The sequence below is a fragment of the Squalius cephalus genome, assembly GCF_949319135.1.
Source record: "Squalius cephalus genome assembly, chromosome: 18".
Lineage (NCBI taxonomy): Eukaryota > Metazoa > Chordata > Actinopteri > Cypriniformes > Leuciscidae > Squalius > Squalius cephalus.
The window spans coordinates 33,809,969-33,882,057 of record NC_137139.1 but is presented as its reverse complement, the minus strand read 5'-3'; the positions used below and the strand labels follow the sequence as shown (position 1 = coordinate 33,882,057).

At 38.4% G+C, this 72,089-nt stretch overlaps 2 protein-coding genes across 2 annotated transcripts in view; both read left to right on the top strand.

Annotated features, from left to right (window-relative positions):
* Positions 1-3,290, top strand: part of LOC307146003 (E3 ubiquitin-protein ligase TRIM39-like) — a gene marked incomplete at its 5' end in the record, with an annotated part of 9,208 nt that extends 5,918 nt beyond the window's left edge. The window contains 2 exons of the mRNA XM_079849725.1: positions 2,555-2,581; positions 2,701-3,290. Of these exons, the coding sequence (XP_079705851.1) occupies positions 2,555-2,581; positions 2,701-3,254 (581 nt within the window). The 3' untranslated portion in view covers positions 3,255-3,290. The remainder of the gene's footprint in view (positions 1-2,554; positions 2,582-2,700) is intronic.
* A 33,994-nt stretch (positions 3,291-37,284) lies between these two features.
* LOC307146307 (E3 ubiquitin-protein ligase TRIM39-like) lies at positions 37,285-65,800 on the top strand (the record flags this gene model as incomplete). Its single annotated transcript, XM_079850205.1, has 8 exons — positions 37,285-37,358; positions 37,829-38,379; positions 38,637-38,693; positions 38,805-38,915; positions 40,250-40,396; positions 40,473-40,599; positions 65,135-65,161; positions 65,265-65,800. The coding sequence occupies exons 2-8, from the start codon at positions 37,831-37,833 to the stop codon at positions 65,798-65,800; spliced, it is 1,554 nt and encodes a 517-aa protein (XP_079706331.1). The 5' UTR covers positions 37,285-37,358; positions 37,829-37,830.
* Positions 65,801-72,089: the final 6,289 nt, after the last annotated feature.

Genomic DNA, 72,089 nt, shown 5'->3' with positions numbered 1-72,089 from the left:
TGGGAGCTTTAGCCACCGTTTCCTGCTCCATGGGGTCCAGAATGTGGTCATGAAGCTGCTCTCTTGGTCCAGCTTGCACTGTAAGAATGCATCTTTGGTATCAACCAAGGTGAAGATCCTTGCTTTAGGCAGTTTGTATAGCACATCCTCCAGAGTTGGCATTATATAATGAGAGCGTTTCAGAGCTTTTTTCAGGAACTTTGGGTCCAAGCAAATCCTCAGCTTGTCTGTTTTTTTTTACGATCACCATGTTGCTGATCCAATTTGTTGGCTCTGTAACATCTGCAATATGACCTTCTGCCTGATACGCATCCAGTTGGGCTTTGATGGCTGCTTTCATAGCGGTTGGAACATTCCGGGGGGCACACTGTACCGGTGTAACACTGGTATCCAGCTCAAAGTGGACCTCACCAGGCAGAGATTCCACAGGCAAGTTGAACACATCACTGTATGTGTCAATTAACTGTTCCTTAGTCAGAGGCTTACACCATTCATGTTCCATTTTGAGCACGTCATCTGGGATTGTAAACTGCATCAGACCTAGCTGTTCACAAGTAGATCCTGAGAGAAGTGGACTTTGATTTGTCTCTACTATCTCAAATGACAGTTGATATCTCTCTCCTTTGCCCAAACATTCTGTTTCAAAAACACCCATGGAGTCCAGCGACTCACCTGAGTACAGCCGTAATTTGACGTTACTGGGGCGGAGTGGTGTGTGCGGTGCCACCTTTACTTTATCCTTGTATCCTTATTGCATGTTGCCCCTGAATCTAACTGACAACGCAGTGACTTGCCATGTAATTGCAGGAAACAAACCATTTCTTCCCTTTCATGTGCACCGTGCTAATGGACTCAACTGTGTAAATATCCTCATTACTGTCCCCACCCGGCACTTCCGTGGAATATTCCATGCAGTGAAGCTTTCCCTCTGTAGATCTGCTTTTGCTTTTAAGGCACACTTTAGCAAAGTGATTGTCAGTTCCACAGAGTCTGCATGTTTTGCCGTATGCTGGACAATGATCCCTGCCTCTTGAATGCACATTACCACAATATCGGCATGTCTTGCTTGTGTCTAAGAGTCTTGGTGATTTACTCTGCTTCCACTGGTTAGGCTTGAATGGTTTCCTAGCAACAGCGTGAACCGTTTCGGCTGGGGGCATGCACTTCATTTGTAATGCCCAGTACGATTTTGTCACGAATCATTTCATCCTTCAATCCACCATAATCACAAGTTGCAGCTTTTTCTCTCAATCTGGTCACAAAATTATCTATGGATTCCCCTTCGTCCTGTCTACTACAGCCGAACACATACCTCTCATAAATTACATTCCTGGCAGGCTTGAAGTATGCGTCCAATGCATCTAGGATGGTTTTAATGTCTATTTGTTGTGCGTCTGTGAGATTCAAATTGTGCCGGTGAACATGTCTGCATTCAGATCCCATCATAGGCCTACTTCTCAACGTGGCAGCTTGGACCTCCCTGTTCTTTTCAGCCATATTACACATGATATTTTTTGAGTAGTTTTTAAGGCTTGATTTCTTTAATGAAATCTACCTGAATAAATAATGTAAAATCTCCTAAATTATTTAATATATATGACACAATGAATTTAATATAATTTAATAATTTAATTTTTTCGTTGTGAAATGTGTTTTTTTTTTTTTTTAAGTTGACTCTCAAAAGTGTGTGATTTTTAGTGAACGGAAATGACCTGTTTGAAATGGACTTGTATTGTATTTGACAGTGATCCTGGTTTCTCCAAAGGTTTTTTTTCTTCTTCTTCTTTTTTTCTCCATTCTGTCACTGACGGAGTTTTGGTTCATTGCCACTGTCTCCTTTGGCTTATGGTTTGCTTAGTTGGGGACATTTAATATTCAACAATATTATTGATCTCCTGCATTGACACCATTATATGAGAACTGAACTGAGCTGAACATCACTGTTTTCTCCAGAGCGGCTTTATATATAAATCAACTAAATTAATAACTTTTTACAACAAAAAATAACTTCAATGAACTTAGTTAAGCTGGACTGTAACGCTATTTTCTTCAAGACATTTGGTTTTGTTGCATTATTTTCCTGTTATCTCTGTAAAGCTGCTTTGAAACAATCTGTTTTGTAAAAAGCACTGTATAAATAAAGGTGACTTGACTTTAAGTTATGTTGTACAAGTAAAAGACTGTATCTGCTCAGCACAGCACAATACACACACTTGTTACTGCACTGGCATTAGGAAAGCTATTGCTTATTGAACAAAGCAACATATTATTAGTACATGCAGTTATCCACAACCTATCCATAAGCTCTACTCTTCAATGGAAACGATCAAAACATCAACATAACAGAAACTCTTTCACATGTCAAACATGACTGATGTTTCCCTTCACTCAAAAACACATAAAATAACACTTAACTTCAATATTTACTCTCCATTTCCAGCCATGTGCAAAGCATGCTGGGAACTAACAACAGTGTCTCTAAATAAAACTCATCTGTTAAACTCAAACTATTGCTATAAATAATTCATCATTATATTGTCATCTGTGTCCACAGGGTTGAAGTTTGTGCAGAAGTTTGCAGGTACAGTGTGACTGACACCATTTCCTTCAATACACTACATTGTTTATAATCTGTATTATATACTGTACACATGAAAATGTTTGTTCTGAAGTTGATTTATAATGTCTGATCTCTCTCAGTGGATGTGACTCTGGATCCTGAAACAGCAGATCCATATCTCATCCTGTCTGATGATGGAAAACAAGTCAGTGAAGGAGACATTGAGCAGGACGTCCCAAAAAACCCAAAGAGATTTGATGAGTTTTTGTGTGTTCTGGCAAAGCAGGGATTCAGTTCAGGGAGATTTTACTATGAGGTGCAGGTGAAGGGAAAGACTGAGTGGGATTTAGGAGTGGCCAGAGAATCCATTAACAGGAAGAAGAAGATGTTCACACTGACTCCTGAGGATGGATTCTGGACTGTGGCTCTGAGGAACGAGAATCAATATAAAGCTTGTGAACGTCCACCTGTCTCTTTATCTCTGAGAGTGAAACCTGAGAAGGTTGGTGTGTTTGTGGATTATGAGGAGGGTCTGGTCTCTTTTTATGACGTGGAGTCCAGATCTCATATCTACTCTTTCACTGGTCAGACTTTCACTGACAAACTCTATCCATATTTCAGCCCAGGGTTTAATGATGAAGGTAAAAACTCAAACCCACTGATCATCACTCCTGTCTCACCTTTAATGGATTAGAATATGTAAATGAAAACCAAAAAAGAATTTGCACTAAACCACAATTAAGTAGATTTTACCAGAACACTTAATAATAATACAGTAATAAAGCACTTAAGTCATTTACAAACTATTAGTTTATAATTAATTAATAGTTTATAAACTGTAGTAAATACATTAATAAACTATATAAAAATAGTGAGTTCTTCATACATTGTCAATGTAATTAACAAAGTGTTATTGTTTAATTCACTCATATTTAAAGAGTTAGATAATGAAAAATGGAAATCTCTGAAGCCATTTTCTCTCTCTCCTCTCCAGCTGTAAACATTGAATTACTTGTGAAATATTGAGGTTCTTGTTTTATATTGTAATAACTGCATCATCTGAATAAAGACAAGCGTTCAGTTCTATAACTGATATTGAGTATAATCTAAACCGCTTGCTAATATCTGCTCACAACGGCATTTGCATTTGACATTGCATTTGTAGGGGAAAGCAACCGTTCCGGGAGAGCTGTAGTTTTAGGTTTGACATTCGCTACATATTCGCCTAGGCTGCTAAAGGGACCGTCTGCAAATTCCTCACACAGTCCAAAAATATAAACGTATAATCATTTATTCCAAAGAACGATATTTACAAGGTTATAGTAAATGCCTACAGACTGACTTACTGCATCAGCTTCTGCCAATATATCACTTGTAAATTAAAATAATAATAATAATAATGAATTACCGTAACTCATCAAAAGTGTTTTCCCCCATGTTCCAAAGTTGTAGTCAGGGCTGTAGACATGGTTTAATAATCACAGAGGTCCAAAATGTGAGCTAGTTATGGGGGTTCGGGGGCATGGTCCCACGAGAAAAGTTTGATTTCTCGGACCTATACAGTATGTGCAATTTTAGACTTTTGAAGGCCAAAAAAAAAAAATGCATACAAAATAGCTTTAAAACCATCTCCATTACTCTTTCTTTTTCTCTCTGTCTCCTTATCTTGCCCCGTCGTCTCTTCCCCTCCTAAAGCTGAGCTTTGACTGATAGTATTTTCATTTTCGTCTATGTCAGTTTAGCAAGTAAACATAGGGTCAACTGATACTTATATGTTTTGTGAATCATTTTCTTTGACAAGTTAATTTACTGAAGGCTACCAGGAAAGCTAACAAAGTTTATTAAACTCATTCACAATGGGGCGGTTTCCCGGACAGCATGTAAATTGCTCTTAATCTAGATTACTTAATCATGGGTTTAAAAAATGGCTTTCTGAAACATTAAGTACAGATTACTAACACCTGGAGTCCTAAACTAAAATAAGATTTATTTAAGACACAACTGTCAGCACAACTGAGGTTGCCTATAAAACATGAAATGAACCACGCAATCTTAAAATTAAGTCCTGGGCTGAACCCGAAATCGTCACCTATACCCTCAAATAGGGTGTTATTTGAGGGGACACCCTTGTGAAAAAGAAGTGTGCTTAATTGTATTGAAAGTGTACTTTTTGTGTGCTTAAAATAATCAAAGTATACTTTTTGAAAAGTGCACTTGCAGATAATATAATAAAATTAAAATTAAAGACCACTTAAGTGTACTTAAAGGGAATACACTTTAATGACAATATTTATTAACACACTTAAGTGCACTTTTTACAAATGCACTTTGTAATAATATCTAATTAAGTTTAACTTAAAGTAAGTACACTTTCATCACAATATTTAAAAACACACTTAAGTGCATTTAAAAAAATGCACTTTGTAATAATGTCTAATTAAGCTTAACTTAAAGAAAGTACACTTTCATCACAATATTTATAAACACACTTAAGTACAATTTTTACAAATGCACTTTGTAATAATATCTAATTAAGTCTAATTTAAAGTAAGTACACTTTCATCACAATATTTCTTAACACACTTAAATACACTTTTTAAAAATGCACTTTGTAATAATGTCTAATTAAGTTTTACTTAAAGAAAGTACACTTTTATCATAATATTTATAAACACACTTAAGTGCACTTTTTACGAATGCACTTTGTAATAATATCTAATTAAGTTTAACTTAAAGTAAGTACTCTTTCATCACAATATTTATAAACACACTTAAGTGCATTTTTAAAAATGCACTTTGTAATAATGTCTAATTAAGCTTAACTTAAAGAAAGTACACTTTCATCACAATATTTATAAACACACTTAAGTGCACTTTTTACAAATGCACTTTGTAATAATATCTAATTAAGTTTAATTTAAAGTAAGTACACTTTCATCACAATATTTATTAACACACTTAAGTACACTTTTTAAAAATGCACTTGGTAATAATGTCTAATTAAGCTTAACTTAAAGAAAGAACACTTTCATGACAATATTTATAAACACACTTAAGTGCATGTTTTAAAAAATGCACTTTGCAATGTCTACTAAGTTTTACTTAAACATACATTTTAAATAATTATGATTTATAGTGTTTTAAATTTATTAAAGTTAAAGTTATAAGTTATTAAAGGGAATTTATTTTGATGTATTGACTAATATATAAAATAACAGTTTTAATGGAAAACATGGAAAATAATTGATTTTAATTCCAACTCAAGTGTGTTGTCCAAAATTAATTTGTTAATGTATTTTAAATGTGTTTTGTCTATAATATATACTGTGTGCATTATGCAGTTGAAATGTATTTTTCCAATACATCTGCTTATACAGTATAATCCAGTATAACTTATTGTTGACATTTTTATCACCAGCCCTTGCTCTATGAACTCAACTAGTGTCAGCTTTCTACATAATATTTGAAAATAAAAATGTAATATATGAGAGGAGTCTAATAGTAATGTGTTGTAGCTACTTTACATCTGTGAACATAATACTTTCAATATCATTATGTTGTTCTAAGTCAATTAAACACACATTTAAAATTGTATTAATTGCGAGCAAAAGTTAAACAAATGTAAACAAAATGAATTTGCATTTAAATTCAGTTAAAATACATTTAATTTTAATCACACTAGACTACATTGAAAAAAAAGATTGACTTTTAGTTAGGTTAATGAGTAAAGTTTTGTAAACTTACAGAGTTTAACAACACAATGAGTTAGAACAACTTCAACTTAAACAGAAAAGCTGAAATAACATTTAACCATGCATGATATATGAATATTTTGTTTAATGCGCATGCGCGAGAAATACTACGTCATTATGATGCTCTACTTCACTAGAGTTTGAAAAATGCGCTATGTTTTGTGATCCGTTTGCGATGCGTGATGATACTGAAGCTAGCCAAACAAGAGAACAAAAGGAGCACCACGTTTGGATGTTTGTTTGCAGATGAGACGTTATGCTGCAAATAATCAGTCAAGTAAGTATATATTTATGCTTTCTTTAGTTAATTATTTTTTCACCGTAACATGTCAGTTGCTGAGTGCATTTTAATCGCATATATTATAAACTCAATAGACTCGGGAGGTGAATTAATCATGTTTTCAATAATTTATATATGATTGCATTCTAATAATGTCTTACATTGTAATGTGAGGAAGGCGTGTGTGGTCGTGTTCGAGGAATTTGGTTGCTAAACCGACTTTTTAAATTATTTTAAACAAGCTACTAAACATTTGCTGAATGCTGATCCAATATTGTAACACTCGAAGACGTTTATATACATTTAATACAAATAATCAATCTTATAACCACCATAAATATTTAATATATTACCCACCTCTATAAAAAATGCTTGTAATGTGTTCAATTTCATTTTGTATTTAAAGAGTTGTTCAATTACTATTTGTTTTTGAATATGTAATATTTTTGTGTTTATCTGGATTTAAACATTCATTTTGCAGGATCAGTTCATATTTGTTATTGGAGATACAGTGCAAGCGGTGTGGAATCACAGACCTGTATTGATGAGGTGATGTTACAAGATTTATCATGACAGCACATCCTGATCAAGCTAAAACACTACTTTCAAGTCTCTAACTATCCCTATAGCTTTTAAATGCTTTGAATCTTTTGCATGTGCAAGTAATAAATTCCCACCTGTGCATTTACACCTGCCCTATAATCATCATATATTTTATAGGTAACAAACCAAAGGAAGAAGGCTTGCAGCATTGCTGTGTCAACCGTGGTAAATACAGCAACAGGAACATCCTTCATGAAGATAGCTATGTGGGGCAAGCTTAAAATGTAAGAATACCTTTCTTAATTTGCATTGGTCTTGGGTTTGCATGGGTCATATATCTATATTTGTGTAATTGATAAAGTTATGCTTAATTCCCTGTAAAGTAGCAATAAAAAGGTTCTCTATTTTTAATCACTTTAAGCCCAGTGTCAGTAAAGATGGCGTAGTCAGTGGAATCCTGCTGTTTGTGGGAAATAGAAGGAACCTTGCCCAGCTTTCTACTACGATGTGGCCCTGGTGACTGAGGTAATCAATCACATCACACATTCATCAACAGTTAACAGTCAAAAGTTTACATACACCTTGCAGAATAAACTGCTTCATCAGGGTAGTACTAAATAAAGATAAAACGCACATTTTTGTGATCCCTATTATTGATAAAATTGTTAACATTTTGCAGATACTGCAAGGTGTATATCAACTTTGAAGCGCAACTGTATATCTATCTCTTTCATTCAATTGAGCCAAATATAATAATGGACTGGATCTGTATTATAAACAAATTTTCTGTTTTTTTTTTTTCCTCAAGGCATTTTTTCTAACTTTCCTGCATCTTTGAAACATTTCCATTCACATATACTCTGGAGAGCATCTGGGACATTGACATAAACAGCACTTTCCAACAACTTAAAAAATTGGGTGACAAATCATTTTGGTTTTTGTGCTTTTGGAGTTCTTCAATGTTTTTTTTTTTTTTTTAGTGTTTTTTTTTTTTTAGACAAACTTAGATTCACTGTAATGCTGGAGTAAGCATTTGGTCCTGTTTAATGTTGGTGCTGGTAAAGGTTTAAAGGGATACTCCACTTTAAAATGAAAATTCTGTCATCATATACTCACCCTCATGTTGTTTCAAACCTGTATGAATTTCTTTCTTCTGCTGAACATCCCTTTAAGAGCTAAATAACAAGGTTCGGTAACTTTTAATTAGGTCTCATTTGTTAATATTAGTTTATTTTTTAGCCAACATGATCTAACCAAGACTAATATTATCTTACTTAGACTAATAAATGCTTAAAGTATTATTCATTCTTAGTTCATGTTAACTGAAGTAGGTAACTAATATATTTTTGTAAAGCATTACCCAAAGGTCTCTTTCCAAAACTGTTTGTGTTTATGCATAGTGTTTCTTGGGGTTTTATTGTGCATCAACAGAAAGGTTTTTATGTACTTCTTTTAGAGATTATTTTGTCAGTAAATTTAGAGGGTTTTACATTTAGTTTTGTTGATTGTAACATTGCATTTAATTCACACTTAAGTGTATTGTTAACTGACATTAAAGTATATTTTAAATCACATTAATTGCGTGTCATTATATTGTGTAGTGCACTTTAACTATATTTTGAAGATATTAGAAGCAATTATGAAAGTAGATATAAAGTTGTATTAAAGTACCAATTAAGTTGTTCCAAAAAATCACTCTTAATGGCAACTTATTGCATTTTATTTCAACTTAATATGTGATATATTTGAAATTAATTGCACTTAATGTCCATTCAGTGTGTTGAAAACATTGCATTTAATTCACACTTAAGTGTATTGTTAACTGACATTAAAGTATATTTTAAATCACATTAATTGCGTGTCATTATATTGTGTAGTGCACTTTAAGTATATTTTAAAAACACTAGAAGCAATTATGAAAGTAGATATAAAGTTGTAATAAAGTACAAATTAAGTTGTTCCAAAAAATCACTCTTAATGGCAACTTATTACATTTTATTTCAACTTAATATGTGATATATTTGAAATTAATTGCACTTAATGTGCATTCAGTGTGTCGAAAACATTGCATTTAATTCACACTTAAGTGTATTGTTAACTGACATTAAAGTATATTTTAAATCACATTAATTGCGTGTCATTACATTTTGTAGTGCACTTTAAGTATATTTTAAATACACTAGAAGCAATTATGAAAGTATATATAAAGTTGTAATAAAGTACCAATTAAGTTGTTCCAAAAAATCACTCTTAATGGCAACTTATTACATTTTATTTCAACTTAATATATGATATATTTGAAATTAATTACACTTAATGTGCATTAAGTGCGCCGAAAAGATGGCATTTAATTCACACTTAAGTGTATATATTTAAAGTATATTATTTATGTAATAAGTACACTTTATAAAAGTACACTTAAGTGCACTTTTTTTTCACAAGGGCAGCCATTTGTAGTGGTGTCTGAAACCATAGTGGATGTTATTGAGTGCACTTATTCAATCCTACATTGCACCACAATAACGAGTGTACAGCCAGTGTACGCTCAACGGCTGTCCAAATTCGCTCACTCCTTTTCATTCACTCCTTCAAGTGAAAAGTATTAGTGGACTAACTTAGGGAATAGTGAATGAGGGTTTAGGGGGTGATTTCAGATTCAGCCCGAGTCTTATTCCAGGAAATCATCTTATTAAACTCTGGGCTAGACTAAGTCTAGGACTATTTAAAACCATGACATGTTTAATAATCGGATTTACAAGGCCGTTTTAGTCTAGGACTAGGCTTAAGCTCTCTCCGGGAAACCGCCCCAATATGTATACATTCATTATTAATCTCATGCCCAATATGATTAAAAAGAAGGCTTCATTAAGGTTTCTTGTTCTCTCACATTGACAGTTTCTAAAATTATAACATACATGGATGTTACGTAAATTATATAGGCCTATTTTTAATCCAAAATGATGAAATTAGTCAAAAGTTTCTTAGTTTGCCCGATTATTTTTGTTGGTCTTTTAACATTTCTATCTTAAAAAAGCTGTCAATTATGAAATCTTTACTTTAGCTACTTTATCTTACCTCACACTTTATGACCATTAACAAATTATCTTGATGTTTGCAATATCCTTGCAGCACTAAAGTCAAGTTAATACTATATGAGGCAATTATTTTACAACCTTTATTATATACACCATTATTATTCAGACCTCTGTGAGCTCATACATGGCTCCAGCCATGGTTGTAGTACGTTCCCAGTGACCAGAATGACTTACTACTTGTAAATCATGCAAAATCTCACCTGTAGTAAATCAACAAAAACCCTTGTGGTGAATTACAGTATTTTTTATAAAAAATAATTGTTTACTGTAAATACATGAAAGGAGGTATTAGGGACAATTTCACCTGTATCAAGTCAGTCTGGTCAAAAGGAACCTTCTACAAGCTTTGGAATTTGAAAATGTCTGTTTTTAAATGTTAAAAGTAATTTTAAATAATACAAACTATAGGCTCTGTTTAACGCAGTTGGTGGATTTGGCAGACGTTCCTAGCCTGGCAAGCTAGACCCACATCAAGATGTTGGGTCTGGGAACACAGCATTGGCAGGGCTCAATCTGAGGGGCGGGATAAACGGTTGTCTTTCAAATTCCCTCTGCACGCAATAGGATAGCGCTACAACCAACCAGAGCAACGAAGAAGGTTGCAACGGTGGCAAGGGAAAACAAATGACCGGCGAATATCGAACCTACAACTAACTTTACTGTGCTCAACCATTTCACGCATTTGTATTTTGAAAATCGCTCCCGTTCGGTGGGGGGGGCACAGTAACTCGTTAGGGTGGGCATGGCCCTCGAATGCAGATGATCCTTAAATCTAGTACATATTCTTCAAGAGAAGCGAGAGCATTAGAAAGCTTCACAATGACAGTGTTTTTGACTTTGGTTTGAGCACAATATCAGTGAATCCGTGCACCTGAGTGAGCAGACGGCAGTCCATCGATGCCAGGAGCTTCTGAGAGCCGGAGACGGTGGGAACAAACTTCTCCATCAGTGTAACTGTCGCAAGCTTCTCCACATCACTGACAGACACACAGACAATATCAACTCTCTGGAAGCTTCACTCTTTAAATATCAAATTTAATGCAGTACAATTTATGTTTTGAAGCAAATCTTATGGAGCTTAAAATATGACAATATGATCTGAATTTGAATTGTGTAAATTTGAATTATTTACAAGTGAAATCTAACAAAATTGAATTGTAGGTGGTAGTTTAAATAGTTCTGAATTTTATTTTTTTAAACGAATATTGAACATTTTAAATTTAACAAACTGAAATGTTTTTATGGCAGAATTTTATAGACATGTATTTTCAAAGAGCTAGTTTTTTTGTTCTGAATTCTTATTTTGCAAATATTCAGTTTAAAAAAATACAGATTAAAGTTTTCAAGATAAAGAAAAGATGAAGAAATTCGGAACTTCAAATTCTTGTTTTCTAAAATTCAATCTCAAAAATTCAAACTCTTACAGAAAGTAGGTCACAGGTCATCCACAGGGAAGAGTAACTCGATCTGGATTTTATTTTTTATGATGGACAAATGTTTCGGAGGCAGTGTGTAAACGTGATTTGACACAAGGTGGTTGCATTTCATTTTTAAAGTACACGCGGTTACAAAATCCTCGCGTCCGCATAAAAGAGAAGAATATTTTGGCCTTTAGCTCAATTCTCCTCAGACGGACCGTAATTTTTAAATTGTAGAGATTCGCACTTCAGGATAGTGACGTGTGCACTCGTACAGTGACAACAGTTTTATTAAAGCTCACAGATTATTATTATTATTATTATTATATGAAGGTCTTAGAAACTTTTTTAGTATGCTTTCATCGTTTATTTTTTACTTTTAAATGCCATATTGGTTTACCCTTGTACAATATGCAGGAAATCAATGAAGATTAATGACACTATTAACACACTGCTCAATATTCATGAAATATGAGCTTTATGACATCACTGCAGGCGAGTGAAAGACTTTCGTGAAGGTGAAACTTCAGGTAAACTGAAAGCTTCTTCAGACAACAACCTTTTTATTCTGAAACTAGTGATTTACATCTGATATTCACTCACAGGTAAGTGACAGAAATGTAAGAGTTTAGTAGAGTTTACCAGAAAGCAGTATTATCAAAAGCAGTATGCTATTAAAAGTGCATTTGATTTGTGTATTTTCATGTCAGACTTCAGAAACAGGAAGAACTTGAATAGATAGACAGAATGAACAAAGTCCAATGAAAACTAGACTACTCCATAAAATGAGAATTGCATAATGTTTAGAAGATTTTTTATTTATTGGGTTATTTATCTGTAAAATAAATACTTTGCTGTGTTGTCTGTCATATATAGAAAGATCCTTTCTTGATGGTATTAAATGCTGTTGGCTAGTACCCGTGCATCACCGTGGCTAGTAGAGACATAACTAGTTTCTTTTACGATGCAGAGAGAGATGATAATCAAATACTTTGACATAAACAGCTGTTCATATTTACATTGGTATAACAGATTTTATGAATACACTGGAATATGTCACTATAATGATGCACTTTGTCCCCACTATCGGTGTTTGTGTGACAATTCCTTAACAACAATTCCTTATAATCAATTTCATGTATTTCTCTGTGATATTGTCACGGGTGGTTGAAGCAGATGAGGAAGTAGGATCCATTTGCAGTATTCCTTTATTACACAAACTCAGACTCAGGAAACAAGGCGCGGGAACAGAACAACCAGCAAACAAACATTAAGGATTGACAAAGACTGACCAAGACACACAGGCTTAAATACAAGGGCAAACAAGCTAAACAAGATAACAAGGGGGTGTGGCTAATAGGAAGCACCTGGGAAGACTAATAAATATAACTGGGAGCTGCTAAACATGAAACAAGACAGAAACACAGACTAGACTTATGACAGATATAGCAAAGGCATTTTTTAAATGAAAATACACAAATTACCCAGAACTAGAAAAAATGATATGAGTTGACCTTCTGAGGTGCTGCCCTGCCTGTGGTGGTGTGGCCTAGCAGTTTAAGGCCTGGAATAACTGACGGAATAATACTAGTTTCTATACCTAAGTATAGTTTTGAAGAATTTTTACCTGCTCATGTAGCCTAAACTTTAGAGTAAAACTAGGGAAAAACCTTGTCTTCCTTGCAGTCTCTTTTAGACTTAGGCCTGTTCACACCGGGACGAATTTCGCGCGATATTCGCCGACGTTTAACGCCTCGTGACTAAACAAAGGGCGCCAATGTGAGTGTGCACACCGGCGCGAAAAACGCCACGCGTAAAAGCGTCCTTTTTTAAGAGCTGCGCGCGCCCTGTTGAACTGTCGTCGGCAGTCTGTATTGTATGTGCACCTCGAACACCCGTATGCGGGTTATTTCAGTTTGATGCTCATTCTTATCCTACTTTTGTTTATCAAGTAAAGCTGTGGACGGTAGAACGGGTGACAGACAGTTACACGAGTTCGACTGGGGAATAAAGTGCAAGTTGTGAGATGCCAATCGCCTCCGTGAGTCTGTCTGGCCTCGGTAATAACTTCATCTGTGAGCTATCTCTATTTCTCCTCCTGACAACGCGTTACAAAGCGTCGGACATCGAACAGGCACAGATAACCTCTGAAGATGTCTACTAGTCCATCAACAAGAATGATATTTACTTGAGTCTGACTCCTTGCTCGGTCAGTCTGCCGTTTCCTCTTTCATTCGTCCTCCGACAAAGCTTTCCTAGCTTTGTGTGCAGTGCCGTAAAGCAATTCGTTACATCGCGAGACCTGATATCACGCGATACTTCCTGACGCTGAGCCCAAAGTTGCAAGGGTGGTTTTTCTGCTCACAGGCGCTTGGGGGCTGCGCAACGACCACCATTTAGTTTAGTTTATTAGTTTATTTGAGCAGTAAACATTCTGCTCAAAAGGAGTGGGCCGAAGCAAAAGAGCTTATAAGCGCCCACACCCCAAATTAATACAATAAAAAACTCATTTCACAATAGTACAAAGAATCATAGTGTAAAAGCAACAAAACAACAACAAGGAAACCACAACAAAAAAGAGAGAGAAACAAACAAAAACAACAACAACAACAACAACAACAACAAAAAAAACGGATTATACACACTTTCAGTATCTGATAATGCTAGAAATACCCCTAATGGCAACTCATTTCTTCTTCTCTGTACTTTTCAAAAATCTTTTGTTTGTATTTATATTTGAAAAGATTGATGTTTGGACATCTTTTCATCTCCATCTCTAAATTATTCCACAATTGAACCCCATTAACTGTTGGGCTAAAACTTTTCAAAGTTGTACTATGTTTCTGAATCCTAAAGTTTAATTCTTCACGTAATTCATAATAACCAGTACGTTCCTGGAACCTTCTTTGTATTTGGCTTGGTAACAATTTGTGCCTTACTTTGTATAGCATCTGTACTATTTGAAACTCAACAATGTCACAAAACTTCATGATTTTAGATTTTAAAAATAATGAGTTTGTGTTGTCCAAAAACCCAACCTTATGAATTAATCGAATAGCTCTTTTTTGCAGCATTACTATTGGTTTTAATGTGCTTTTATAAGTACTACCCCATACCACTGAACAATAATGTAAATAGGGCAAGATCAGAGAACAATATAACGTATGCAGAGCTTTGATATTTAAAATGTGCTTTACTTTTGAAATTACTGAAATGCTTCTTGATATTTTAGTGATTACATATTTAATATGAGAGTTCCAAGTAATTCTATCATCAATAATAACTCCAAGGAATTTGATTTCATGCACCCGCTCCATAACCACACCCTCTATCTGAATGGCTTCCTGAGCATTAGAATTACAGTTGCCAAATATCATCATTTTACTTTTACTCAAATTTAGTGATAATTTGTTTTGTTTGAACCACATATTAACACGTTTAAGTTCCAAAGTAACAATTTGACACAGTTGATGTAAATCGTCTCCTGATGCAAAGATATTTGTATCATCTGCAAACAAGATGAATCTAAGTATTTGAGATGTTTTACAAATGTCGTTTATGTACATGTTAAACAACTTTGGGCCCAAAATGGACCCTTGAGGTAAGCCACACACAATTTCTTGACAACTTGACTGATAATCACCTATTATCACACATTGTTTTCTATTTTTTAAATAACTGGTAACCCACTGTAGTGCTACCCCTCTAATTCCATACTGTTTAAGCTTATTAATTAATATGTCATAATTTATTGTATCAAATGCTTTACTTAGGTCAATAAATAACCCTATTGCATATTTCTTATTGTCTACAGCATTAGTTATTTCCTCAATTATATCAAAGAGTGCATGCGAAGTTGAACAATTTTTCCTAAAACCAAACTGATTATCTGAGAGTAATTTATTTCTTTCAATAAAGCTGTCAAGTCTAGAATTGAAAACCTTCTCTAAGATTTTTGAAAATTGCGGTAAAAGGGAAACAGGCCTGTAGTTAGTAAAGAAATGCTTATCTCCTGCCTTAAACAGAGGAATCACTTTTGCTACTTTCATACTTTCAGGAAATTGGCCAGTATGCAACGATAAGTTACAAATGTATGTTAACGGCTTACAGATACTTTCAATAACACTTTTTAAGGTCTTCATATCCATATCATAATAATCTGTCGAGGTTTTATTTTTACACTCTCTAACAATATCCAGTATCTCTTTTTCGTCAACAGGATTGAGAAACAATGTCTTAGGATTTGTGACTATTAGCTCACAGTTATAGCTATCAACATTTGCAATTTTTGCCGCGAGGTTCGGGCCAACATCTATAAAGAATTTATTAAATGTTTCTACTACCTCATTCATATTATTTATAGTTTTATCCTCATCTTTGAAGTATTGTGGATAACTGATCATTCTAGGTTTGTTTCTAATTAAACTATTTAAAATATTCCACAAGCCTTTGATATTATTCTTATTATTATCTAACAATTTATTATAATACTCCTTTTTATATTTTCTAATAATACCTGTCAATTTATTTTTATATGTCTTATACTTATCCTCCGCTTCTTTTGTTCTATCCTTTATAAATTTTTTGTAAAGTAAATTTTTTTTCTTGCATGCATTCAGCAGCCCCTTAGACATCCATGGATTTTCATTGCACTTTCTTTTTTTACAGTATTTTCTTATTGGGCAATTTTTATCATATACTTTTTGAAATACTCGCACAAACTCATCATATGACTTGTTAATATCATTCTCTCTGTATATAATACTCCAATCTTGAATTAATAGTTCCTTTTTAAATGCTTCAATAGTTTTCTCTGTTTTTACCCTTCTAAACCAATACTTGTCTTCCTCTTTATTTTTATTATGTTCATTTTTATGTAATGCAAAAACTGGAAGATGATCACTGATGTCATTTATCATTAGTCCGCTGACTGTATTACTTTCTATTTCATTGGAAAAAATATTATCAATTAAAGTAGCATTATAATTTGTAATGGTCCTCTGTGTAATATTGACAGTCTTTAAACCCGAAAAAAGTCATATAACTATTCCAATGACTCCGAAGCTGTTCGGTTAAGGTAAAAAAGTTACTTAGTGCACCTTTAGGGGACTGAGAACTTTTTAAGCTACAAAAAAAAAAATCACACTTTTTAGCCTTTTTTAAATTGTTGTCTTTGACTCACGTGAAAAATTGTTTCTTGTTACAGGTTCTGAAATTACAAATGTAAAATATTATGAAAAAGTAATACAATGAAGAAACATACCTGATGGAATATAATCATCCTCATCGCTCTGTTCTTCCTCAGCTGTGGTTTCTCCTCATCTTCATCATCTTCAGTGGCGTCTGCAGCATCTGCTGTTCTCCAGCGTTACAGTCTGAACCCAGAGACTCAATGCAGGTTTGATCGGTGGATCCATGACTGTCACACACACACACACACACACACACACTCTTCCTGAGCATCAGTGAAACAGAGTAAAGTGAGTCCTGTGTGTCTCTGGATCTCTGTGTGTTCAGAGAGTTGATCTCTGACGCTCCACTGAATCCTGTCCATCAGTCACACACACTCAAACCTCTTTCAGCTCCTGAGGAACACAGAATCACAGCGACTTTCAATTTATATAACAACTGAAAAAGTGAAAGTGAAAGTGAAAGTGACACGTGACGGCCAAGTATGGTAACCCATACTTGGAATTTGACCTCTGCATTTAACCCATCCAAGTTAATGCACACACATTAGGAGCAGAGTAGTGAGTAGTTAACACACACACACTGCAAACGTGGATACACACCCAGAGCAGCGGGCAGCCTTTGTGGGCGCCCGGGGAGCGATTAGGGGTTAGGTGCCTTGCTCAAGGGCACCTCAGTCATTTCCCACCAGTTCTGGAATCGAACCAGCAACCTTTGGGTTACCAGTCCAACTCCCTAACCACTAGGCCATGACTGCCCCAACTGTTCAGGCCATTGCACACTGAGTCCGAAATTTTCGTATGCGTTTTTTCGTGTTCGTCAGCCTTAAAATTCGTCACGCACAGAAACCTTGCACACTGAGTCCGATGCGTATTTATTAAACCTTTGCGGAAAAAAACGCAAAAAATACAAAATGGATTCGTCAAGCAGTGAGGATGATTTTGTTTTTGTTGCCCTCTTTCTTCTTAAAAAGAGAAAAAGAAAGAGGAAATATTAGGTCCATCCAATCCTGAGATTGCGCCGAGAGGAAGGAGAGGTTCACCTCCTTATCAAAGAGGTGCGAAATTATCCCAAACGATTCAAAATTTACCTCAGAATGTCAGTGGAACAGTTTGATGCTTTGCTAGCGATACTGGAGCCACATATTAAAAAGAAGACCACCAATTTCCGTGAACCAATCGATCCTGAACAGAGACTGGCAGTATATGTCTCTAAGGTATGGGCACACACACACACACACACACGCATACACATACACATAGCCTACACACGCACGCACGCACGCGCGCGCACACACACACACACACACGACCGGCGGAAGCGCTGGGCAGACAGAACAGCTGTATACAGGTTATATTTTATACCCAAATAATACATGATTAGTAATCGAATTGGCTGCTCGATTTTGTCGTTCGCTTGTACGGTGGCTCTGAATTATCAAAAAACCTCTCAAAATACTGGCTGTGGATGCGAAAAACGCAGAAAATCTAACCTGATCCGAATTTTTTTATTACGGACGAAAGTTTCGTAGACAGTGTGCAAGCGTGATTGACATAACGTGAGGTCGATTTTTTTTTTTTAACGTGCGAAAATTTCGGATGCGAATTTCGGACTCACGCCGCCTTCACACTGGCAGTTGAAATCAGCTCCGATACGGCAGCGAAACGACCGGAAGTCATTCATTTCCTATGGAAATTCGCAGACCGCATGCGAATGGGTCCGAACCAGGTGCGAACGAGTGCGGTGCGAAAAAAATCGTGTCCGTTGGCCATCCGGATGCGTTCAAAAAATTGAACTCTTGCGAAAGGCTACGGACGGTTTCTATCCGAAAATCCCAACGGAAGTTAGCGTTGCTATGGTACTGATAAACAAACCTGGATTCTTAACTTTTAATAAAATAAATAATGATTTTATAACGAGTTGTCATGTCATTTTTTTATTTTCATGATGTTTTAACGTTATTAGGGCAGTTAATACAATTAAATAATTCAATATTTAAATATACTCGCTTCCGACCACTGATCTATATAATGACATATATATATATATATATATATATATATATATATATATATATATATATATATATAATGTCATTCTATATAGATCAGTGCTTCCGACGCTTTTCACCGTTGTGTACGACGTCCGCTGGGGGCGTATTCCGTATTACGGAGCTGATTTCAACTGCCAGTGTGAAGGCGGCGTCAGTGTGCAATGGCCTTGAGTCCGAAATTCGTATCCGGAATTTTCGCACGTTAAAAAAAAAATTCGAACTCACGTTATGTCAATCACGCTTGCACACTGTCTACGAAACTTTCGTCCGTAATAAAAAAATTCGGATCGGGTTCGATTTTCTGCGTTTTTCGCATCCACAGCCAGTATTTTGAGAGTTTTTTTGACAATTCAGAGCCACCGTACAAGCGAACGACAAAATCCAGAATGGATAAAATATAACCTGTATACAGCTGTTCTGTCTGCCTAGCGCTTCCGCTGGCCGTGTGGGTAACACTTTACGGTAAGGGTACATGAATTATCATGAATTCATGTATAAATTCATGCATGAATTATGCATTCATTCATGCATTAATATCTCATGAATCATCAGAAACTAACACGAGTTCAACGTTTTTCATTCATGACTTCATGGATGAACAACACCTTAATTAAAACATTAACTAAGAGGAGTACATCATCATGAATTATGATTGATTACGCATGATCATGATGTTTTCTTTGTTCACAGTTATGCCACCATTAATGGGTCATTCTACAGAAACGTCCACTTTTGGTATGGCAAGATGTCTTAAAATTGATTTCTTTTTCTAACATTTAAACTTACACCACATTATTAGACTACCCTTTGACTTTATGAATACGCATAAATGACAGCTTAATTATTTTTTATATTTTTTGTACATTTATTTAAAGACCGCATGTACCATTTTTTTGTCACTGGTGTTACCTTACTTCTTTGGCAATATTAAAAAAATATTTTTTGTGAAATATTATTTCTAATTTTTTTCAGCACATGTAGACAGAGTTACCGAAAAATAATAATAATGCAACAAATAAGGAGATTATGTTTTATTTATTTTAATCAGGTTTGTTAAAAGTGTGCTTGAATGAGGTTAGTTCATCTGCGCTACCATCTATTTGCTATAACAATGAAAATATTTGAAAACCAGTTAAAATCAAGTAATGATGCAATCCTTTACATCTTAACTTTTGAGTGTAGCAGAATTAAATGGATGTAAAATTATTGTTATGTCACATGTGACATTGTATTTAATGTGACAGAAAAAAAAGACAGTAACACCAGTGACACAATGAATCACCAATGGCATGCATAAGACCAAAGATCATTATTCTTCAACTATAATTAAGTAGATGAGACTAAATTGTTACATTTGGCATATAATCTAAATGAATAGCTCTGAATAAAGTTTATCTATAAATGGGAGTCACTGGTGTTACCCATAAGAAAGGTGACACCAGTGACAGTGACACCAGTGACAATTTTCATGAAAAATTCATTTTACAAAATGGCTGCTGCAAGGTAACAAACCACATGTTGTCAATCATGGTATACTAACTCATACCAGTGACTTCAACTAAAAGCTTCATATGAAATCATGAGATAAATGAGAAGATTTTTGATAACTGAAAAGAGGCCATGGTCATAGATATTCAGGAAATTGGAAGAAGGAAGTCAAGTGACGTCAGTGTGATTTTTATTTCAAAATAAGAGATTTTTGTTTAACAGTAACACCAGTGACAACTCCAGGGGACCACTACTTTCATTATAAATTTTATAATATTTATTCTGAATTTTTTTTTATATATCATTTACATAATATATTTGATAGTTATGTATACATTATTGTATTTTAAATGGTGTAAAAATCTGTTATTGACCTCAAAATAAAGCATTTTCCCTCTGTACATGACTGTGGGGACGAGCACTTCTGTGGTGCTTGGAATTCTATATAATAATAAAAATCAAATATTGCCACATTGATGGCTCAAGAAGGTGTAATTGTTCAAATAACATATTGTTTTATTTTAAAATGTAAAGAAATTGTAACCCTAAATTGTTTAAGTGTAATATTTCTGTAAAGGCTAGGGACAGAAAAATGGACATTTTCATAGAATGACCCTAATATCACATTGTTCATCAGTGTTTCAAAGGACCTAGTCAACACTTTAGTTGAGGGGCCACACACATGATGAAGTCATTGATAGATAATGCTTAGTTAATGATGACTACTGTATTTGAATGTCAACAGAATTTGTGTGCTATGAGCTGTGATTGGTCTATTTTGGGGTCTGTCTTAGTCATCATTAACTAAGCATTATCTATCAATGACTTCATCATGTATGTGGCCCCTCAACTAAAGTGTTGACTAGGTCCTTTGAAACACTGATGAACGATGTGATATTAATGGTGGCATAACTGTGAACAAAGAAAACATCATGATCATGCGTAATCAATCATAATTCATGATGATGTACTCCTCTTAGTTAATGTTTTAATTAAGATGTTGTTCATCCATGAAGTCATGAATGAAAAACGTTGAACTCGTGTTAGTTCCTGATGATTCATGAGATATTAATGCATGAATGAATGCATAATTCATGCATGAATTTATACATTAATTCATGGTAATTCATGTACCCTTACCGTAAAGTGTTACCGCCGTGTGTGTGTGTGTGTGTGTGTGTGTGTGTTTGTGTCCATAGTCTCTGTTCAGGATCGATTGGTTCACGGAAATTGGTGGTCTTCTTTTTAATACGTGGCTCCAGTATCGCTAGCAAAGCATCAAACTGTTCCACTGACATTCTGAGGTAAATTTTGAATCGCTCAGGATAGTTTCGTAACTCCTTGATAAGGAGGTGAAACTCTCCTTCCTCTCGGCGCAATCTCAGGATTGGATGGACCCAATATTTCCAAAATATATCTTTTTAAGAAGAAAGAGGGCAACAAAATCATCCTCACTGCTTGACGAATCCATTTTGTATTTTTTGCGTTTTTTTCCGCAAAGGTTTAATAACGCATCGGACTCAGTGTGCAAGGTTTCTGTGCGTGACAAATTTTAAGGCTGACGAACACGAAAAAACGCATACGAAAATTTCGGACTCAGTGTGCAATGGCCTTTCCTCTGAAGTAGACTATTTTAAAGAATAATAAACTGTAAGCAGACTGGATGTAACATTAACATTTTTAGATATGTCAAAATTGCAGTATCTATAATGGAGCTCGTCACACTAATGCTGGAAGCTTCTCGTTGTTCTGGTAATACACTAATACACTTATATTGTACATATAAACATTTCAGTCAGAATCTGCAGTCATATCAAGATATTTGAATTGTGAGAATCAAATCAATGAATCAATTTGATTACTTCATTACTCAGCAGAAAGAAAGAAAGAAAAAAACGAGGAAAAGATATAGGCTAACAAACAAACAGAGTTTCAGGTAATTCGGGTATGTAAGGATGAAGTGAATCTTTATCATGTACAAACTTCTCGATCCCTTTATTTTCTGGTTTCTCTCCATCATCTTTACCTCCAGTGACGCCTTCTCTTTCTTCAGCTGACAGATTTCTGTGATGAAACTATCAATATCCAGCCTGGACAGACATACAGTATATTATCTCCATTTAACAGATTTACATTTTAAACATGCTATTGTAAGAGTTAAAAGTCTAGCACATTATATTAAAAGATTAATGCTGCTGTTATATTTGATTATTTCAATGTTAATTCAGCAGTATATATATTTCTGTTAAAGTCAATGTTGTTGTGAGGACTTTTATTATGATGCGGAAATACTGAGAGGGGAGTGGAGGAGGAGAGAGAAGAAAAAAAAGTGGAAAGTAAAGAAAAAGAAAGAGCTCGTCCGTGTCCGAGGGTTTTATTTATATTTACATAAAGTTTATATTTAGATTTAAGCCCCGAGAACACCCACAACAAATGTTACACTGGTGGCAGCGGTGTTTTTCGTCGGATATTCGAGTTTCTTTTTGTTATTACTTCTCTTTCCGCCTAACGGTACATTCCGGCCGAACGCAGTCTGTAAGTTACATTACTAACGTTACTGTGATTTCAGCGAGACGCTGTGAACGTTAATGTGCCGCGAATAAACTTCAGTGATGTCAGACGAGGAAGCACAAGCAGCGCGGGAGCCCAATGCGCGGCCGCGCCGTGCACAAACACCAAAGGACATTCCTCTACCGCCGCCATTTCGCAACGATGGCTCTGAGTCTTTTCAGCTGTGGGCCCGTCGTTATGAGGTAATTCAAGAGGCTCGCTATAAAGATACTGGTGTTGATTTGGATGCAGTGTTAGCAGCAGAGTTGCCTACTAGATTGCCACCTGAACTGTTCATTGTTTGGGACAATTTTCCATCTGAAACTCAGCACTCTTTTGCTGCAGCGAAAAAACAATTGCAAGATGCTTTTGGTCAGAAGGATGTAATTGCATCTTTTCAAACATTTCCAAATTCACGTCACAAATTACCTAATGAACCAATGGAAGTGTATGCAGCAGACATATGTAGACTGGTCAAAGAAGCTTTTCCAGATTTTGAGCAGAATGCTTCTGAATACATGAAACTGTCACGATTTCTGGCTGGTTTAGATCAAGAACTCCAGATTAAATGTCATGAAAGGGGCGTGAAAACGTTCAAAGAGGCCTTCCAAGTCGCTACTCAAGCTGAGCGGGCACGCCAGGCCGCCAGATTGGTGCAGCCGTTTCCAACTGCAGTGAGAGGCGATTCGGCAGCACAGACAGTGAATGTTATTTCTGACACTGACACTTTTCTGAAGCAAGCGGTTATTGATCTAACTAACACAGTTAAAGACTTAAGTAAGGATGTTTCAGCACTGAAACTGCAGTTGCATGATGAACGCAGCCGATCACGCCAAACCCCATCACCACATCGGCACAGTCCAACAAGGTATTCTATGGCATGGAATGCGCCGTATGGACATTCACCAACCAGACGTTCAGATGCTCGTTCTCCTTCACCTGACAGCTACAGAAGATCTCCCAGCCGTCGCAGAGACTTTGGAAGACGACGTGACGACACATACCAGCATAATGTCAGAGTGGATTTTTCGCCTCACCGTAGGGAGAGGTTCAAGGATGGCTATTCTCCAAAATACTCCACTACAGCCTGCCCCGACTACTACGAGGACGACAGACGGGGACAACGGAGTGACACCATGTCTTACAACCACTCTTCATTTCAACGACGCAGTCCAAGCCCTCAGCACAAACGTGTCACCTTTGAGGACTACAAAGGCCATCATTACAGACCTCAGCATCCAAGCCTGGATCTTCAGAGTGGTCCACATGATGTCTACCCAGATCATCACAGCCATCATCAGGGAAACTTCCACTAGCTGATGCGACGGGGCACACATCAGCTGTTTCATTACCAGCCCCACACGACACCGTACAGATGATGACTACAGACACCAGCCATCCAGAGACTGAACACTGCCCTGCTACAAAGGTGAAGGACATTTGTACAGCACACATCAATGGCATTGTTGAAGGTACTGACATGCACATCATGATAGACACTGGTTCTAGTATTTCATTTATTAATGAAACTACCCGTATGGCACTTCCTTCATTGTGCAAAAGACCACTAAAGGGTAATTTTATCCTGTCAAAGTCTGTAACGGGTCAGAATCTAGATACTCTGGGAACTGTGACTGTTAACCTGAAATTAGGTGCACTGACGTTACAGCATGACATGCAGGTAATCAGAAATGTGAATCAGGGTATCATACTTGGTTGGGATTTTCTCCAGAAGCACGAGGTAATCTTGCATGTTGGTAAGGGGTTATGTTGTCTTTATGATCAGACTTTACAATTGTTAAGCACATCTCAGCTTGCCCCTGCACATTGCACAGCTCAAATTACTGTAACTACTACCGTTCCCCCCCAGTGTGAGATGCATTGTACAGCTCAGCTTATACCGTTTGCTGTTAATGCAGGTTTAGCAGATGGTTACAGTGGGTTGCTTGAGCCATATCTATCTAAGTTGGATGGTATTGCAGTTGCACGCACCCTTACAGTAGCTAAAAATGGTCAAACTGTAGTGCGAGTCCTGAATCCAACAAATAGCCCTTTTGTACTGCAATCAGGTATGCAGCTGGGGGAATTCACTCCAATTAACCAAGATGACATCGTTCAACACTCTGTATGCACTCAAGATTCTGTATGTAATGTGTCCACCCCTTCTACGCAGGCACCTCCTCCATTTGAGATTCAGAGTGGGAATCTTTCTGACCCTCAGGTGAACGAACTGCACTCACTTTTGCATGAGTATTGTGATTTGTTTAGTAAGAACCCTACAGATTTTGGTAGTACAAATATTGTCAAACACAAAATCAATACCGACAATGCAGTTCCCATTAAAAAACGTGCCTATCGTACTTCTCCTCCGATGCAAGAGTTGATTCAGTCACAGGTGGATGACATGTTGGCAAAGGGTATTGTGGAAGTCAGTCATAGCCCTTGGGCTGCACCCGTCGTCATGGTACGGAAAAAAGATGGCACCTGGCGTTTTTGTGTCGATTATAGAGGCCTTAATTCTGTCACCATTAAAGACGCCCATCCTTTACCCAGAACAGATGACACCTTGGATGCGCTTAAAGGTTCCTCTATATTCAGTACCATGGATCTTTCATCCGGATATTGGCAAGTGCAGCTTGAGGAGACAGACAAACCAAAAACAGCCTTCACTACTGGTCGTTCTTTATATCAGTTTACAGTAATGCCAATGGGTCTTGTCAATGCTCCGCCCACTTTTCAACATTTGATGCAGCTAGTGTTGCAGGGTCTGTCCTGGAAAACATGTCTTGTGTATTTAGACGATATCATCGTCTACAGCAAGAATTTTGCAGAGCATATGCAACATTTGAGAGAGGTTTTTGAGCGTTTGAAAGCAGCAAACTTGAAGCTGAAACCATCTAAATGTTCTTTTGCTCAACAGCAAGTGACATTTCTGGGCCATATTGTGTCTTCTGCCGGTCTTCAGCCTGATGTTAAAAACATTCAGAAGGTTAAGGAATGGCCTACTCCCGGAAATCCTACAGAAGTTCGAGCCTTCTTAGGCCTGTGCTCATATTACAGGCGTTTCATTCGCTGTTTTGCTCAAATGTCACAGCCACTGCATGCTCTAACTCAGAAAGCAAAGTTGTTTGTTTGGACTGAGTTAGAACAAGAAGCTTTCAATTCGTTGCGACATGCACTTACCAATGCTCCAATTCTTTCCTACCCAGACTTTTCAAAGGAGTTTTTGCTCTTCACAGACGCTTCAAACACAGCTATCGGAAGTGTTCTGTCCCAGATGAACGCTGACGACAAAGAAAGTGTCATTGCTTATGGCAGTCACATCTTGACACCTACTGAGAAGCGATGGTCTACATATGATAGGGAGTTGTGGGCTATTGTTTGGTCCATTCGTCACTTCCGTCAGTATCTCATGGGTCATTCTTTTCGAATCATTACTGACCATAAGCCCTTGCTTAGTCTGAGGAGAATGGTTTTGGATGGGGATCCAACGGGGCGCAGAGCAAGGTGGGCTCTGGAGATCGACCTCTATGACTGGACCATTGAGCACAGACATGGTCACAAACACGCCAATGCTGATGCCATGTCTCGTCGACCTGAAAGGGAGAACAACATTTCCAATGACTTGGAGATCAAGCCTGTCCATTTTGTTTCTTCGTCGACGCAGACTGAGGTAACCGAATCACATCCTACTTCTGCACAACCTGTTTCTTCTTGTGCGAGTTCTGAGTTTGAGTCTTCAAATTCTACGGTTTCTGCCTTTTCCAGCGTTACATGCCTGGGTATGCATAATGGCGATATGCTACAGGCTCAGAAGGCTGACCCTGTTTTAAGCATTGTCGGCGAATGGGTGTTAACGCAGAAAAGACCCCCATACACAACGCTCAAAGGTGCTGCTAATGGACTGAGACATTTCTGGAAAGACTTTGCAAGACTTACCTTTGTAGATCATGTCCTTTGTCGAAGAGTCAGACCTCCGCCAGGTGAACAGATTCTGCAGGTTGTAGTTCCAACAGCATTGCAACGTAACGTGTTTGAGACTTTGCATGGTCATTCACTCACCGGACATTTCAGTGCACAAAAGACATTGCAACGTGCTCTAGTGAGATGCTACTGGCCCCATATGTCTAGGGACATTACTCTATGGTGCGCCCAATGTCAAGCTTGTGAATCAAGGAGACCACAAACACCTCATCAGCAGGCCCCAATGCAAAACATGGTCACAAGCATGCCTTTTGAAAAAGTTGCTGCTGATCTAACGGAGTTGCCCCTTACACAGAAAGGGAATCGGTATGTTCTGGTTGTAATGGATTACTTCACCAAATACCTCAATCTCTATGCAGTTACTGATCAACGTGCAACGACTGTCGCCAGGTGCTTGTTTGAAGACTATGTGAGCCAACATGGTGTGCCCCAGAGTTTGCACACTGATCAAGGCCGACAGTTTGATTCTGATTTGGTGAAAGAACTGTGTTCCCTGCTTGGGATTCATAAAACACGGACATCTCCATATCACGCCATGTCAGACGGTATGGTAGAACGTGCCAATAGGTCCATAAAAGATCAGCTTGCAAAATATCTGTATACCAAAGGTGGGGAATGGGATGACCACTTAAAACAGGTTGAATTTGCCTACAATACTAGTGTTCATTCCTCAACTAAACATACACCTTTCTTCTTAGCACATGGGAGAGAAGCTCGCCTACCTGCTGACTTTCTTCTTGGTGTACCCTCAGCATCTTCCAGGGCTACACCCGGAGCCCCGGCTGAATATGTACACTCTTTGCTGGGACGGCTACGCTCTGCTTTTACTACCGTGGCAGATAATATCCAGACAGCGGGAGCACAGCAAAAGCATTACTACGATCGCCATCTCCGACATGTGGCTTATCAACCTCAGGATCTTGTATGGGTTGATCTTCCAGCTATGTCAAGACACAAACTCTCTCCGAAATGGACTGGTCCATACCAAGTTTTGAGCAGGTTGGACTCACCGACCGGTGACATTGGAGTGACATATAAAGTGAAAGATCTGCTTGATTCTAGGTCAAAGCCTAAAGTTATTCACTATAATCGGCTTAAACCTTATCGCTCTGTGTGGTCACCTGATCCATGTCCAGTTATGCCATCCCCTCATATGGGACGCCCTCCACTTACAGCACTCTCAGGCTCCAGACCTTATGTTTTTCATGACTCTGTCAGGCCAACTCCACAGATTCAAAGGCAGGATGGTACATTGCCTCCTGTTCAGGCTCAGGTTGAAATTTCGGAGGGTTCTAGGGCTGACTCCCGTATAGAACTCCCTACAGAACAGCCAAATGTCATTAGAACAAGGTCAGGACGTTCGGTGCGCCCTCCATTACGGTATAGGGATGTATAATGTCTTTAATATCCATCTCCACATATTCTTGTTCATATACAACAAAATTCTTGAGTATGGGATTGTTTAATGTATAGTTGAAAGATTGGAGTAATGGCAACTAAGTTCAGAAAACCTGACACATTCAAAAAGTGTTATTTGTATTATGTTTGATTTATTCCTGTTTTCTGAAAATCTTCTACCCCCAAAGTGTTTTGTTTTGAAGTACCAATGTAAGGAAAGCATATTTTGTTACAGATGTATTATTTTTTTTTGGTATCAGGAAACGAGGACGTTTCTTTTCATAAGGGGGAAGTAGTGTAAGAGTTAAAAGTCTAGCACATTATATTAAAAGATTAATGCTGCTGTTATATTTGATTATTTCAATGTTAATTCAGCAGTATATATATTTCTGTTAAAGTCAATGTTGTTGTGAGGACTTTTATTATGATGCGGAAATACTGAGAGGGGAGTGGAGGAGGAGAGAGAAGAAAAAAAAGTGGAAAGTAAAGAAAAAGAAAGAGCTCGTCCGTGTCCGAGGGTTTTATTTATATTTACATAAAGTTTATATTTAGATTTAAGCCCCGAGAACACCCACAACAAATGTTACACTATTCTCAAACTTCTACTGGTTTCTTCTGAATCTGTGAGCACTGTGTGAACTCCTTTCAAAAGTGAGCTGCTGCTGCTTCGTTTCGTTTACAGTGGATCTTAAACTACTAAACAGTGCATTAGCGCCACCTATTGGCAGTATGGACCAGAAAACACCCTTCATCTTGTAACGGTGGTATCGCCCAATAAAGAAAAAAAAAACTGAACAAAAAAACAAAACAATTTAAGGCAAGAATCGAACCCGGATCTCCTGCATGGTAACACAGAGTCCTAACCGCTAGACCACAGTGCCATTCTTTCTTTCAGTGGTCAGCAACAGTCCTACATTGACTCTCAGTCCCAAAACCTCGAGAAAAAAAAAATGTTCGGGCGCCAGACAAGTATACACTTGCCACAAAGATTATCGTCCCGGATATCTATACCAACCACCCGTTACATACAAAAAGAGAAAAAACAAAATACATAAGAAATTATATACAACTGTGTTTAATAAGAATTAACAAGTTTTCTTTTCTTTTTATCAACACAGTGTACTTCAAAAATAATACAAAAATAAACAAGAGGAAAAAAAAAATTCAACACTCTTTAAATCACGGTAGCAATGTATATTCAAATTCAAAAAATAGAGAGAGAGAGAAAAAGAAGAGGAAAAAAAACAAAACGAGAAAACTAGCACTCGTTAAATCTGCGGCACTGAGTGCTGTGTGTGTGTGTGTGTGTGTGCGTGTGAACTCATTTCGTGTTTGGGAATATAGCAACACTGACCAAGTTGGCAGCACGGGTGGTCAAGAGTGACTCGGGAACATCGGCAGCGTCAGTCCGTCTTGCTCCTATCTTTGTCACTGCTCCACCAAGCCACCGATTTTGGAGTACGATGCAAAACTCCAATCCGATTCAAAACTTGAGAAAGCCCAAAGGACACATCCGCTAGCGAGAGGCTAACCAAACAGCACTACCTCCTCTCCACAATGCCCGAAAAACACACACTTTTCTCACGAAATCCACCTGCAAAGACTGCCTCCAACGGGAAAGTAGCGCACACTCTTCAGTTGAACATGACCGCGACTATACTCTTTAAAACCATGCCCCTATACTCATTTCCGTTGTTAATTTCTTCTCCTCCAATCCTGCCAGAGTATAGTTTTTTGGGAGGACGTGACAGAAAATGAAAGTACTTAAAGGGGCAGTACAGAAAAATATCTGTATTGCTACACTCTCCCCCCCCTGGCTAAAACAACCCATGGTTGTTAAGAGAAAAGAATCAAAAACCAAAGAACTCCTCCTCATCTGAGGTTTCTTGAAAGAGGTTTTGAAGTTTCCTCTTCGCCTGGTCCTCAAACTCCTCAGCTGTTGGAAAACACATTTTAAGATTGCACACATGTGCAGTGCGCACATCTTCTCCAGTGGCCTCCAACGCTATGCGGTAATTCAAAGGTCCCAGTTTTCTCAGAATCCGGTAAGGCCCTTTCCATTTAGGTGCCAATTTTGCACTAAACTTGTGTTGTGCACTGGACTGAGGAAAGTTTCGAAGCCATACCCGGTCTTTGATTTTGAAAGTGATGTCTTGTCTTTTTTTGTTATAGTTCCGGAGTTGTCGCTGTTGGGCTTTTCTGCTGCTCTCTCTAGCTTGAGATTGCAGTTGTTGAATGTGACAAACCACATCATAAGAGGAAGTTTCTGGAGTGAGATTTGGACCGTGAAGTATTTTATCCATTGCCCCGTGCAGTTTCCTTCCGAGCTGTAATTCTGCAGGGGTTACTCCAATGGTCTCCTGGATGGCAGAATTCATGGCAAATCGCAACTCCGATAAGAACTGATCCCATTTCGTGTGGTTGTCATCCACATATGCCGCAATCACGTTTTTAAGAGTTCTGTTCACACGTTCAGTCATGTTAGTCTGAGGATGATATGCGGTGGTTAACTTGTGGGTAACTCTCCATTTTTCACATACTTCTCTGAACACAGATGAGATGAATTAGCTGCCCCTATCAGAAAGAATGAAGTCTGGAACTCCCCACCGGGTTAAGATTTATTTTCTTAGAATTGTTGCAACACTCTGAGCAGTGGCATGACGCATGGGGAAAAACTCAACCCATCGGGTGTAATAATCAACGAAAACCAGCAAGTACTCATTTTGCTGTGTACTCCGAGGTAGTGGGCCCATAATATCAACTCCCAGCATTTCATTTGGACGAGTGGTGGTAATTGATTGGAGTTTTCCTGCAGGTTTCTGGTTATAATGCCTGAGGGTTTGGCATGTCACACAACTCCTGACATGATGTTTCACATTAGTCCACATTCCTGGCCAAAACGCTACTTCCTGGAGCCGTTTATAGGTTTTATAGATTCCTCGATGGCCACTTAGGGGATGAGAATGATAATGCTGTAGGAGTGTCGGCCTGAGACTGCTGGGAACATACACTCTATAGTGTATTTGCTCATTCGCTAGGTAAGTTTTGTGATACAACTTATCCTCTACCACTTCATATTGGGCCATTTGTGGACTTTGTTTTTCTGCTACTGCCTGTAATAGCTTTGTTATTTCACAGTCTTTATGCTGTTCCTCCCACAGGACAACATCTGACACTGGAAGCTCTGGGTGTTGGTCCGTCTTTTGCTGGTTGTAAAGGGTGCAACATGCTGTGATGGGAGGACTTGCTGTGGTAGAAGACTGGGACAAAGCATCAGGGGCTACGTTTAATTTCCCTTTACGGTATTCAATGACGAAATTGAATTTTTGCAGTCTCAGGACCCATCGGATGAGGCGGCTGTTGGTTTTGGTGGATCCCATGACCCATTGCAGAGCGGAATGGTCTGTGACAACAGTGAAGAGTTTATGTTCAAGGTAATGTTGCCACTTTTCCAAGGCCCACACAACTGCCAGACACTCTTTTTCTGTTGCCGTGTAGTTGATTTCTGCCGCAGTTAAGGCTCGGCTGGCGTAAGCAATAACCTCCTCTCTGCCTAGATCTTTCCGCTGTGTGAGAATAGCACCCAGTCCTGTGTCGCTGGCATCTGTATATACGATGAATGGGACTCGAAGATCAGGGTGGCCGAGAATGGGGGGCGACGAGAGGCATGCTTTTAACTGGTCAAACGCTTGTTGACACAGCATCGTCCATTTAAACCCTTGTCCTTTTTTTTTTCATTGAATTTAGGGGCTCAGCAATTTTAGAAAAATTGGGCACAAACCGGTGGTACCATCCAGATAAGCCCAAGAACCTCTGAACTTCCTTCAAGTTGCAAGGGACAGGAAAGGTGCGAATGGCCTCAACTTTACTTGGATCAGCCGTGATACCTTTTGTGCTTACCACATGACCCAGAAAAGTGATTTCTGAGAGACAAAACTTGCACTTTTTCAAGTTAATAGTCAAACCAGCCGTTTCCAGCCTGTGGAGGACAGTCTGAAGGTCACAGAAATGCTGGTTCACGGAGGGAGAATAAATGATGATGTCATCAATGTAAACAAAACATATTTGACTTCTTAGCTCCCCCAGGACTGTCTCCATCAGCCTCTGGAAGGTTGCAGATGCATTTTTTAAACCAAAAGGCATAACGTTGAAGTGATATAGACCTGCAGGTACGATAAAAGCAGTCTTGGCTTTACTATCAGGATCCATTGACACTTGCCAATACCCGCTGTTGAGGTCTATGGTAGAGAAAATGGATGCCCCAGAGAGTGATTCTAGGATCTCTGTGATATTTGGAAGGGGGTAAGCGTCATTTTCTGCAGTTGCATTGACTTTACGGTAGTCTACACAGAACCTTAGTTTTCCATTTTTCTTTGGAACAAGGACTACTGGTGAGGCCCAACCAGAATGTGATGGCTCCACAATTCCTTCTTTCAACATCACCTCCAATTGTTCCTCCATTGCCTGCTGTTTTACAACAGACAACCGATAGGGCCGTTGCTTAATAGGTACCTGACAGGTGGTGTAAATGCGATGTTTCAAAACATCTGTTCGTCCAGTTTGGTGAGTACATACTCGTGGGTTACTTTCTAGGATCTGAAGTAGCTGCTGCTTTTCATCCAGGAGTAGATGTGCTTTACTTACAGCATCCATAATTAGTGTTGCATCATCCACACTGTCAGTTTGTAGTATGGTCAAAAAAGGTTGGGGAGGAGGAACAGCACTTAACAGAGACAAGTTTAGTTTGCTTTTGCTGGTTCTTTTCTCCTCCTTCATGGGTGGTGAGTTAACAAGGGGTTCACTGGCATTTCCAGGTTGAAATGGATATTCTTCAGCAAGGTCAGACTTGAAGGAATATTTGTGTTCACTGACATTAATCTGCAGGCCACTGAAAAAGATAAAGTCCAACCCCAGGACGATGGCATAAGCAAGGGCTTGAGAAGGGAGGACAACAGCAGGTAATGTAATGGCTTTACCATGTAGATGAATAGTGGTGTTTATCCATCCTAGAGGACTCTCACCTTTGCCATTTGCCAAATAGAGAGGACCACAAGACCATGGTTGGAGCTGGTCCTGGATGGCAAGCTGCTTCATGAGATTTTCGTGAATTAGCGTGTAACTTGCTCCAGTATCCATGATAGCTTTCCCCATCCAAAATCCAATGCGAATTGGGACTACTAATTGCTGTGGTATGGTCATAAATGCGCTTGATCTTGAAGTGTTTGAGATACTCTGGGTTTCTGCTTGTGACTGAGATGTTTCAGAGGCTGCTACAGTGTTATTTGAAGGCCGTCCCCCTGATTTTGCAGAGTGGTGAGAATACTTTCCCTGGGGAAACTGTTGTTGACCAGAAGACTGATGAGATGGATGTACATACAGTGGGCAATTTCCTGGAGGATGTGGTCCATTACATCTCCAACACTGTACCGGTGGTTTCTCAGCAGGTCGGTTGGGTTGGGTCACTTGGTGTTTTTGTAAATTTGCTTGTTGTTTAAGGCCCACATGCCCTTCATACCGAAGTTGTTCTTCGAAATCCTTTTCCAGTTGGTGTCCGAGTTTAACCAAATCTTCGACGGTGTTCACCCGACTTCGCAGCTGACTTGCCAGGTAAGGCTTGATATTTTTTAGGATCATTTTGACAATCTCGTTTTCTGTTAGTGTGGTCTTCCATCTTTTACACAGTGCACGATAAGTGAATGCAAAGTCTCTAACTGATTCCTTCTCCCCTTGAACTCTCGTACGAACCCGTTCAGCCAGCTCATCCTCATAGTCCTCGGACAGGAAAGCAGAGAGGAACGAGGTCTCAAATTCCTTCCACGTGGTTATATTAAAACGACTTACTTCCCACCAGTCACGTGCAGTGCCATGCAATACTGTGCGGAAGGTAGCCAGGAGGTCTGCATCTGTCAAAGGATGTAGAGCCAAAAAATCTTGACACTTCGTCAAGTACAATAGAGGGTCAATATCATCTGTAGGCCACCCAAAAGTGGGAAAGGTTAATTCAATATGGTCACTTTTCACAATAGGGATCGATAGCGGGGTTGAAATAGTCTCTGGTGCTTGGGGTGTTGGGAGTGTAGTACTCAGAACTTGAGCTGTTGTTTGTTTCATTAGGGGTTCAACAGTTTTCTTATTGTACACTTGAAAATCATTCCGCAGCTCGGCTACACAGATACGACATTTGTCAATTTGTGTTTCACATTGCTGAAGATTTGTGGTTACATTATCAAGGCCACTCAGAAGTGTATGTTGGATGGCTTGGATATCCTGTTGGACCTCCACCCGTAGCCTTTCCACCTGATCACGAACTGCAGAAGTGATAGTTGATTCCATTTTCTGAATTTCTTTCGAGAACATCAGTTTCACAGCCTTAATCAATTGGTCGGTCTCAGCTGCCTCTTGTTGTTTAGATGCAGTCAATAGGGTGAGAACCTGTTGCTTGTTGGTCTCCACCTTGGCCGAAAGATCGTTGATCTGGCTTTCACGGTGAGAAGAGGAGGCCTTCAGTACTTGGGTAAGCTCATTTACATTTCTCTCCTGGTTTTTCATGAATTCCCTCAGATTGTCCCAGTTACCTTGTACCTGAGCAGTGAAATGGTGAATTTCCCTCCCAGGGGTTGGAAGGATGCCGGGCAAGGCATGCTGATCCATTGAGGAAAGAGATGCAACATCAGGGGACGTACAAAGTTGCATGTTATCAGATTCTGGAGCCCAAGTGAGGGGTTGTACTGATGTGCTGCCTCCTAGAGCAGGGGAGAGCATCCGCACCTGGGTTCCCGGATAGGGAAAACTGTATGGAGTGGAAATGTTGGGTACATCCGGTTCATCAATGTCCACATAAGTGGAGTATGGGGGAGGTGTAGTGGCCATGTATGGTAATGTTTGGGTGTATTGTAAATGTTAATAAATGAATAAATGAAAATCAAGATACTGTATGTGGGCAACAGGGGCTTAGTAAAATAACAAAATCAACAGCTTTTTCCTCAATAGTCAATTTAGAACATTTTCCCCAAACACCATCAAAAAAGGAGAAAAACCCACCAAATACATATTCAAAAGCAGACACACCAATTAAGAAAGATTATTCAAAAGTTCAGGGGTTCACGTGCTCACAATCCACATATTTTCACAGTCACAATTTTCAGTCACAGATAAAGTTCACAGTCACAATTTTCAAGTGTTCATATTTAGTTCACGTTTAGTTCACGTCCCTGTTCGGGCGCCACTTCTGTAACGGTGGTATCGCCCAATAAAGAAAAAAAAAACTGAACAACAAAAAAAAAACAATTTAAGGCGAGAATCAAACCCAGATCTCCTGCATGGTAACGCGGAGTCCTAACCGCTAGACCACAGTGCCAATCTTACTTTCAGTGGTCAGCAACAGTCCTACATTGACTCTCAGTCCCAAAACCTCGAGAAAAAAAAAAACCAATCATTAATGTTCGGGCGCCAGACAAGTATACACTTGCCACAAAGATTATCGTCCCGGATATCTATACCAACCACCCGTTACATACAAAAAGAGAAAAAACAAAATACATAAGAAATTATATACAACTGTGTTTAATAAGAATTAACAAGTTTTCTTTTCTTTTTATCAACACAGTGTACTTCAAAAATAATAAAAAAATAAACAAGAGGAAAAAAAAAATTCAACACTCTTTAAATCACGGTAGCAATGTATATTCAAATTCAAAAAATAGAGAGAGAGAGAAAAAGAAGAGGAAAAAAAACAAAACGAGAAAACTAGCACTCGTTAAATCTGCGGCACTGAGTGCTGTGTGTGTGTGTGTGTGTGTGCGTGTGAACTCATTTCGTGTTTGGGAATATAGCAACACTGACCAAGTTGGCAGCACGGGTGGTCAAGAGTGACTCGGGAACATCGGCAGCGTCAGTCCGTCTTGCTCCTATCTTTGTCCCTGCTCCACCAAGCCACCGGTTTTGGAGTACGATGCAAAACTCCAATCCGATTCAAAACTTGAGAAAGCCCAAAGGACACATCCGCTAGCGAGAGGCTAACCAAACAGCACTACCTCCTCTCCACGATGCCCGAAAAACACACACTTTTCTCACGAAATCCACCCGCAATGACTGCCTCCAACGGGAAAGTAGCGCACACTCTTCAGTTGAACATGACCGCGACTATACTCTTTAAAACCATGCCCCTATACTCATTTCCGTTGTTAATTTCTTCTCCTCCAATCCTGCCAGAGTATAGTTTTTTGGGAGGACGTGACAGAAAATGAAAGTACTTAAAGGGGCAGTACAGAAAAATATCTGTATTGCTACAATCTCTTCATATCCACACTGAGCCTCACACACCATCCAGAGCAAACAACAAGCACTGCACACTATAGCTACTGTTAGCATATTTGAAATATGTTTATAGATATATGTTTTATCCTCCTGTGAGCTCTTTCTTTAGTGGTTTTTCCGGCGGATAAAATCAGATTTCCCTCAGATCTACCGCCAAAATAACGGCTGAGATTCGCGCTTCAGGATCGTGACGTGAGTGTGCGCTCTCGTACAGTGCCCAGACAACGGTCAGCATTTTATCTCTATGGGGTTGATTTTAAAAACAACTACCAATCTTTTTTTTTTTTTTTTTTATAATTAATTAAACAATAATCATAATTTATTTTTAGCTACCCGGAAGCCTTTATATGTTTTATTGTTTTACCGATCCTCCTGGAAATCAAGGCAAATTGCACTGAATCATATGTTTAGTGTGTGCCTTTTCAAACAAACTTCAATTGTATAAACTGTGATAACTTGATATTTGCCACTGCTCTCTTCAAAAATTAAGGAACTAAATAAAACTACATATATTCTAAAAGTTTCTTACACTGTTTACTCACTCATCATGGATGGATTAGGAACAGTTTCATATTTATGATTATGGGCGGAGCTACAGTATATGACATCACTGCATGTGTGTAAAGTCTTTGTTGAAAGTGAAACTGAACAGATGAACTGGAAGCTTCTTCAAACAACACTTCTTTTCCGAAACCCTGAAATTAACGATCAAATCTGACATTCACTCACAGGTAAGCGATGGAAATGTAAGTTCACTAGTTTAATAGCATGATGCAGAACAAGAACGTTTGTAAAATTAAAGTCTGTGTTCATGCAACACATATCAGAATCAGGAAGTATTTGAACTGCAGACAGAATAAACAAAGTTCAGTGAAAACCATAACTCTATTAAACAGAAATGACTCTTGGTGGTTATTTGTTATTTGCTTGAAAAAGTACAGTTCCACTCATTTTTTTTTTTTTTAAATCTCATGATTGTATTAAAATGTTGTTGTGAAAACCTATTACATTTGCTGTACTGTGTTTCTTCCCTAGTTTAGTGTCTGTATTTAGTTTCTTCAGATTTTTTCTACAGGTATTTAACATGCAACATCCATAGCCTAATTTACTCAGTACATATAATTATCAGAATTGCTCTCTTCAGGAATGTAGAAGATATATTGACATTACTTATCTTATTACTACTTAATTATCTTTTCAGCCATGGCATCCTCCAGTGGTCCATCACTAAATGAGAAGCTCCAGTGCTCCATCTGTCTGAAAGTGTTCACTGATCCAGTCACCACTCCATGTGGACACAACTTCTGCAGAACCTGCCTGAGAAAGTGCTGGCCGAACTCACCGATCTGCTTCTGTCCACTCTGTAACGAAAAATTCAGCAGAAGACCTGAGCTCAAGATTAATACAACACTCGGAAAGCTTGTGCAACACTTTAAGAAGCTTAATCAAGAATCTGAGGTGTTCTGTGACTTCTGTGATGAAAGAAAGCAGAAAGCTGTGAAGACCTGCCTGACGTGTCAAAGCTCTTACTGTGAGACTCATCTGGAGCCTCATCGCAGAGTCCCACGTCTAAAGAAACACACACTGATCAACGCTGTGGAAAATCTGGAGGATTACATATGCCAGAAACACGAGAGACCTCTGGAGCTGTTCTGCAGAGATGACCAGACGTGTGTTTGTCTGTCCTGCACTGAAGGAGAACACAGGACTCACAACACTGTTCCTATAGAGGAGGAGAGTCGAGAGAAGAAGGTAAAGAGATACAGACAAAACACTTTAAACACACTGTGAAATGCATCCTAAACCAGCTAAAAGTTAATTTTGTAAATTTTTGAGAATGCAATATAAGTTACCTTTAAAGCTGACAGACATGGACTAAAAGCCATATGTATAAAAATTAATTCATGAGGTCGAACATTTATTATTCAAATAAGATTTTCTTTTTCTTTTTCAGAAGATTGAACGCTAAATTCAGTAATAAATGTGTCTGTGTTTTTCTCTGTATGTAGATGATCCAGGACAGAATGAAGAAGATTCAAGAGATCACGTGCTCAGAGCAGAGAAAAGTGAGTGAAAAAAAATTATTAAAATCATTTGGCTTCTTGCACAACTTATCACAATCTTTGCGATCTTTCTTCGAGAAGTGTTACTTGAACTCAATCTTCCTCTTTTTGCAGACTCTCGCCTCCATTGATTGTTTCCTTACTTCGTCTTGGACCGTCCACATTTCAAACTGGATGATTATTGGTCTGGGTGTCCTGTTGGTAGCAACATTGATGTATACCAGTGTAAGTGTGTGTGCAAGAGTGTGTAAGTGCATTGGTTTAGGAGTGAGTGGTTTGGTACTTGCGGTTAAGTGTGTCTTCAGCTGCTTCTAGAATGATGTGATGGTCTCAGCAGTTCGGTTGGAGGTTAAAATAAATAAATAAAGGATTCAAATGGATTTACGGGAAAGAAAAAAGAACAGTAAAAGAAAAAGATTTTTTTGAATTTTTTTGAAAATAATATTTTATTTCAGTCGTATTCATATACCTAATATGTTGAAAATGCAAAATGGAAAAATGCTTCTAGTCTCCTCACAGTCAATGAATTACATAAATCACGTAAAGAAAAGTTTCAATTACATTTTTTTTTTTAGTTTGCATTACTGGATATTACTGTTGGTCATTTAACATTAAAACAGTGTCAGGGTTCTGTCACTTTAGTCTGTTTATTCTTGAACTCTGACACTGCTATTCTCTTGTCTTGTCATGTTGAGCGTGCGGTTCGATCGGGCCGTATGCTCTTCTGTCCATGTGAGTTGCTTTGTGTGTGGAGCGTAGTGTTCGGATCCCGACACTTCAGTCTAGTTTTGTTTCGGTTCGTGTCGAGGTTTGGACATTCATGCTCCATGTGTTTGCCTTCTGTTGTGAGAGCACGGGATGAGCATTCCCTCATTCTCCATGAGCTCTGTCTAGTTGTGTGAGTGTGCGGTTTCGAGTTCACTTCGGCCATACACTATTCTGTTCGCTTGTGTTGTTGTGTTTTGTGCAGAACACGGGTCAAGTTTTCATCGGCCACTTGTTTTCATGTTGTGTCATGTGTGAACATGCGGTGAGTGTTCTCATTAGCTGTGTGTGTCGTATCAGTTGCCCCACATGCTCTTCCTCCTTACCTGCCTTGTTTGCTACCAATTTATTTTCCTTGAGTTTTCAGTCCTGTGACAGTTTGTTGTTTTACATTCCTTGTGTCCTGATCCCTGAAGCCATGTCATGTCCTGCTACCAAGTCTTGTCCTGCCAAGTCAAGCTGACCGGTCCTGTTTTCTCCTACGGGGAACAAACAAAAGCCCATTTCTCGCCTCATCCCTTACCTCAACCTTGACAAACAGTTGTCAGATACTAGTATTAAATGTTTAGGCACTTCTTATGTTGATTCTTTGACCATTAAAACTGAAGCTCCTTGCTGAAATTCAAGCTCAGCGTCTGTGAACAGTAAAGCCTGTCTTCATTGATTTGATTGGCCATCTCAGTAATTTTGGCATTGATGAGTGATGTTAGAACTAGAGGAAAACCAGCTTAAAATGTAACTTTTGGGGGTAATTCAGTGTTGAGCTCTTTACTGATCTGATCCGCTTTATTTAGAGATGTCAGTCTGATCTGCTGAAGATGATGGATGAAATCACTGAGCAGAAGAGGAGAAACACTGAGCTGGAGCAGGAAAACACTGAGCTGAAGAAGAGAAACACTGAGCTGGAGAAGCTCTCACACACTGAAGATCATCTCATACAGGTCTGTCAACATCCATCTCATCAGTGATAATGTGGAATATAATTAATATTTAATAGTCTTCTCTCTCCTGCTGTAGATGTACTCATCCCTGTACAGCAAGAACTGGATTGAGATCGATAGCGACTCTGATGTGGACGTGCACGTGCTGAAAATAGCTCTGACTGAACTGAAGAAACAGCTTATAGAAAAACTCACTCAAACTGGTATGTGAATATCAAATACAGTTAAAAGCGTTAACTTAATTGTAAGCTTCTGTGATGTGCTGGTGATCACCACATTATTATAAAATCACTTAAAGTTATATCTTCAACTCAAGAGAACGCAGCGTTGTGGACCAATAACCCTGTATTAATATTGAGATCAATCAACATTTTCAGGAGAATGTGTGTCTTCATTGAATTGAAAGCTGAGCTAAAATCTATGAATAAAACCCTGGCATATCCTTTAGGATGCATAAGATGTTTAGTAACTGTATTAAGCAGGGTCAGCACAGCATCATCTGTCTCTCTGTCTATCTTATATGTCAGGGATAGACAACTCCGGTCCTGGAGGGCCACTGTCCTGCAGAGTTTAGCTCCAACCCTAATTAAACACACCTGAACAAGGCAATCAGTGTTTTCAGGATTACTAAATAGATACAGGCAGGTGAGTTTTTATCAGGGCTGAAGATAAACTCTGCAGGACAGTGGCCCTCCAGGACCGGAGTTGTCTATCCCTGTTATATGTGAACTGGAGTGGATCTAGTAAAGACGCCACAGTGGAGGTCAAATGACTGGCCTTGTTATTGAGAGCTTGTTATATGGGGAAATGTTCAGTTTTAGTTTCAGACAATATCTTCTGAATCTATCTATCAAAATTTGATATACAACATAATATAATCAATCAATAGTCCAATTTAAACGAGTGGGACAGTCCACATATTGCTTAAGAGTAGGTTGATATTCAGATAAGTCACAGAAATGAAAGTCTCCAAGAATTAAAACAGGTTGACCTGCAGAGCGAGTGCATCATTGTAGCTCTTCGCTATTCTCTCTCCTGCAGCATCAACGTTCGGTCCGAGTACATTAGTAAATCTGACCGTGATCTTGCCGTTCTCCCTTGAGAGATAAAATGGCCTAAAGAAATTGTTACAATCGCGAAGTCCGGTGTGCACACTCCCTCCCGTACACAGTATTGTGTGGCCCAGCTGTTGTAAGCAAACACACACAGTCCTCCAATGGATTTAAATGATCTACACTGGTCTCTGTCCGCTCGTATTGTTGTAAACCTGTTAGGCACAGGGTTGAATGATGAGTTTGAGTTTCTGTAATTAAATAATGTAGTTATTCTGGGGATTATGGGGGGTGCTGGATGGCAGAGGCAGGCGAAATACACATTGATTGCGCAGATATTAACATAATCAAATATATAATATTCAATAAAAATAAACATTAATAAGACTTATTCATGTTTCTTTTTATTTATTTTTATTGATTGCAAAAATTAACTAGATTAATCACACATTTTTTTCTGATTAATCACGATTAATCGCCATAAAAAAAGCTTACGTTTTTAATATATTTCATAATGTAATAATTTCACAGTTAATCTCCAAATTAATGTAGAAACAACATAAAGACAGTATATTTTAAATATTTGTCTAACAGGTAGGACATATACAGAAACTGAATCAAAGTTTATTTATGAAGTACTTTTTAAAAACAGCAAGTGTTTATCAAAGTGCTGTGCACACCTATCCCATATCAATGATACAAACAGTCAGCAGAGACAACTCTCACATAGCATCAAATGCCAAACTATAAAAATAAGTTTTTAAGATAGTTGTAAAAACAGCAAGTGTTTGAGCCTGTCTAATGTACAGGGACACTATTCCAGAGCTAGGGAGCCGCCGCTGCAAATGCTCGGTCACCCCTGCTCTTCAACTTTACCCGTGGGACAACTAAAAGCGAATGATCAGCAGACCTAAGTGCTCTTAGTGGAGCATACAGTTTGATCAGGTCAGAAAGATATTTAGGTGCAAAACCATTAAGAGATTTAAAAACAAACACCAAAATCTTAAAATGAATCCTGAAATGGACAGGCAACCAGTGAAGAGAGGCGAGAACAGGGGTAATGTGTTCCCGCTTTCATGGACCCATCAACAGGCGAGCTGCTGCATTCTGGACCATCTGCAGTCTGGATAGAGAGGCCTGACTAATGCCTATATAGACGCCATTACAATAATCCAGACGAGATGAAATGAAAATATGAACTTAAAGTCTTTAAACGTCTTTAAAAGACAGGAAAGATTTCACCTTGATTAGTTCTCTCAATTGGAAAAAAATAGATTTAACTCTGTTTGTCCAATTTAAAATCACAATCCATAATAACACCTACATTTTTTACATTGGGCTTCACAGGTGGATTCAATTCACCAAGGTCCAAATGTATTGATTCATAAGTGCCTCCCGGCGTAAACAGCATAACTTCTGTTTTATTTTCACTAAAGCTAAGGAAATTTTGTGCCATCCAGGGCGTAAATACCAGTGGGGAGCTCGGGATTTTCTCTAAGCTCCGATCTTTACGAGTTGGGGGCGTGTCAGTGATTAACATGGCGGAATACACAATACCTAAAGGTATTTAGCTGTGATACTGTCAGGCTTTTCTATTAACAGCTCAGTTAGCTAATCGCCAACACAGAATATGATAGTATTATAATATAACAATGCAACATCTAACGATGTGTTGGCAGTGGCTTCATAAATTAATTAAAAACATAAAAATACAAAGTACACCTGATGCACATTTCTTTGTTCTTCATTTTCTAAAACAAGATTTTAAGAATCTTACTGTATTTTTGTGTAATTAATTAAGAGAAAGTACTCCGCCATCTTGCTCCGACGAAAGTGACTTGAACGCACATGCCGTTATAAGCACGACTTCCCACCTCGTACGTACAAACTTCCCAGGAGGACTTGAACGCACCATCACACATCTCATTTTCTCACAACTCTCTGCCTTCATTTAAGACTTTATTTAACTCATTTAAGACTGCTCAGTCTGCTCTTATGAGGATACTCGACAAAACGGACATTTTGACATAACTGCATTAGTGTTCATTTAACTTCAAGCCAAAAGAGAACTTTGTCAATTTGTCTTGGCTTGAAAATTATTTGTATGTATAAAAGTGCATTATATAATGTAACGCCAGCCAAAGGATGAAAGAAAAAATGGATGCTGCTTTAATTGTGTTAAACATTTACCACTGAGTCTTCTCCTTATTCAACTTCCCGCGTCTACTTCCTGCGCAGATGTCAACAGCGCAACTGGGTTGTAGGTTGCCAGGTTGAGCTCACAAATGGGTTGAAATTTGTATGATGTGTTGATTGTGTGCGTTTCATACAAGATCTGGCAACTGGACAACCTTGAAATAATATATTGATGCGATTATTCATATAACGAGGTTTGGGCCATACAAATTACGGGAGACTGTATGCAGCACATGCATAAACCCTCATAAAAGCTCACTGAGATGATACAGACAGAACAAGACAATCAATTCTTCTCATCATTATATATTTGGTCAAAAACGCGACTGCTCTCATGTTTTGCCGCAGGACAGCAAATGCAAGTGGATTTTCTGTCATCTTTGCAGGACTGTGATATGAAGAGTGTGCAAAGTAACATATTTTAGCAACTCTGTGAAAGTGAATAGCACATAACGGGCACAATACCGGTAAAAATATTAATATCTTTGGGTTCAGTATTGGTCACATGACTAAACTTGCGTCATCGTTTTCAAATACCTCCGTTCTGACAGTCCACACTACAACATGGAAACTGTGTTTTCAAATGTATCCAATTTGGAGCTTTGTTTTCACTGCTAAAAACACGGTCTCAGTGTGGACAGTGTGGACGGAAGGCCAAAACAGAGAGAAAAAGATGTGTTTTTCAAATGAAAATGTATTAGTGTGGACAAGACCTGAATTCACAATCATGTTCACAATCATGTTCAGCTCTTAGCATAGTCTTGTCGGTCTGTCCAGCAGTTATTCCCAGGAACGAATGTCGTAAGGCAAAAATAATATCATAGTAGAGTGACATTCATGGCAGAGTACAGTGTAAAATACCGTTTCCAGCAAGTGTAATCCACATCAAACCAAAAGAACTGTTCAAAACAAACTTAAGATCTCAAACAAGCAAACAAAGCACACGCGGTGAACACAGTAGGGTTGCCAACTGTCCCATATTAGCCGGGACGTCCTGTATATTGGGCCTAAATAATTTGTCCCATACGTGACCTCCCTTGTCCCATTTATTGACTGCTACGCTGATCTAACCACTAACTACGGGGCTTCACATATGTTGCGTCTTTTGCACACTCAAGTTTGTTATTTTAAATGTATCTCATGTTATCTCAAATAGAGAGCAATGCCGTTGTGACGCTCGTTTTTCCCAGGCGCGTCTATGCCGCAAGCAGGTCATGTGACATCGAACCAAGCGATCAGGCCTTTCCGTAACAACATTGAAAGCTCAGCCAAAATGGAGGAACAGCTGATCATAGTTTGCTCATCTCCATAAATATATCTAGCAGTAGAGCTAATGCAAGAAAATCCATTTATCCTTTGCTGAAACTTCATCATCATGGAGAACGCGGCTCATGATTGCTTAGCAATGGCAGACACCACGAGAGCGCTTAGTTTGTTCGGCAAACTATGTGTATGCAAGTAAAATCCGGAAGAGCATCTGTTTGTGTATGCATTTGTAGATTATATTGCAAACAAATCATTATGATATTCACGGTGATACTGTAATGAGAAATCCATGTAGAAAACAGTTGTATAATTTTTTTTCAGGATTCTTTGATGAATAGAAAGTAAAAAAAAAAAAACAGCATTAATCTGAAATAGAAAGCTTTTGTGACATTAAAATGTCTTAACTGTCACTTTTTACACATTTAATGCATTTGTTACACTTTTAGGAATGAAGCGATGTCACTTCCTGGGGCAACACATTTATTTATCTGTATAAAACACATAGAAAAACACTGTTCAAACAAGGAGCACATTTCTCTGCACTTGCGCGCTTCATCTCGTGCTGAATACTACTTCTATGCTCTTATTCTGTGATCCCTTTACAAATTATCATAAACAATCACATGTCTGATAGTGCAAATGTCTAAACTGGTACGTAACACTAGGCGCATTACTCTTTATACAATACTCAATTCTCAAGAAATACATGCTCTAAATACATAAACATATTAACATAAATCTAAACATGTGCCGTGCCTGCTATAAAACGACATAAAAGGAAAGGTCTGACGAATACCATCATTAAAGTATTACAAACTCTCTTTTTAAAATGAATACAAGTGAATCATTAAACATAACCATGAAAATAGCATTTGGAATTAGTAAACAGTAGATATTCAGATCTCAGTAATAGTTAGTCTACATTCACATTACTCTAGCATTGATAACTGCACACATATTTTAATACTCTTTCATATCACTGTTTAAATTATCTTTTAATCCGTTTTTACTCCTTCATGAAATATGCTAATGAACTGACTATATCATGAACTATGTTTCAACCGTTTAACAGTTACTGTGTTCTCACTATAAACTCACAAAATGATTAATAAAAGTGTTTTACCTCTGAATCTGACTGGAGTTCTTATTTAACAGTACTGAAATCGTTTTTTACATGTAATGGCTGACAAAGTAATGCTAAATGAGGGTAACAGGTCTATGCACGTGAGCTAAGAACAGACACGTGTGCCTCGTTAACTCAGACTGCCCAGACACGTCACTACACACGACTTAATAATGTTCGTACACATCTATTTGGTTAATTATCCCTCGTCACGCACTCACATCTCGAGTATATATCTTTTTAGGCCTTTATTCCTCTGTTTTGCTCACATTAAAAGTTACTAATTTTCCTCTTGAGTTGTTAACACTATCGTCCGCCATTTCACGCACGACACTTGTAATCACAGTAAAAACAACTTTTCTTCACGTCTCAGGCACGAACTACAGCTCTATAAGAATACAATACTGTTATGAATTTACTAGTATAAAGATTATTGTCAGCTTACCTGTATAAAACACATAGAAAAACACCGTTCAAACAAGGAGCACATTTCTCTGCACTTGCGCGCTTCATCTCGTGCTGAATACTACTTCTATGCTGCTAGCTAGTCAGCCACTCAAGCGCCGTGCAACTCCCGGGTGCCCCCTGCTGACGACTCCGAGTCTCACCAAATTGAACACAATGCAATAAAGTAATACAAGTAACTAACAATAACTTTAACAATTCGAAATTCAAAAGGGGGGGGGGGGGGGGGGGGGTGCACTGATATCTGTCCCGTTTTACATTCTTAGTGCTACACTCTCCCCCACAAAATTAAATGTCTCCTGACATTTCCGGGAACAAATGAACATTTCTTTAGAACACCTCAGCCATCCAAGGCCTCCAGTAACCCTTAGTCTGTGTTACCTGACTCTCTGTTACCTTACAGTCTCTTTTTACCAAGGACGGTTGACCCAATGTATCATAACTCAGTACAACAGGCTGATGTCTCAGTCTCTGGGGTCGCGGTCCTACCGCCTGTCGCTCTCCTAGCGTCCGAACCAGCGGGTCGGCCTCTGATTCAACATTCTCAGACCTGTCAGAACTCACATCAGGTCTCTGAGATTGTAGTGGCACATCCTCTTCGCTTTGTAGTGGCACATCCTCTTCGCTTTGTAGTGGCACATCCTCTTCGCTATGTAGTGGCACATCCTCTTCGCTATGTAGTGGCACATCCTCTTCGCTTTGTAGTGGCACATCCTCTTCGTGACGCTGAGGACTCTGCTGAGGCTGGAAAGGCTCTGCTAGAGGATTCAGTGAACCCTGTCTTTGCCGTCTCCCTCGGCCAGGTCTGAGATGCCACTGGTAGTTGCCACTGTATTCGTCACTGGAGGTGTCACTCTGATCTAGCTGTTGCCGATGCTGTCGTTCTGGCTTGGTTCTTTCCTTTGGAAAACTCTGGGAGTCCTTCTGTGGCTGACGAATCTCTGCTGGTGGCTGGTCAAGGGGAAGGAAATCACAGGGCAGCAGAAGATTTCTGTGAACCACTCTGTCTCTTCCTTTACCATTTTCTGGACTGATCTCATAAACTGGGCTGCCATCGGCTTTTCTCTCCTTCACCTTGTACACTTGGCCCTCCCAATAGGACTGGATCTTTCCAGGACCCCCTCTGGGAGTGAGGTTTCTGAGGAGAACCCTGTCGCCGGGGTGAAGGTCTCTCCCCTGGACTTTTCTGTCGTAGAGTACTTTTCCCCGAACCGCCCCCTTGACAGCTGTTTTTGCCGCAATCTGGTATGCCTCTTGCATTCTCGTCTTCCAATGACTCACGTAGTCATCATAGGTGTCATGGGCCTCATCTTTTCCCAGATTGAATAAAAGATCAATAGGCAGGCGAGGAGAACGTCCAAAGGTAAGGTAATAAGGCGCGTAACCCGTTGCCTCATTCTTTGTGCAGTTGTACGCGTGGACAACTTTCGCGAGGGACTCCTTCCAATCCTCCTTCTCCTCGTCATCCAAGGTACGCAGCATGGACAACAGGGTACGGTTAAACCTTTCCACCTGCCCGTTACCCTGGGGGTGATATGGTGTTGTGTGCGAGCCCTGGATGCCAGAGACTTTTTTCAAGCTAGCCATCAGTCTGTTCTCAAACTCTTTGCCCATGTCGTGATGTAGTCTGCTTGGGAACCCGAACTTGAGTGCAAAGTCGTTGAAAATCTTGTCAGCTACTGTTTTGGACGATTTATTCCTTGTCGCGTAGGCCTGCGCAAACCTCGTAAAATGGTCCATGACCACTAATATATACTCAAATCAAAAGTGTTTTAAAAACTTTTGATCTGACTCAGCATGTACATGGACCCACACACAATCGTGGACACACTCTAGATTTACTTATCAGTAAGGGTCTAAACATTTCATCGATTGTTATTAAGGATGTAGCACTGTCTGATCATTTCTGTATTTTCTTTGATATATTGATCTCTCCTGCCACTGAAGCTAGATCTGTGTCTGTCAAGAAGAGATGCTTAAATGAGAACACTAGTGTACTATTTATGAAGGCTATATCCTTAACACCAAGCATATCTGCAGACTCTGTTGATTTTCTCCTTGATTCTTTTAACTCAAAAGTTAAAGGTGTAATTGATGATATTGCTCCTGTTAAAGTCAGGAAGAAGAGTGGCAGACAAAAAGCACCTTGGAGAAACTCAACAGCAGTGCAAAATATGAAAAGACAATGCAGAAAAGCAGAGCGCATGTGGCGGAAGACAAAACTTGTAGTCCATTATAACATCTACAAAGACAGCCTTCATGCTTTCAATATGGAACTAGGCAAAGCTAGACAGACTTTCTTCTCAAATATTATAAACAGTAATTTAAACAACACACGCACTCTTTTTGCTACTGTAGAGAGACTGACAACCCCCCCAAGCCAGATTCCCAGTGAAATGCTCTCAGAGAACAAGTGCAGTGAGTTTGCTTCTTTCTTCTCTGAGAAAATCAATAATATCAGAAAGGTGATCAGCACATCCTTGAGTTGCCCTGGGGTCAGACAGATCAAACCACCTGAGAAAGTAGTTACTATGTCTGATTTCAAAGAAATTGATGGCAAAATTTTGGAAGAAACCGTACAACACCTTAAAACATCAACCTGTGCTCTTGACACACTTCCCACATCATTTTTCAAAAGTGTGTTAAACAGTTTAGAAGCAGATCTTCTAGAAGTGGTAAATGCCTCACTTCTCTCTGGGAGTTTTCCAAACTCCCTAAAAACTGCAGTTGTCAAGCCCCTCCTGAAAAAGAGCAATCTGGATAAGACCATATTAAGCAACTATAGGCCGATCTCAAATCTTCCTTTCATAGGCAAGATCATTGAAAAAGTTGTCTTCAATCAGCTGAACAAATTCTTAAGCTCGAATGGATCCTTTGACAATTTTCAATCTGGTTTCCGACCGCACCACAGCACAGAGACAGCGCTCATAAAGATAATAAACGATATTCGCTTAAATACTGATTCAGGCAAACTATCAGTGCTGGTGCTACTCGACCTCAGTGCTGCATTTGACACTGTCGATCATAACATACTTCTTGACAGGCTGGAAAACTGGGTGGGGCTTTCTGGGATAGTCCTAAAATGGTTCAGGTCATACTTAGATGGGAGAGTTTATTATGTGAGTATAGGAGACCATAAGTCTGAGTGGACATCCATGACATGCGGAGTCCCTCAAGGCTCAATTCTTGCGCCACTCCTGTTCAACCTGTATATGCTCCCAATGAGCCAAATAATGAGAAAGAACCAAATTGCTTACCACAGCTATGCAGACGACACACAGCTCTACTTAGCCCTATCGCCTAACGATTACAGCCCCATTGACTCCCTGTGCCAATGCATTGATGAAGTCAAAAGTTGGATGTGTCAAAACTTTCTTCAGTTAAACATAGACAAAACTGAAGTCATTGCATTTGGAAACAAAGATGAAGTTCTCAAGGTGAATGCATACCTTCACTCTAGGGGTCAAACAACTAAAAATCAAGTCAGGAATCTTGGTGTGACACTAGAGTCAGACCTTAGTTTCAGTAGTCATGTCAAAGCAATAACTAAATCAGCATACTATCATCTGAAAAATATTGCAAGAATTAGATGCTTTGTTTCCAGACAAGACTTAAAGAAACTTGTGCATGCTTTCATCACCAGCAGGGTGGATTATTGTAATGGACTCCTCACTGGCCTTCCCAAAAATACCATAAGACAGTTGCAGCTCATACAGAACGCTGCCGCCAGGATTCTGAGCAGAACTAGAAAATATGAACATATCACACCAGTCCTCAGGTCTTTACACTGGCTCCCAGTTAAATTTAGGATTGATTTTAAAGTATTATTACTGGTATATAAATCATTCAATGGCCTAGGACCTCAATACATTGCAGATATGCTCACTGAATATAAACCCAACAGATCACTCAGATCACTAGGATCATATCAGCTAGAAATACCAAGGGTTCACTCAAAGCATGGTGAATCTGCTTTTAGCTATTATGCCAGCCGCAGCTGGAACCAGCTTCCAGAGGAGATCAGACGTGCTCCTACAGTAGTCACATTCAAATCTAGACTCAAAACACATCTGTTTAGCTATGCATTTACTGAATGAGCACTGTGCCAATGTTCGTCCGACTGTTTGTACTGTACTGTATTTTTTTTTTTTTTTTTTTTTCTTAACTGTTTTAATTAGTCTTATTTCTTTTTATTATTTTAATTTCTTTTATGTAAAGCACTTTGAATTGCCATTGTGTATGAAATGTGCTATATAAATAAACTTGCCTTGCCTTGCCTTGCCTTGCCTCATAGCCATGCTTGCATTTCTCCAAATGCAGGAAGTCTATGGAGACGAGCTGGAAGGGATAAGTGGTCTGGATGGACACCAGAGGTGCACGGGTCTGCTTACTCGGCTTCTTCTTCTTGAGACATTCGCACACATTACTGACAAAATGTTCAACATCCTTGCTCATCTGTGGCCAGTAGAACCGTTCTCGAATCAGGTCAAGCGTCCTTTCGACCCCCAAGTGACCCATGTCCTGGTGTAGTTCTTTGAAGACCAGCGGATGATAAGCTTTGCGGAGCAGCAGTTGTTCTCGACGGGAAGTTCTGCGGCGCAAGACACCATCTGGACCAACTTGAACCTTGAGCCATTGTTTCAGCAGTATGGCCACTGCAGGGTTCTCTGCTTTCACTTCAGTTCTACTCGGCCTCCTGTTTTGTGACTTGTACCAGATGACTCTTGACAGGATTTCATCCTCTTCCTGAGCTTTGCGGATTTGATCTGTGGTAAGAGGTTTGCTGGTCTCACAGTCTTTCACTAAGCTCAAAGCACTGACCTGGATTAACCCAACACCCCGGCAAGGGTTTGTCTTTTCCGCTGTGACTCTCTCCATAGACGCACTGATGACATCTTGACTGAACTCAGCCGTACAGCAACGCATGTAGTCCTCAATATCCAAGGGCATCCGTGACAACCCATCTGCATCGGAGTTGTTCTTGCCTGGGCGGTACCGGATGGTAAAGTTATAATCGGCCAACTCCGCCACCCATCTGTGTCCTGTTGCGTTGAGTTTTGCGGTGGTGAGTACGTATGTTAGTGGGTTATTATCTGTATATACCACAAACGATGGGGCATGGTAAAGATAATCCCGGAAACGTTCGCAGATGGCCCACTTCAACGCTAAAAACTCTAGCTTTCCAGAGTGCAGATGGTACCTCTTCTCTGCTGGACTCAGGGTGCGGGAGCCATAGGCGATCACTCTCATCTTCCCCTGCTGTCTCTGGTATAACACCGCGCCCAGGCCAACTTGGGATGCATCACAATGTAATACGAATGCCTGGGTGAAATCCGGATATCCAAGGACAGGGGGCTTCGTGAGTGCATCTATTAACTGGTTCAACACTTCCTGGTGAGAGTTGGTCCACTGTACAGGTGTCTGCGATGGTAAGTGACCCTTGTTTTTCTTTCCTGTTTTATGGGGCTTCTTCACAGTCGGGTCTGGAGTGCACTTCTCGGGGTTGGGGACAGTGAGTAAGTTATACAGCGGGTGGGCCACACGGGAGAAATTGGGGATGAAGGGTCTGTAGTAGGAGAGGAACCCAAGGATCTGGCGCACATCACCCACTGTGGCAGGGGTCTTCTCTTTTAACGCCTGCACCGGAGCCATCTCTGCAGGGTCCATTGTGTAACCCTCTCCTGTCACCAACTTGCCAAGAAACCTCACACTCGATCTAAACAGCTCACATTTCTTTGGGGTCAGCTTCACACCATGTTCCTTGTAACACTGGAGAACAAGACGGATGTGCTCCAAGTGCTCCTTGAAGCTCCTACTGTGTACCAGGTTGTCATCAAGGTACGGGAGGCAAATTGTGTCTCTCAGGTCTGCCAAACAGTGCTCCATACTCCTCTGAAACTCTGCGGGTGCCGAGCTCAGGCCAAAGGGTATGCGCACCCATTCATAAAGCCCCCAGGGTGTGATGAAAGTTGTGAGAGGGCGGCTCTCCTCATCCAGATAACCCTGGTGGTACGCTTTACCCTGGTCTAAGACCGAGAACCATGAGCTCCCACCCAAAGCATCCAACATATCCTGAATCCTCGGTATCGGATGGCGGTCGGGGACTGACTTACGGTTGAGTTCTCTGAAGTCAACACAGAGACGAAGACTGCCATCTTTCTTGCGGACACACACCACCGGCGACGAATAAGGGGATCGAGAGTGTGTGATCCACCCTCTTCTCAGTAGATCCTGCAAGTACTCCTTAACCTCATTGTGAAGAGGCTTTGGAACAGACATGTAGGTCTTTTGGACAGGGCTGGTATCTTGGAGGGTTATATGCATCTTGAGGGATGGTATACAGCCCACATCATCACTGTCAAAGGAAAAGGCTTCACATTCCTCCCTCAACACCCTCCTTACCGCCTCCTGCTGTCCTTCTGGGAGATGACAGAGATCTACAGGGGGGTCCCATGACATTGGTCTTCCTGCTTGCTTGTTATCTGGCTGTGTTCTACTTGCTTCGCTAGACTTTGTCTCTCTGTTGTCCTTCATTACGACTGTCGTCTCATTCGCTTTCGTTCGCACCGGTGCTGTGTACAGATGGTGCCCAACCAGAATGAGACTTTTACCGCCGCCGTTCCCGCGGCGGCAAAATTGGGATGTGTATTTGCTGCCTTTTACCGCTGAGTGGCGCTGTAATCACAGACTTTGAAAAGTGTCAGTTTATTCTCTTTATGACGTAATCTGCCGCGGCAGTAATCTGAGCTGAGGTCACAGATAAATTCAAGATAAATATTGTGGTTAAACGAATTCAAATTCATTAAATTTAAACAAAGTAGACACACGGTAACATTGTGTGCCCAGTTTTTCTATAATTTAGAAAGGTTATGTCAATAAGTTACTTGTCATTTACTTTGTGTTATTTTAATGTGTTTGTAGATTTATTAACTGAAACATAACAGTGAAATAAATTAAAATAATTTACCGTAAAATTAAAACATTTTCAGGACTTGCAGTTACTAACCGATGTTAGTCGGTTTAAGCATTCTTTGTTATATTCAGAATTAAATAGGCTTACATGTTGTATCAATTGAATTCTTTGATAAATAATCAACCACAATGCCTATTACTGCCGCAGCAAAAATAAACCAGTCGAATTTCAAAGTCGTTCGCGAAATGACTAGGCTATACCGGGTGCCGCAAGTGACAGGGCAAAACAGCAGCAACTGCGGCATTTTAAAAGGTAAATTTCCTATCTGTTTATTTAAAAAAAAAAAAAAAAAACATGGCGCAAGATCTTGTAAAAAAACAACAACCGTTTTTCATTATTTGAACAAAAATGAGACTGATTGAATATGTAAAAATCTAAACAAACAAAGCAGAGAATAAAACAAACTTTTAGGGAAAAAATATAGGCCTATTATGCTACAACAGAATTGGTTAACATTAACGAAAGCAAAATATGTAAAAATACATTTCAAACAAACTAAAACAAAACAAATTCGTGGCCGAGTGGTAGGCTATAACTTACGTTTCAATAATTCAGATGACACGGGTTCTAATCCCGAACAAACATGGGCTACTTTTTTATTATTAATGCAGAGAGATTTGATAGTTCTAAAATATTGCTACACCATATTGTTTTTTTCTCCTATAGCCTATATTAAATATTTTATATTTATAAAATAAAATTACCATTAATTTCCATTTTACATTAGGGACAATTTTTATCCAACAGAATGGCTGAATTAACATCTGCATAATAATAATAATAATAATAATAATAATAATAATAATAATAATAATAATAATAATAAATAAACAGCACAAGGTCTTGTAAAAACACTTTTTTTAATAATTTTTTCGACACATAATTTCGAGACAGTAAATTGCTAATGTTAAAAAACATAAGCAAATAAAAAAAGAATATAACAAACTTTTAAAACAGAGAAAATAGTAGACCTAGGCTATTCAGACGATAGCTCTGTGGTCAATGCATTAACAATAGTCTCTCGGAGCTTCAAACGATCTGAGATCGAATCTCAGTGTAGCCGACAGTGTTTGTGTTTTTCCATTCTTGATGCTTAAATATGCATCTGTTTATTAAAGTCAATCATCTTGTTTAATTATCAATTTACAACATAAATTTGCTACATTCCAGTTGAGCCGCTGCAAAGACGACACATCTGATGAGGAAGACTGTCAGCCGATTGCACCAGAAAATTAAGATGATGAAGCTCGTCTTTACTCTGCTAAAAAGAAATTTGTGTGTGAATCATTCACGAGATTGAGATGACTGACAGTGATACCCGGCCATAGCAACGGAAGACATTTTTCAAAACAGATCGAACAAATCAGAAAAATACTTTCAATACAGTATTGCTTTCAATTAAAAAATAAACAATGAAAATGTAAAAGAAAAAGAAAATTAATTAAGTTTGAAAACCCATCGCACATTTCAAGGTATGAATAAAGTGTCGGAACAGTTTATTTATTTAAACAGGGTTGCATCGATAGAGTTTATTCCCTTTGTGATGCAAAATAAGAAACACAATCTTATTCTTGCAACATTTTAAATTTCTATTGTCAAAGAAATTGCAGCTAAATTAAAAAAATAAAACGGTACAAAACGAAAAAAGTTCAAAGCAACATAAATTAAGAACAGGCGTTTTTCTTTGTCTCTCTCGCTCTGGATATTTTTTTAGTAAGTTTGGTCTCCCTCACTGCGCGCGGCGGGTCTTTCTCGAAATTAAGCATTTCAGCGTAAAAAAACACCATACAGCTGATAATACTGTATATGTCGCTGTGTGTCATCCACACAAATCACGAAAGAAAAAACTGTAACAAATAGCTTTTGTTCCTTCAAAGATAGCCTACAACATGCCTTGCTGAATTCACCTCACAATAAAACGAGGTGGGTCGCGAATTAAAGAGCTCTGTATCTGCTAAATTGAAATTGTGTGTGGAAAACCTTTAAATACAATCAATAAAACTACAATATATAATTTAATAAGATATAGGGCCTACTGTACATAGGCTATGGACTTTTGGAGATTTTGAGATTAATCCTTAAAATAATTTTGCCTTTGCCTGCTCATCAGGCTGGCTCCGACACTCTCCATATGAAAGACGGAACATTAACACCTCTGTCCTGCACCCCCACGATAAAGCAACTATTGCCTTCTCCAAACCCCCCACAGGCTAGCTGAGTTTGCAAAACAAAACAAAGAGTTTGCCACTCGTCGTGGTTTGCCAAAACACTTCATTATAAACTTCAATATTTCATTCAAAACAATCTCAAAACGCTTTGTGACATTTTGAAAAGCCGTGGATGCATTACTGCCACTGGAACCATGAACGCAAATACTGGTTCTGATTTTATTGTTTGTCGTTTAAAAGTCATATATATATATATATATATATATATATATATATATATATATATATATATTAACAGAACTGCTTTTGAAATTACGATTGGAATCATTATAGGTTACAGAAGTAAAGTCATTGTATAATAGGCTATTTGTTGCTTATTGTAAAATGGAAATGCATGGTGATTTTATTTTGTAAATAGGCTATAAGCAAAAAACTATGTTTTAGAACTAGACAAATCTCTCTGCATCAACAATAGACTATAAAATGCATTAATAGGCTAATATAAAAATATCAGTAGTCCAAGTTAGTTCGGGATTCGAAACCGTGTCATCTAAATGATCGTAACGTAAGTTCAACCACTCGGCCACGATTCACTCGTTGCGACATGGCCTAACGTTCCAGTGTGTCTTCATTCAAATGAACGCGCCGCCGCGTTTGTCGAACACTAATTCAACATGCCAGAAAAAAACCTGGCTTTGGAACAATGCATAGCGCCACTCGTCGTCGTGTGCCAAAAAAATTACAATAGTTTAGTTTAATTTATTTCAGTGTTAATGTTTGAGTTAAAAAAATCCTCTACAAATTAAATTAACACAAATTCGGCTACAAGAGTCCTTTATAGGCTAAGTAAAAAGCAAAGGGCTTACAGTCTTAATATTTAGGCTACTTTGCTTAAAATCGATACATTTATTTTCAGTAGGGCCTAATAAATTTGTAGGGATGTAATTTCAGTATGCTTCACCAACGCTATGTATTCAATTAAAGTTCCAAGAGGTCTGGTATATATTTCCTTCCCAGCTGACACAAAAAAAATCACAACTTGTGCTTGCTGCGAACGCAAGTTATTTAAGGTGTCTCAACTGTACACAGTCTACCATACAGTGTGAATTCGTTACAAGGTTTTATTTAATTAAATTAATGTGCAGCAATTTGTACAAATAGAGTCTATAGGCCTACTATACTGTTGTAGCCATTAAATAATCTCATTTAGTATCATATTTGTTAAAATATTATAATGTTATTTTTTTCCATCTATGTTGAATATGAAAAGTGAACAGCACGAGTAAGATAGGATGCATTATATCGAGAGATGGATATGGAGTGGGTCAGACATGATTTTGACCACTTCATTAAGTTTTGTTTAGTAGAAAACCTTTATTTAAAGTGAATTTCGTTTTCTATAAATTGTATCTTAATTTGAATAAATTTTTCATCAACCAATTGCCTGTATTTAATAAGTAAGAGAAGCAAATATAACAGACACTAATCATGGAGGCGCCCGCGCGGTCACTTGCGTTGCACGTCAGCTGGAGCGCATCTCATCCTCCTAACTTAACGAAACTCAGCGTATGCCTCACACAGACATGATAAATACATCATATACACAAAGCTTGAAATGTCTTCAAACGAAATAATTCAAAACGAAAAGAAAAAGGCTACTCTCTGATTATGTCTTTATGTGCATTTCTCTCTAGGTGCGTTCACTACAAATATGCCGATCGTCAACTTCATCTTTGCAGTCGACACTGTCAGAAAACACTAGTTTATTGATAAAAATCAATGCACGCATCACCGGATTTACAAATACACATCTTGCTTGTTGCACGCACACATATTATGTCGAAAAAACGAAATATTATGTTGAAATAACATTATTATTAATAATACATCTTTTAGAATATTTGATTAAATGCTAATTGTTGCGCTTGTTCAATTTAATAAAATTAAAACTTTAATTGTGATAATTAAAATAATTGAAAATTAAATATTTAGTGGCCAAGTTTTGCTAATTTAGGCTATTATATAGGCTAGTATATGCCTATTGCCTATATTAAGTAGGTCATATTAAGACAAGGCATATATTAAGTTATTTTAGCTGTTATGAGAAAAATAAATCTAACGAAATCTAAAATCTAAATCTAATAAATCTAAAAAAAAATTCTAACGCCAATTCAACATGTCAGAATAAAACTTGATTTTTGAACGATGCGTAACGCCACTCGGCCTGGTGTGCCAAAACACTACATTTTAAACTTCAATGTTTAATTCAAAACAATCTCGAAACGCGTTGTGACATTTTTTAAAGCAGTAGCTTAGCCTATACATTAAGGGCATTGAAACCAGGATCTTAACTAAAACCCGTTCCACGTAATCTCTGAAAAATTATACCACACTACTCCATGTATTTTTTTTTTAAGGACTGCTTTTGAAATCACTATAAATTACTATGCAATTGTATCGCTCACGAGAGCTCTTCATTTATCTAATTCCTCAATAGAATAGTAAAAATATTCAGCGTCATTGCTCCTAATATCGTCTCTATTTTTTACTTTTGATTCTATTTTTTCAGTTCTAAAATTGATTCTATCTTTGGTTCTATTCTGTTGTAGCCTAATAGGCCTATTTATATATATGAAAAATATGCCTATCAGGCTTAGGGTTTTATATTTAACCCACTTACATTTTAAAATACGGCTATTGCTGCTGTTTTGCACAATGTCCCTTTGCGCCACCTGGCGGTCATTTCGGGAACGACTTTGAAATGCGGCTGGTTTATTTTCGGTAATAGGCATTCTGGTTGGGTACCATCTGTATACGGTCTTGATGGGCTCCAGGTGACCAATCACTCTGTGACGGTCGAGATAGATGGTGCGATCCGTAGTGTTGGTCACGGAGATGGGTATGTATGGCACTCTTTTTTTCTGGGATCTGCACCAGTACATCATTGTATATCACGCCTTCTGGTGGAGGATTAAGCATGTCAGGTGAAAAGAACATCTGTTGGCCTTGGGCTCGTGAACTTACATGCGCTCTTATATAGACGGTGGTGACTTGTTTTGCTGGTATGGGTACTCTTTTTCCGCCAGTACGAACTACTCCAGTCTCTGAACCAGCGTTCTGCATCAACTTCACCACACGATGAGCAGTCTTCACTGTTATCGCAAAAGCTTTACTCACTTTGTGTGCCAGCTGCTTCCTTTCACCTTCAGTGTCTTCCTCTTTTCTGTTGAGGATGGCCTCAATGACGTTGTAACCGATAATGGGGTCACTGGCAACTGCTGGGTCGCTTGACACTAGTACTGGCACTTGTAAATCATTTGTCTTGGTGTGGTCACTGCCTATTCTGAAACTGACTTCAATCCAGCCGATATATGGAATGGGTGTGTCATTAGCAGCAAAGACTGTCAGTGTCTCATCCCCCAGTAACTCTGAGATGGGTTTGACAACAGTGTGGGGTAGGTGGTTCAGTCGCCAGAGGTCATTCACAATGCTGGATTGTGCTCCCGTGTCCCACAGAGCTCTAACTGGGCAATTGTCCATAACGCAATCCACAATGCATCGGCTACCCACAAGGCTTATCAACTGTGGCTGGTGTCGAGGCGGTATGTAGTTAATCACACTTACAGCTGATGAGGCTCCAGCTGCTCTCTTTTCAAAGGCTGTTGTTGGTTGCATGACTGGGCTGGGTGGTGGCTGCTCGTTTCGGGGCAATTGGCTTTGGACTACTGCTGGCCCCACCTCAGTAGTCCCTGCCCGTTTCCCGATGGGGTTCTGCACCCGCGAGAGAAGTGGCCCTCCTGCCCACATTTGAAACAATGCGAACAGTTCTCACCTGTTCCTTCCTCCTTGCACTTTTTGCAGCCTCTCCCTCCCGGCTTCAGTCCAAGAGGGCGGGGACTTGCCTCCATTACAGCCCGAAACATCTGCTGCATTTCCTTGCGAAGCTCTTCCATCATCTGCTGCGCGTTTATGCTGTCAGGCTTAGTCTCATTCCGCTTTACTGTTTTAATTGACGCTGTTGAGTCGGACTCCATGTGTTTAGAGGGACTCTGGCCAGGCGTGGATTTTACCTGAGATTCTGCTTGAAGCTCTTGTACTTTGGGAGTTTTACTAGCAGTGGATCTTTTTCGTTTCTCTTGTCTCTCACTTTCGACTTTGGCCGCCTCATCCACTTGCTGTATCAGTTCCTCATCTGTTATGCTCACATCGCTGAGGTGGGGTAGAATTTGGAACTTTACAGAATCGCTCAGCAGTCCAGTTTCGATCGAGCGGAGGAACTTGCGCTGAATGACGGCTCTGCTGTACTGCTCATCGGTGTCTTCGTTCGCGGCTTTCCATAACAGTTTCTCTTTCAGCTCGATCGCACGGAATACAAAGTTCAGGGCAGTCTCTTTGGGCTCTTGGGAGATGTTAAGAAGCTGGTGGTAAAGCTCTGTCGAACTGTCTACTCGATAGTGGCCCTTCAGGATGGTGAGGAGTGCACTGAGGGTCAGCCCACGCTTGATCTCTAACATGTCTCTCAACGGCAGTCCTGGACTGACAGCCCTGATTACAGCCTCAACCACTTCAGTCTGTGTGTGCCCCTTTTGTATTCCCAACTCAATCTGGCGGACTAAACTAAGATATGACAATTTGTCCCTCTGACCACTCTCTCCAATTTGCCCACAAATTTTAAACTCCCTTCGCATCGTTACCTCCGGCAATGGGCTAACTGGCTCTAGCCGGCTCTTGAATGGTGAATCAGTCTTTAAAAGAGTAATACTCTTTTATACTACTTCTATGCTCTTATTCTGTGATACCTTTACAAATTATCATAAACAATCACATGTCTGATAGTGCAAATGTCTAAACTGGTACGTAACACTAGGCGCATTACTCTTTATACAATACTCAATTCTCAAGAAATACATGCTCTAAATACATAAACATATTAACATAAATCTAAACATGTGCCGTGCCTGCTATAAAACGACATAAAAGGAAAGGTCTGACGAATACCATCATTAAAGTATTACAAACTCTCTTTTTAAAATGAATACAAGTGAATCATTAAACATAACCATGAAAATAGCATTTGGAATTAGTAAACAGTAGATATTCAGATCTCAGTAATAGTTAGTCTACATTCACATTACTCTAGCATTGATAACTGCACACATATTTTAATACTCTTTCATATCACTGTTTAAATTATCTTTTAATCCGTTTTTACTCCTTCATGAAATATGCTAATGAACTGACTATATCATGAACTATGTTTCAACCGTTTAACAGTTACTGTGTTCTCACTATAAACTCACAAAATGATTAATAAAAGTGTTTTACCTCTGAATCTGACTGGAGTTCTTATTTAACAGTACTGAAATCGTTTTTTACATGTAATGGCTGACAAAGTAATGCTAAATGAGGGTAACAGGTCTATGCACGTGGGCTAAGAACAGACACGTGTGCCTCGTTAACTCAGACTGCCCAGACACGTCACTACACACGACTTAATAATGTTCGTACACATCTATTTGGTTAATTATCCCTCGTCACGCACTCACATCTCGAGTATATATCTTTTTAGGCCTTTATTCCTCTGTTTTGCTCACATTAAAAGTTACTAATTTTCCTCTTGAGTTGTTAACACTATCGTCCGCCATTTCACGCACGACACTTGTAATCACAGTAAAAACAACTTTTCTTCACGTCTCAGGCACGAACTACAGCTCTATAAGAATACAATACTGTTATGAATTTACTAGTATAAAGATTATTGTCAGCTTACCTGTATAAAACACATAGAAAAACACTGTTCAAACAAGGAGCACATTTCTCTGCACTTGCGCGCTTCATCTAGTGCTGAATACTACTTCTATGCTGCTAGCTAGTCAGCCACTCATGCGCCGTGCAACTCCCGGGTGCCCCCTGCTGACGACTCCGAGTCTCACCAAATTGAACACAATGCAATAAAGTAATACAAGTAACTAACAATAACTTTAACAATTCGAAATTCAAAAGGGGGGGGTGCACTGATATCTGTCCCGTTTTACATTCTTAGTGCTACACATTCTTGCTGAATAAAACTATTCATTTCTTTAAAACAAATTATTACTAATGCCAAACTTTAGAATGGTAGTGTATAATGCTACAAAAGGTTTAGATGGTTTGTGTGTAACAACAATTGACATTTAAAATTATTTTTAGGATTAAATTGTGCATTGATAGGTTAAAGGTGCCGTAGAATGGATTATTTTATTATTTTATAATGTTTCCTGGGGTGCCCTTATAATGTTAGTATGTTTTTTAGATCAAAATTTGTTATAATTTAGAAATAAAAGGCATATTTCCTAGCCTAATTTCATCCATTGATTTGAACACTCTGTTTGAAGGGGCGTGTCTGCTGAGAGACTTCAGTGTTGTTGCCCACTGCTGTGATTGGCTGACATGCTTGCATATGAAATATCTGGCGTTACATGTAGAACTATCTGGAAAACTTTTACTATTACAGCTTTTATACGTTTTTACTATTACAGCTATCGGGATTAACGAATCATGAGAAGTTTTTTAAGTATTTAGATTTATTCCAGCATTGAGCAGATGACAGCCTGTTGATCGCGTGAATGAAGATCTTATCACTGCAACGCGATTTACTGATGCATAAACAGTGTTGAACGACTTTGAGAGAAAGATTATCTGTCTGAACTTGAACAATTACACATCAGAAATTCACATAACCCACTGGTTCTCCAGAGGCTCGGATGAAGGAGCTAAAAAAATACTTTTGTGTTCATTTGTACATCCAAACACTGAGCAACTGCCATGCTTCGTTCGCTCGTTTGCAAGCCACGATGTCTCTCGAGGAAAAAACAATATCGCGCTGGATCTAGATAACACAGTGTAAATTATCGTTAATAAAATCACTACATACCGCTTGCGGGAATATAACGTTAGTTGAAATTGCCCCCTTCGTCAGTATGAGACGCCGAGAGATGCCTGGCTGCTTGATATTGTTCCAGGTTAGAAAAACAGTCCGTGGTCAAATGGGCAGAGCAACTAACAACTTCGAATTAAACTGTAGCGGTATCCGATTATAGATAGATAGATAGATAGATCTGCCATTTTCCCTATGATCCTCGCTTGTTTCTTCACCTGCAGAACTTCTGATGATTCGGCTGTGCAGTTCCGCCTGGCACTGAGCATGGGCTGGCATATGCAAATTTTTAGAGGCGTACATATTAATGATCCCAACTGTTGCGTCACAGTTGGTGTTATGTGGAGATTCGCCTGTTTTTCAGGGGTGTTTTTCAAAAACGAGATTTAAATAAGAAAGAGAAAACTATGGTGTTTGAGACTCACTGTATGTCATGTCCATGTACTGAACTCTTGTTATTTAACTATGCCAAGATAAATTCAATTTTACATTCTAGGGCACCTTTAAGCAAAACAAATGTTTATATCTGAGAACCTTTGATACACACACACCCTTAACTGCAGACACTGAAATGACATACACTGTGTGGTACACAGGGGCGTCACTAGGCCCTTTTTAGGGGGGCTTCTGCCCAGCCCCCCTAAAAAATATTTGATTAATACATTTTTTTATCGCTTCAGTCCCCTTTAAAAAAATCCTTTGAAACGGCGGCAAGATGCGTCAAGTTTCGGCTCCTCCCCTTATCTGAGTCTGCTTGGATTTAGCGCATTTTTCAATCTGCAGGGGCGCCGAGCAGAGCGAACATCAGAGAGTAGGCCTACAAGGTGTGTCGTGAGTGCATTTATTGATAGATTGCTATGATATTACATCTGCATCGGTGCAGTTTTTTGTCATAAATGCATTGCAGTTTACATAATGTAATGTTACTGGAGCATTGGGAGCAACACGGGACGGTTCCGTTTCTCATCCAATACCAATACGTTTCGCTGTGTTCACCTTCAGCCCTTATCAGTGTGATAGTTGTTTTTTATTCCTACAAAAATGAAGCGATTAACACCCATGAAAACATACTTTAGAAAACGATCATGATTTATTTTAATTTACTTTTTAAACTTTAAAACATATTATTTTGTATTTCGGCATTACATTATGCTGCCATGCACAGAAATGATTAAAGACACACATCATTGTCTGAAAGCACTAGATGGCCCAGAGAGAGAAACATCATTATTATTTTGGAGTTTTTTGGAGTTATTTTGTTTTGTATTAATAAATATAGTTTTGTATTAAGTAATAATGAATCAGGAGGAGTGTACATACACATATTAGAGTAAGAGTAGAGTAAAGGGATTTGTGATTTTCTTTTAAGTACTTGATTTATAGAAGTGGCAAATTGATAATTCATGTTGTTATTTTTAATAAATAGAAATAAATATAGAACAGATTAATCATATTGCCAATAGACAGTTACATTAATACACGTTTAGCTGGTTAGTTAAATGATTTGAAATTAAATAGATTTTCACAGGTTGACTTGATGAATAACCAACCGTATTGTTGATTACAAAGGCTAAAAAGCTTAAAAAATAAAATAATTTATATTTCATTGTAGATGGACTTAGTTACCTAGATTTCCTGGTAGTTTTGTCTGAGAAAATGATTCATAAATTGACCCTATGTTTACTTTCTTCGCTGACAGACAAAAATAAAAAGCCTATATCAGTCAAAGCTCAGCTTTAGGAGGGGGAAAAGACAGAGCAAGATAAAAACAAAGAGAAAAAGAGTGTGATGCTGATGAGTTGAGAAAAAAACAGCTGCCCGCACATGGTTTTAAAGCTATTGTCATCCAATTTTTTTGGCCTTCAAAACATCTTAAAATGCACATATGTAGATCAGAGAAATCAAAATTTTCTCGGGGGAGCATGCCCCCGAACCCCCCTAAATACCTCACATTCAGTACCTCAGTGATTATAAAACCGTGCCATATGCATGTTACTGGATGATTGAATGAAACTACTTAATAATGAGCATTAGACCATAAACTAACTTTTTTTTTTTTTTTTTTTTTTTTTTTATCATACCCTCATTGGGGGCTGAGCCCCCCTAAAATGAAAATCCTAGAATCGCCCCTGGTGGTACAGTACACATATTTTGAGTGTCCCTTATAAAGAACCACGATTGTCCCTTATTTTTCTTTTCTGAAGTTGGCAACCCTAGAGTACAGAGATCCCGTCACTGACACACAACCAGAAGTCCGACTATAAAATAAACTGTCTAAAAGGTTTCCCCACTTACAAGGACAATATAGACAGCAAAAATAACTTTTTTTTTTACACTGAATAATTATTATTACAGCTTTAATAAAAATACAACTTGACATTTCTGCTTTTAAACCCTCTGTTATGATTGTCTCATAGACCTCCATCATACGTATATTTACTGCAGTAATATTCTGCATTTTGTTTTACAAACTGATGGACGATCAACATTTCCATGATGCTGCCAGTAGAGAAACTCACTGTTAACCTGAAATTACTGCTATAAATAACTCATCATTATATTGTCATCTGTGTCCACAGGGTTTAAGTTTGTGCAGAAGTTTGCAGGTACAGTGTGATTGACACCAATACACTCACAATACTTTTGTTTATAATGTACACATGAAAATGTTTGTTCTGAAGTTGATTGATAATGTCTGATCTCTCTCAGTGGATGTGACTCTGGATCCTGATACAGCGAATCCATATCTCATCCTGTCTGATGATGGAAAACAAGTCAGTGATGGAGACATTAGGCAGAACGTCCCAAAAAACCCAAAGAGATTTGATTTTTGTGTCAGTGTTCTGGCAAAGCAGGGATTCAGTTCAGGGAGATTTTACTATGAGGTGCAGGTGAAGGGAAAGACTGAGTGGACTTTAGGAGTGGCCAGAGAATCCATTAACAGGAAGGCGATCACACTGAATCCTAAGAATGGATTCTGGACTGTGATTCTGAGGAATGAGAAACATTATCAAGCTGGTGAAAGTCCACCTGTCTCTTTATCTCTGAGAGTGAAACCTGAGAAGGTTGGTGTGTTTGTGGATTATGAGAAGGGTCTGGTCTCTTTTTATGACGTGGAGTCCAGATCTCATATCTACTCTTTCACTGGTCAGACTTTCACTGACAAACTCTATCCATATTTCAGCCCATACACTAATAATAAACGTAAAAACTCAAACCCACTGATCATCACTCCTGTCAGATGAAACAAACAAAATAACAAAATCTCAAAAGATTAAAGGTATAGCGGAGGATTTTTTACTTCCGGGTGGATAGCCTATACTATTGGTCCTCCTAATTGTCAATCATTCTGGTGAATCAATCAAACTTTTCAAAAAGTGGAGAGTGACTCGTCTTATCTAAAATTCGGAAAGATCCTCCGCTATACCTTTAACTATGGATGTGCTGTTTTTAGAATATGTAAATAAAAAACAAAAAAGAATTTGCATTAATGACAATCAGGAAGTTTTTACTTACAATTATTAAGAAAATGAATATGTGATACAAGCGGAATTTTTTTTTTTTTTATATATATATATTCAGGCCCTTAAAAATTGTAATTAAATATTTGTGTGTTATACTGAATATACACGTGTAAATGGCAGAATGGTTACACATCTATACATTTCTTTTGTCTTATATTAATACTTTGCTTTTCAAATCTACTATGAAATTTTACATAATATGCTTTCATATTATATGGTGAAATTCTAGAAAATGCTACATTTCCAAACTTTCCAGTGTTTCTACAAACATTTCTGAAGCCATTTTCTCTCTCTTCTCTCCAGCTGTTTACATTGAATTACTTGTGAAATGTTGAGGTTCTTGGTTCATGTAAATAAAGACAAATGTTCAATTCTATAACTGATAGAGGAGAGCGGGGCACAAACTAACACTCTCTGACTTTCTCAGTTTGTGTAAATACACTTGGGATTCAGAGAATTATTTTTTTCCCACATTAATTTCACACACGTCTAGTACAATTATGTGGTTTTGTTTCATTAATACGGTGTAAACTTTTTTCTTGATTTACCCCGAAAGAACGGAAGTGAAATGTGACAACATGCCCCATAGTAACGTGACCATATGACAGATTACAATTTTATCAGAATAAAAAAAAACAAAAAAACAAAATAAGATAAACTCAAATAAAATACAATCATTAAAATAAATAAAAATAAAATACATGTCAATAAAATACAATCATTAACTTTTTCATATAAAATTATGGCATTTTTTAATAATAAAAAAAAGAAAATTTGACAAAAAACACACCGCAAAACACAGCTATAGAGCATAGTTCAAAACATAATAATAATTAATAATTTCTGAACATTGACTCTCAGTCTTTATTCATCTTTTTCTCATGGTTTCTCAATAGAATTCATAAAAGTATAGAATAGAATAGCATAGTTCTACACCTCAGACCCCAGAGGGTTAAATAACAGATATAAGATTAAAACAATATCAGATTTGTCTCATATTAAATAAACACAAAAAAACAGAGATGAAACATTAATTTCAGTAAGAAATTTACTTTTGCTATGGTTAAATAACTGTTCAGTGATATCTTCCAAAGATGTTTTAATTTTGACACTATTTCTACTGTATATATAGTGTTGATATGGCAACAAGTAAATACACTAAGTTTCGTGGTGCTGGATGTGTGGAAGTATTTAAACCATGTGTGTTAAAACGAGCCCTGCGTTAGTGTGTGCCCCGCTCACCCCTACATTTATCAATTAATTTTAATCAAGATTAATAAAAGACTGCTCACATTACTTCACAATTGCTAGATTGACCATATTGTTAATGTGATAAATAAACGAGTTTACACAATACAATTTATATGCACATATAGAACAGATTAGTTAACATACTTGTTTTAAAGGCTTACAAATGAGCAGAAATACCCTAGTAAAACCCTGCTGTCATCAGACCAGAAACACACAACGGGACTAACATGTCAGGTCACGTCTCCCCATCAATAAAAGGAAAAACAAAGAGAAATGCATCGTGCATAAAGAAAATTATTCTTATTTTAGGTCTATTACTGTAATCCAAAAAATTGTTCGGAGACATGAGATGGCACAAATCTGTTTCCCAATGTTCCCATTTATATGTATTGTTTCTTTTGTTTTACAACCTGATGGATAAGTCTAATCATAACCATAAAGTATAAATTATAATTAACTAAAATACATCTTTAACAAATTTACAATACAGTCTGAAAATGACTTGAATGTAGTTAACTGAATTTGGAAACTGAGTATATATGGGATGCCAGTAATGACCAATGAATGTGTTTTTGAAAAAAGCTGTAGTTAGAGCTGTTTTATTTAGAAATAGCACTCATTAAAAACTAGAATCTGAGATCTTAAACTCATACCTGAACAAACTGAGTCTGAAATGTCTTCATTAAAATGTTAATTAAATCTGTTTTTATGAATGATGTATGTGTGTGTGTGTGTGTGTGTGTGTGTGTGTGTGTGTGTGTGTTTGTGAGCACTGACCAAATCTGATGGTTGATGGTTGATGGTTATCAGATCCGTTTTCAGTCCAACATCACTGTCATTAACCGCTGCCAAATCAAACCTGCAAGAGACAGAAAACATAATATTGTCAGGAAGGATGAGTGAAAACCAGTGTGTGTGTGTTGTGGTCAGTGAGTGAGTGAGGAATAATGGGATGTGTTTACCGTATGATGAAGTCTGCGCTGTCAATCTCAGACCAGGTGACACACTCATTGAGTTTTCATGATTTATGGAAACTTTCCATATACATATGATTTTTATACTGTACAACCTGTATATTCTGTCCCACAAACCTCACAGAAAACCTGCACTTTTACATTTAATCTGGTGCAAGTGTGAAGTTGAACCACTTCATAAATAAAACTATTCTCTGTTTTTATTAAATAAGCCACTGACTTTTTATTGCTGGTAATTTCATGTACATTTAGCACATTGAACTCTATGTATTAGTGACTTTGATTGGAATTTACAAGTCAAGTCATCTTCATTTATATAGCGCTTTTAACAATGTAGTTTGTTCCAAAGCGGCTTTACAGAGATACAAGGATAGTTTACAACAAATTACATTTTTAACGTAGCCTATCCTATAAGCTCCGCCATGATCTTTATATTCTTCATCAGCTGAGAAAAATAGTTTTGTTCCCATTGTTAATCATTCAGTTTCAATAGCAACACAATTTAGTGCAGTCCAGTAATAGTTGTATTACTGTTACGACTCACAATGATATTAAAAAGCGTGACTCTATCTGAGTGAAACGCCACACTGACGGCCCGTGAACGGCTTTGCTCCAGTGTGAACGATCATGTAAAACTGATTTCTTTACGTGCTAAACTCCTCCGACACAGATTGTGTGTCAGCTTCTCTCCAGTGTTCATTCTCAGGTGATATCAGGAGCATATCTATTTCATACACTCACCTAAAGGATTATTAGGAACACCTGTTCAATTTCTCATTAATCCAATTATCTAATCAACCAATCACATGGCAGTTGCTTCAATGCATTTAGGGGTGTGGTCCTGGTCAAGACAATCTCCTGAACTCCAAACTGAATGTCAGAATGGGAAAGAAAGGTGATTTAATCAATTTTGAGCGTGGCATGGTTGTTGGTGCCAGACGGGCCGGTCTGAGTATTTCACAATCTGCTCAGTTACTAGGATTTTCACGCACAACCATTTCTAGGGTTTACAAAGAAAATGGTGTGAAAAGGGAAAAACATCCAGTATGCGGCAGTCCTGTGGGCGAAAATGCCTTGTTGATGCTAGAGGTCAGAGGAGAATGGGCCGACTGATTCAAGCTGATAGAAGAGCAACTTTGACTGAAATAACCACTTGTTACAACCGAGGTATGCAGCAAAGCATTTGTGATGCCACAACACGCACAACCTTGAGGCGGATGGGCTACAACAGCAGAAGACCCCACCGGGTACCACTCATCTCCACTACAAATAGGAAAAAGAGGCTACAATTTGCACAAGCTCACCAAAATTGGACAGTTGAAGACTGGAAAAATGTTGCCTGGTCTGATGAGTCTCAGTTGAGACATTTCTGTTGAGACATTCAGATGGTAGAGTCAGAATTTGGCGTAAACAGAATGAGAACATGGATCCATCATGCCTTGTTACCACTGTGCAGGCTGGTGGTGGTGGTGTAATGGTGTGGGGGATGTTTTCTTGGCACACTTTAGGCCCCTTAGTGCCAACTGGGCATCGTTTAAATGCCACGGCCTACCTGAGCATTGTTTCTGACCATGTCCATCCCTTTATGACCATCATGTACCCATCCTCTGATGGCTACTTCCAGCAGGATAATGCACCATGTCACAAAGCTCGAATCATTTCAAATTGGTTTCTTGAACATGACAATGAGTTCACTGTACTAAAATGGCCCCCACAGTCACCAGATCTCAACCCAATAGAGCATCTTTGGGATGTGGTGGAACGGGAGCTTCGTGCCCTGGATGTGCATCCCACAAATCTCCATCAACTGCAAGATGCTATCCTATCAATATGGGCCAACATTTCTAAAGAATGCTTTCAGCACCTTGTTGAATCAATGCCACGTAGAATTAAGGCAGTTCTGAAGGCGAAAGGGGGTCAAACACAGTATTAGTATGGTGTTCCTAATAATCCTTTAGGTGAGTGTATATGTTTAAGCATGTTTTATCCTAATGCGAGCTTTCTTTCTTTTTTATGATTTTACTGGCACTAGAATCGTTTCTAGTTTGTTACAAGAATTTCATAAATTCTATGATGAAGACTAATGAATACTTTACCCGCTTATAAAAGTCCCAATGTGTACGTTTTTGCAGTTATTTAACCCTCTGGAGTCTGAGCGGTTTTCTGGGCCCTGGAGGTGTTCTGACATGCTCTGACATTTGTGCTTTTTTCAGTTATTTATAAACATGTTAATGGCAAAGGTGTAAATTCACTCTATATAGCACAAACAGGGCTACCAAAATATGTGATCACCATGCATGTATATTTTTTTAATTTTTAAGAGAATAATGTTTATGCGTGGTTATTGAAAAAAATTAAAATGAAAGTTGCTGAAATAAGACCACAAAACTCATAATAAATATGTGTCAATAAGACTTTTGACTAATGGATGTTGTTCCTTCGAGTTCTGGCTTCAAAATTATGTGAAAATAGTCTTGCTTTATCGTTCACATAAAACAATACATTGATTTAAATTGATGTAAAACAGGTTTTGCTTGGGGGCGTGAACGAGGAGTGGTTTACACCTTAGAATACAATGTCCCACCCACTCTGCATAATGAGCCATGCATTCAGGTGTGACACTGACTGAGCCACAATGCAAGGACAAAAGATATATTTAGAAGAAGACTTATATTGACCATTTAAGATTTTGCTTACATCTATCTTGTAAATATGTTTTGCTATTTTATTAAAAAGGTTACAATTACAACAATAATTACAATTTCAACAATATTTCAAGTGTACTCTTTCTTTGTAAAAAAAAATGATTATAGGCCTACATTTTATCTATGTATTCATTAGTTTGAATATAGCCAACATTGGAACAGCTAACATCTTAGTTGATGACTTTATTTTTGACAAAAATAGTATTTTATATATATAGAAATTGCTAAACAAAAGCTTATTTGATGTCGCAGTATATTCTACAGTAAAAACTGTTCTCAAATCTAGTCAACAAAATGTTGTCTTTCATATTTCGCCTGACTGTAACGTTGTTTTTATGAAATATTAGGGCATATAAATGTTAATTTGCAGTTTAATACGTTGCTTATACAAATAGCCTACATTTTATTTCAACATATTTCAGTCGATTTTTACTCATCTCAGTATAGCAATACAGTTTGCTAAAACATCATCATTCATTCACACACGCGATTTAAATTTAAACTGTCTTTTTGCGAGCTGTGGTAAACAGTGTGCATCTCTGCGGCTGCCGTTCATTCATTCATAAACAGAAACCCGATTCACGTGAGAAGGAAAAAAACTTACTACTATTCCTCAGCTCGCTCCTCGATATACCCGCACTTCTGAGGTACATTTTCCATTATTATTATTCCTCACAGCGCTGCGAGACGGTGTAAACAAGTAATGATCTGAATAAACTTGTGTTTCTCGAGCTGATATGGGGGCGTTCACAGGTTTGCGTGGATTGCCTCAGCCATTTGCGTTTGAATAGCGTGCGCTCTCCGTGGGCGGAGTCACATTACATTTGAATCAGCTGTAATGAGCTCGACTGGAATCGCTCTCTTTTAATACAGATTTCACAAGATGAGAATATTTGTTTTTTATATAAATTACTTAATTTAAAAGAAGAGAATTCAAGCTTCATGCCTGTGTGTCTGTATGCCTGTTTGACTGAGTATTCGCTGAGTTATTGTTCATTTTCGGACGCGTTTCAGAATGGACTACACTGACAGAGAGAAGGCAGAACTCGCATCACGTTTATTTTTCTTTATTTGGCAAAA